The 72,089-nt window shown below is 38.8% G+C and overlaps 5 protein-coding genes across 6 annotated transcripts in view; 3 read left to right on the forward strand and 2 right to left on the reverse strand.

The window, feature by feature from the left end:
- Positions 1-1,640: 1,640 nt before the first annotated feature.
- ushbp1 (Usher syndrome 1C binding protein 1) lies at positions 1,641-15,389 on the reverse strand (the record flags this gene model as incomplete). The annotated part of the gene is made up of 14 exons (XM_080032173.1): positions 1,641-1,823; positions 2,625-2,747; positions 4,653-4,750; positions 5,730-5,888; positions 6,416-6,632; positions 7,022-7,067; positions 7,858-7,946; positions 8,335-8,475; positions 9,029-9,276; positions 9,728-9,913; positions 11,917-12,080; positions 12,794-12,924; positions 13,912-14,165; positions 15,384-15,389. The coding sequence occupies 14 exons, from the start codon at positions 15,387-15,389 to the stop codon at positions 1,658-1,660; spliced, it is 2,028 nt and encodes a 675-aa protein (XP_079888299.1). The 3' UTR covers positions 1,641-1,657.
- A 1,527-nt stretch (positions 15,390-16,916) lies between these two features.
- babam1 (BRISC and BRCA1 A complex member 1) lies at positions 16,917-23,463 on the forward strand. 2 transcript variants are annotated; one of them, XM_080031981.1, is made up of 9 exons: positions 16,917-17,038; positions 18,101-18,596; positions 19,086-19,144; positions 19,530-19,650; positions 20,018-20,096; positions 20,508-20,532; positions 21,072-21,201; positions 21,787-21,873; positions 22,473-23,463. In XM_080031981.1, exons 2-9 carry the CDS (start codon positions 18,111-18,113, stop codon positions 22,671-22,673), a joined length of 1,188 nt encoding a protein of 395 aa, XP_079888107.1. In that variant the 5' UTR covers positions 16,917-17,038; positions 18,101-18,110; the 3' UTR covers positions 22,674-23,463. The 2 variants fall into 2 exon arrangements, with proteins under 2 accessions (XP_079888107.1, XP_079888108.1); XM_080031982.1 differs by having other exon boundaries at positions 21,790-21,873.
- Positions 23,464-28,328: 4,865 nt separating this feature from the next.
- On the forward strand, positions 28,329-36,877 carry plvapb (plasmalemma vesicle associated protein b; the record flags this gene model as incomplete). The annotated part of the gene is made up of 9 exons (XM_080032174.1): positions 28,329-28,532; positions 29,860-30,036; positions 30,837-30,930; positions 31,580-31,781; positions 32,368-32,587; positions 34,295-34,444; positions 34,662-34,760; positions 36,281-36,358; positions 36,869-36,877. 9 exons carry the CDS (start codon positions 28,329-28,331, stop codon positions 36,875-36,877), a joined length of 1,233 nt encoding a protein of 410 aa, XP_079888300.1.
- A 5,889-nt stretch (positions 36,878-42,766) lies between these two features.
- On the reverse strand, positions 42,767-59,137 carry gtpbp3 (GTP binding protein 3, mitochondrial). The gene is made up of 12 exons (XM_080033342.1): positions 58,846-59,137; positions 58,222-58,323; positions 57,433-57,605; positions 56,777-56,863; positions 55,371-55,453; positions 54,695-54,814; positions 51,262-51,334; positions 49,490-49,633; positions 48,154-48,319; positions 45,457-45,587; positions 44,866-45,052; positions 42,767-44,245 (listed from the first exon to the last, which is right to left on the reverse strand). Exons 1-12 carry the CDS (start codon positions 58,902-58,904, stop codon positions 44,014-44,016), a joined length of 1,557 nt encoding a protein of 518 aa, XP_079889468.1. The 5' UTR covers positions 58,905-59,137; the 3' UTR covers positions 42,767-44,013.
- Positions 59,138-71,083: 11,946 nt separating this feature from the next.
- The window catches only part of LOC307253952 (alpha-tectorin-like), a gene marked incomplete at its 5' end in the record, with an annotated part of 13,062 nt that continues 12,056 nt past the window's right edge, over positions 71,084-72,089 (forward strand). The window contains 2 exons of the mRNA XM_080032175.1: positions 71,084-71,114; positions 71,232-71,258. Of these exons, the coding sequence (XP_079888301.1) occupies positions 71,084-71,114; positions 71,232-71,258 (58 nt within the window). The remainder of the gene's footprint in view (positions 71,115-71,231; positions 71,259-72,089) is intronic.

Below are 72,089 nucleotides of genomic sequence, written 5' to 3' on the forward strand. Positions count from 1 at the left end.
TAAGATTATTCCCGTTAAGATAACATTGTGACAAACATGGTGTGTGACAACCGACCCCTTGATGGGGTTGGTTGTCACAATGTGTAAGGGTGTCTTTGATGATTAATTTCTTCTTTATTACAATAAGATATAAAAAGTGAGGGGTACACATTTCAAGCCAACACCTTAAGCTTCAATTTAATGTAGGAATGACTTTTGAAAGATGTTTAGGTGATGAGCAATTCTCACTAGAGTAAAAAGTGTGCCTACTTACCCAGTTCTCCCCTATACATAAAAGCCATGACAGTCAAAATCACAAGAAATCACATCTTTATTTTTTTATTATATTAATAGATTAGGCTACTCTTACAAGTCCCATAGTATACACTTGACACAATTTTATTCAGAAAACCTTGAAGGTAAGAAAGGGACGTGTATTGGGCTTAACAAGCTAGCTTCCCTACTCACATTACGTTGGTAAATATATAGTTATAAGTCAGAAGGATTGAACTGATATGTTCCTTTTGTTTCATAATCACTGTATTAACACATTTACATCATAGGAAGCCAAGATGGAGACTTTGTTTATATACTTCACAAAATATAAAAATGCACAAGAGAGGTGTATTTCAGCAGGGCGTAACGTTGTAGTTGATTTGGATACATTTGACTGTTAAAGGTGCACTATGCAGTTTCAGAGGAGGGGGATTTGTTTACATTCACAGAGCCTGCAGTTAGTTTACAAAACATATTTACTCTACATGTAATTCTTAGTCTTGAATAATCCTATCATCGTAAAAACAATACAAAACTATTTTCACGCACCTGGAACCAAACATAACTAGAATATGTTCGTAAAACAAACTGTGAGCCCTGCTGCTGTAAACAACATCAGTGTACAACTAACTTTTCCGGAAGCTTTCTAACTTCAAACAGTCTTCCAGGGATCACATTTTCCTGTGAGGAAAGTTTATTTATTCAGTTATGAGAATATACTGTGTGTGTGTGTGTGTGTGTGTGTGTGTGTGTGTGTGTGTGTGTGTGTGTGTGTGTGTGTGTGTGTGTGTGTGTGTGTGTGTGTGTGTGTGTGTGTGTGTGTGTGTGTGTGTGTGCGTGTATGTGTGTGTGTGTGTGTGTGTGTGTGTGTGTGTGTGTCGGGGGGGTGGGGGGGGGGTATCACTTCTCTGACACACCCAAAGTTACATAGTGCACCTTTTAAAGACCACTGAATCTCTTGATAGGGTTAAAGGGCGTTTCAGACGGAACGCGTTTGTCGCCCCTGGCAATGCATTCTCATTGGAGAGGCAAGCGGGCAGAAGGTGCAGCGTTCTGTCAAGCGGCACGACAAGCGGGCGCACTCCCGTGGAACTGTCGCTTCAGTGCTCGTCGAACGCTTGCGCACGCTCGTAGGAGCTGTTGGAAAAGTTGAGAACTGTTTATCTTTTTGTCGTGGCGGTTAAAAAATCACAATCGCGCTTAATCCGCCCGTCACTTCACGCGGGGAGCGCAAAGTGAAGCCGCGGGGCCAGGCAACAACGCGAGCGGAATTTCGCCTACCGTCTGAGACGGCCTTAAGAGCTAAGGGTCAAAGGGCAGAGGGTGTCATGTAGGAAATGTAAAGCCCATTGAGGCAAACATCTATTTGTGATATTGGGCGATGCAAATAAACTTGATTTGATCACAGAACGGTCTCCTCTCTCCTCCACTCTAAGCTTTCTCCTGCGGTGTTCGGTGATGCGCTCCGTTGCTGACCCTCTGTCATGGCGGCCGCTACTCTCTGCTCCAGCCTCCACACCTGCTCTCGGTATTTCCTACGAATCTGACGGTATGAACTCAAGGCTTTACTGCAATGGAAAGAACACAGAGAGATACAATTGACTTTAAAAGGAGAAGTAAGTGATACTTTTTGTTAAGTGTTAAATCTCTCTATATTCATACAGTAGTTCTTAAACAGTATATGCATAGTTCATAACACAGGTCTCCCAGTCATTCAGCTTTGAAGTTATTGCCAGACAAAATTGAGAGTTTCCCGCTCATTTTATCGAATCAGGAGACAGAGCGCTATAAAGAGCCTCAGTGCCTGTGAACAATGACTCGCTGCTCTACATCACGGCACTATCTGATGAAGACGGCTGTGTGTTCATGTGTTGGTGACGTAGGGACGAGGGAGGGGACTGCTAACTACTAGTCACTGACAGGAAGTTAGCTAAAAGGACAATATCTTACTGCTCCTTTAAAACCTTCCTCCACACATTTGGAAGGAGCTACAGTGTGTTGTGAGGAAGATAAGCTGAAGGTTTACTCACTGCAAAGATTTCACTATTTACAAAGTTACGTTTGTACCCCGATAATTGGCCGAATTGTTGAACATTCTTGTCGAAGGGTACAATACATACAAAAGTAAGTCGTCTGCATATAAAGACAATTTGTGTGTAACTCCCAGTCATGTAATATCCTCAGATTTCTCCTCAGTGTGCAGCGAAATGTAGGCAAAGTAACCTATCGATCCATGCACAAAATCTTCCGGGTAGTAAGTACTCATCCGAGCATTTCTCGTCTACACAAACTCGAATACAACATACTCAATTTGACGTCAAAATTAGTATGAGTAGAACGTTAGTAGGACTTTTTCGAACACAGCCTACCTGTGAGCTTGTGTGAGCCTAGCGAGCTGTTCCCCGTTGTCCCTCCGGTTGGCGCCGCTGTCTTTCAAAGCCGTGTTCAGAGAGTCATGGACCAACGCCAGTCTCTTCTTCAGCGCCTGTTCCCTGGTGAACAACAGGGAGAGTAGGGGAGAACGGGGTAATATGTCACACGGGTTGGTTGTCACAATCGTTATATCTCGGAACCAGAAGGCGCTGTCTGTGAAATTTTGGTATGAAAATATCCAGAATTGGGATCAGAGGTCACCTACATAGTCTTTCTTGGAGTTAGACTGCTGAATTTGAGGTGAGAGAACTGTTTGTGTTTTTCATGTCAAATTGAAAATATTTAGCTCCTCAGTATTTTTCTTCTAGGCTTTTACACAATGGGTTTATAACAAAACAAGAAATTCAAGTTGGGGTTGGTCGTCACATTTTTTGGGGGGTTGGTTGTCACATGTTATCCAAAGGCTGCAGCCAGAAAAGGAACCCAATAACGAAATAAATGTCAAGCTGTATCCTCACTGACACCCCAGAGAAGGAAAGAATAGAGCAGGAAAAGGCAGCTAGCATGCAAAAGAAAAAAGGGCAACAAAATCAAAACAACCCAGTGCATCCCAAACTAAACCAGCTTCCAAGGCTACAGTAAGTTATGTAGGCCTATTTGTCAACTTGACAATGCAATTAAACTTTCAAATGTTGTTATGCTTTCTTGCGTTCTTTTTAAGATTATTCCCGTTAAGATAACATTGTGACAAACATGGTGTGTGACAACCGACCCCTTGATGGGGTTGGTTGTCACAATGTGTAAGGGTGTCTTTGATGATTAATTTCTTCTTTATTACAATAAGATAGAAAAAGTGAGGGGTACACATTTCAAGCCAACACCTTAAGCTTCAATTTAATGTAGGAATGACTATTGAAAGATGTTTAGGTGATGAACATTTCTCACTAGAGTAAAAAGTGTGCCTACTTACCCCGTTCTCCCCTATAGTGTCAGTGAGAGTTAAGTCTAAACTTCTTATCACTCCTTTTCGAACATGTTATTCCAATTAGCAAGTGTTTGTGATTCGTGTATCTAATTATGCTTTCTATTTTGTGTAACATCATTATTTTCTGTATGTCAATTTCTATTTTCTTTTACAAAAAAAAAAAAAATGCAATGAATCAAACAGTGTAATTGTGTTTATAATGCTTTAACCAGGGCTGTAGCCATGGAGTCAACATTAGGGGGGTAGAAGTATTCACTATGCAAGGTCAGAGGAGAAAGAAGATGCTCTCTGAATCATCTGACAGAAAGCGTGTGTGTGTGTGTGTGTGTGTGTGTGTGTGTGTGTGTGTGTGTGTGTGTGTGTGTGTGTGTGTGTGTGTGTTGAAACTAGAAGCCCTTTATGGCCAAAGCCTGCATTTATGCTGATAGCGTTCCTAAGCAACAGATAAAACTAAGCAACAGATGTGTGAATGTTTCTTTTCCTACTCTGACTACATTCACAAGGGATGTCTAGGCCTATACACTACATAGATTTAAACAGCTGTAATTTCATAAATTAATGTACCAGGATATCTTGTAAAGACACACTAAGCATTGTCAGGCTAAATTCATACAAGCCATTTAGCCCATGAGCACATTTTAGGTTATAGACATCATCATGACACTTTGCCAGTTGATTACTGACATTAAAACCATTATTTTTTTTAGTTTCAAAAATGTATCTGAATCTCAACGTATCTCAGCTCACAAAAAACATCTAGATGTTGGATAAAGCCAGAGTAAAAATATGCATTTAACATGTTTTTACAACATATTAGAGTCCAGAATTTTTAGATAACAAATTTTGGAAATAATCTTCTTTTCATTTTACAAATCAAAAAATACTGTGTACAAGTCTTTAAAATGCATTTTTTCGGTATTATAAGACATAAAAAATGTTGGCAGTGTTGGTGCCATTCTTCAGACATTGGAACGATTAAAAATGTATTGAAATGTAAATGAATATACAGTATATACATAGAGACTATAGAGTGTCTTACCTCTGCAGGACGGCTTGCAGCTCTTTCAGGATGGGTCGCGTCCTAGGTCCAGCCATGTCCACCTCACTGCCCAGTTTAGCTGCATTCTGACAGAGTCTCTGAAACATAACATCCAATAAACATTACTATTTAAATAAAAATAAATAAAAACTTCCTCATTCAATTCTGTATTATACAACAGAGTATTAGGGCCATGTTTAGAGAAGGGTTAGGGAAGTTGTTATTTTTCCAAAAATTAAGTCCTAATTTCCAAGAAAACATTTTGGGAAACATATTAGCGGTGTGTGTGTGTATATATACATTGGCATCATACATCATATAAGTTCTTGTTTTAATATTCCCTTCCTGCCATACTAACAGCTAGACTACAACGTCAGACAAAATACAAATAACTTACATTTCGTTCAACTAAAAAATGATTCCCTTATACTGTATATCAAATATCCAGTAACGGAGGTAGCTTAAACAACTGGTTTGAATGAAACCAACATTCATGTACAAGAAAAGTTACGCAATATAGCTTTAACCTTAAGAGAGCTATTCGGTTCTTTCTCCTTGGACAATGGCAGACAGAGTGTGTGTGTGTGTGTGTGTGTGTGTGTGTGTGTGTGTGTGGTGCAGATATAGTGTGATATAAGTGTCTGTGCAACATGGCAGCCCAGCAGAAGACCTTGTGGAACCAAAATACCCGTCTCACCCTGGAGGGATCCTGCTTTGGTGGAGGAGTGATTTCCCGTGTGGCTAAAGCCCAAACTGGGTCTGCCACAGTAGACCCGCGCCCTGCTCCCTCATGACCCTTTCACCTTGACTTCATATTATTACAGAATTATATTTATATTAAGATGATTCTGATTCAGAATACTTTTTAACAAGTCGTCTCCAGAATCGCGGGCTCCACCTTTAAACTATAAGTCTGTTTTACCTGTTGTTTGCCTGTACGTTCCTACATCTCTTCTGAAAAATATATATATGAGTTTTCAAAATGTTTTATTTCCTATATAGAGGGGACTCCCCGGCAGACCTTCTGTACGAATTAAATGAAGTACGATGGTCTGGTAGCACCAGGCTATGTTGTACCTGTTGTTGTCCTGTCCACCCCTCGGTCTCTTCTCTGAGGCTCTCCGGGACAAACCCCCCTCCTGCCTCCTGGCTCTTCTGGGCCACCAGGCTCCACTCCAGACACCGCAGCTCCTTCTCCTTCAGACGGATGTGGCTACGCAGGTCTGACATCTCCTCCTCAACACAAGCAGGTAAACAACGTGTATAATACATTACACATACATAGTATAAAGAAACACAAAGTAAAAGTCAAAGTCAAAATTATTTCTCTAGCACATTTAAAAACATCAGTTGACCAAAGTGCTGTACAAGATACAATACAATACAACATATAAGATACATGAAGAAAAAAAAGGTACGAGTGTCAAAGTCTCAAGTTGTGTTAAAGGCCAATGCAAAAAAAGTACAAGCAGGTAAAGAATATGCATAATATATAACACATACATAGAATAAAGAACTGAATGCAGATTATCAAGCAGTGTTGGGCTCATTACTCAATTCTATGGTCACACTTTACAATAAGGTACACACAATTGTGGAAACTACTACATAGATATGCATCACATACTAAAAAGTTTTTTTTCAATAATTTTTTTTAGTAACTACTACATAGTTTCTTTTTAAAATAAACACTACATAGTAATGCATTATGTGTGTGTGTGTGTGTGTGTGTGTGTGTGTGTGTGTGTGTTTCCCTCTCTTACCCTGACAGAGATGAGTTCATAGAAGAGTGAGGCCTTCTCCTTCTTGCCATCAGAAGGTTTGACATGATTTTTCGCCACCGGTCCCCCTCTCGGTTCACAGCTCATTTTGCTCTCAGGTTTGGGGATCGGCTTTGGGAGACAAATGGCGGCTCGGTACATCTTCAGACGCTCGATTTTCCGTCTGAGAAATTCCTCCCGTTCCACCGGCTCAGGTGCACTGTTGGGTTACAGTTACAGATAGTAAGTGCAGAAGCGGAATTACAATTGGGCTAAAGGTATAGGCCTTGAGCCCGAAGCAATAAAGGGCCACATAACAAAGCCTCATATAAAATGGTAAATGTTAAAAATGGTAAATGGACTTAACTTATATAGCGCTTTTTAGCCGATTTTCTCAGCCCCAAAGCGCTTTATATTTCTTACCACATTCACCCATTCACACACACACACACACTCACACCGATGTGAATCATATCCTTGTTTTTGTTGCAATTTCTGCTTTCCAATTTGATCCACTGTCATCATTTAAACAGGTTATTCTTTGCGCTCATTGCTATTACAGCGCTTGAATGTACAAAGAGCATTTTAAAGTTTTAACCCCTCACTCACCTCTGCCCCGTGTGAGTGTGTGTGTCCGGCTCCTCTCTGACCCCTGCTGTAGAGAAGGAGGTAGACAGCTCTTCAGTTTCCAGTTCACCGTCTGCATCTGATGAAAACAAAAACTGTGAGTGTGTGTGTGTGTGTGTGTGTGTGTGTGTGTGTGTGTGTGTGTGTGTGTGTGTGTGTGTGTGTGTGTGTGTGTGTGTGTGTGTGTGTGTGTGTGTGTGAGTGAGTGAGTGAGTGAGTGAGTGAGTGAGTGAGTGTGTGTGTGTGTGTGTGTGTGTGTGTGTGTGTGTGTGTGTGTGTGTGTGTGTGTGTCACAAATAGTTGTATTATAATAACAACTATTGTGCAAATCAATTTGACTTTTAGATCTTAATAGTGAGGTCATTTTGGCCGGTTCTCACTTCAGGACAGGCCTTCAAAGGAATGAGGTTTATGTTAGGGTTATTGTGAGTGTTGGGGTTAGGCATTTAGTTTTGATGGTTAAGGTTAGGGTAAGGGGCTACGGAATGCATCGTGTCAATGAGTGTCCTCACAAGTATAGGCGTACAAACGTGTGTGTGTATGTGAGTGAGTGAGTGAGTGAGTGAGTGAGTGAGTGAGTGAGTGAGTGAGTGAGTGAGTGAGTGAGTGAGTGAGTGAGTGAGTGAGTGAGTGAGTGAGTGAGTGAGTGAGTGAGTGAGTGAGTGAGTGAGCGAGCAAGCGAGTGTGTGTGTGTGTGTGTGTGTGTGTGTGCGCGCTTGCGTTTGTGTATGTGCGTGTGTCTGTGTGAATGACAAGCATACCCACTGTGTATGTCAGTGAATGTGAAACAGAATAAAAACATGGCGGCGTTCAAACACCTGCTGAGTCCGTCTGCAGTGGAATGTCTTTCTGCTTCCTGGAGTCGCAGAGTGACAGCAGTTCAGCGTAGGCCTCTTCACACTCCTCGCTGTCAATCACCAGACAAACAGACAGACAACATTTAAAGGTGCAGTGTGCGTAATATCTGAATATTTATGAATGGCATCTAGTGGTTAAAGTTCTAGAATGCAACGCTCCCCACCGCTTTCGAATAATAACACAAGCTACGGTGGCCTATTTTGCTCAAATGTCGACTGACTCAAAGATGAAATTAATAGATTTTGGAGGTCAAAGGTCACTGCGACCTTTCATATCGTGTGTGTGTGTGTGGGCGTGGGTGTGTGTGTGTACATGTGTGTGTGTGTGTGTGTGTGTACATGTGTGTGTGTGTGTGCGTGTGTGTGTGTGTGTGTGTGTGTGTGTGTGTGTGTGTGTGTGTGTGTGTGTGTGTGTGTGTGTGTGTGTGTGTGTGGTACCAGTATGTGAGTGCGTTGTGCAGGGCGTTGCAGTCAGCCTCCAGTCTGTGTAGAGCCAGAGTGATCAGCTCTGACTCTCCCTTCCTCCTCTCCAGAGCCGCTGTCAGCCGCTCGTTCCTGGCCTTAAGACGGTCAATGACCCTGAGATATTATGACATCATTAGGGGGTACATAAGGAAAATTTGGAGTCGATTTATGTAAATTCTTTGAATAAATAATTTAGATAAAATTGCAATGAAATGAAACATAGACGATTTTATTTTGTTAAAAAATATACAGTATCTTGTCATATCGCAAAGCCCTATATGATGGTATGTCTACTAGGGATCACAACTCAAAAACTGGTCAAACAGTCAAATTGGAAAAAAATTGTGTTTCCCTTTTGACCTGTAATTTTGATTTTATTTAAATGTTTCCATTCATATTTTTAATTCACTTTTTTAATGTCTATTCTATACTTGATGTATTTTAAACTTGATGTATTTCATGCCCCTGTCTAGCACTTTGAATAGCCTTGTGTCTGAATTGTGCTATATAAATAAACTTGCCTTGCCTTATTTAAATTGTGTAATGCCCTATATTGTTGGAGCAAAACATGGTGAATCTAATCTCAGTTAATGTAATATATAAGCCTATTCAGTGAGCTGTACAATAGCTAATATATATGCTGTTTTTTAAACCAGCTCAAACTCACCTGTTGAGTCGTTCAGTCTCACTCTCCAGGCCTATGGGGCTCGGACAGGGACTGACAGAGTTGACCGACCCCAGCGTAGAGCCCTCCCCTCCCAGAGAGAGAGGTGTGACTGCCCTGGAGCTTCTCCTGTGGAGCAGAGGAGACCCGGGGAACGACGGAGACGCCCAGTCCGACCCGAAAGGCCCCGAGCTGGGCCGCGAGGAGGGAGACAGAGACCCCGACCTCCATGCCTTTTGGAGACACACAAGCTGAAAAGATAACAGAAGTTGTTGTATGAAAACGCTATATATTGTTGTATGTATGTTGTATGTTACATGTAGTGTGTTTATCCAGTGCCAGATGTACTGTATTGTATAGTGTATTGTGTTATTGTATAGTGTTTCCGTACACTCTTTGTGTAGTTACAGCTGCGGAAAAAATTAAGAGACCAGTCTGGATGCTCTTAATGACAAAAAGTGTATTGGAATTTGGAAGAAATGTTGGCAGTAGTTTATATTATAAAACCAAAATGTTCATCCTACTCAAACATATGCCTATAAATAGTAACACGAGAGACACTGAACATTTGAAGTGGTCTCTTATTTTTTTCCAGAGCTGTATATCGGTGTCTTGTAATGCTGCGTGTAGGATGGGTAATTTATGTGGAATGACACAAAATGTAACATTCAATTCATTCATACAACAGAGCCCCCCTCTCACCTTGTTCTTGTCCTCTTCCATCTGTATGATGTTGCTGTGCGCTCTCTCCAGATCCCCGTGTGTGTGTCTGTGTGCGGGGGTCCTGAGGTCAGAGTCGCCCCTCTCCCTCTCCAGCACCAGGACGTCCTGTTGGTAGTGGCCTGTTGGACACGTTATCCCAAACTCTCTCTCCATGTCATCCAGTATCTACAAACAGGGACACAGAATGATCAAATGGGCTGATTTGAAGCCTAATTAAAGTCCGAATAGGGGCGCTCCGGTGGCGTAGTGGATACAGCGCGTACCATATCGGCTCCGGCCTTCGTTGCAGTGGATTGCGGGTTCAAATCCGTCCTGTGGACCTTTACTGCATGTCAACCCCCCCTGTCTCTCTCTGTCTCCCCATTTCAACTCTGTAGGCCTACTATCCAATACAGCTTGAAAATGCCAAAAAATAATCTTAAAAAAAAATGTCCGAATGATTATATATTTTTTCTCCTAAATTGATCCATTCAGATGAGACAATGCGAGACATACAGTAACTCTGGCTTTATCCAACGTCTCTAGATTTTTGGTTTTTAAACATGCAAATTTAGACATAGTCAGTTAGATATTGCCAAATGTGCATTTCTATTCAAATATTTCTGAAAAAAAGTGTAATGCGACAAAAATATTGTTTTTAATGTAAGTAAAAAACTGTCAAAGCCTCATGATAATATCTATAAGTACAACATGTTCCCTTATTCATCTATCATCAGTGTCTCACTCTAGTACTCTTTAATAACCTATTTATTTGTGCAGGCTTTTGCCTAATTTGTTATTGGGGCTGCTATGTTTATCACTGTATTGTCTTGGCCTTTTAAATGTATGTACAATTTTAATCTGTTGTTGCTTCCCATTGTGAAGCGCTTTGTGACCCTGGTCTGCGAAGGGCGCTCTATAAATAAAGTTTACTTACTTACTTACTTACTTACTTTATGACATTTTTTGGATTCATTGTACTTCCATCAGCTAGAACTAATGATATGTAGATCAAATTGTCAGCAAATTCTACCTAAAATTAACTCTTTGCTGGAGTTTGCAGCAGTAAAAAAAAAGAAAAATAAATATATACAGCTCTGGAAAAAATGCACTTACACTCCAAATGTTCAGTGTCTCTCATTTCACTATGTTTGAGTAGAATGAACATTATGGTTTTATAATATAAACAACTGTCAACATTTCTACCAAATTCCCCCCAAAAATATTGTCATTAAGAGCATTTCCATTAAGTCAGGGGTGTCCAAACTTTTTTCACTGAGGGCCACATACAGAAAAATCTACGAAGGGCCGGGCCACTTTGCAAAAATAACACATTTATCAGGACATGTAGCTGCTCTGATGTTTAGTTTCATAGTGTCTTCGTAAATTGTAATCCTTCTTCACGGCAACACTTTCCTTGTACATTAAACAGACACATTCCCACTCTTGTTTATATGCCAATGATACACCCAGTGTTTTCTGCCTTTGCGTCCAATGTCCAGCAGGGTGAAAATAGTATCCAGCCGAGGTCCCGACCCTCCTAGGGAGGTCCGGGGGTATGCCCCCCCGGGAGATTTTTTAAAGTTTTTAAAGTGAAATGCATGAATCTGGTGCACTTTGAGAGGGAAATTAAGAGGCTAAATTTGAAGAATTTTGTATGAAAAAAATGGAGACACTGTGTCAGATGAATTAGAAGCTATTGGAGAAGGACACATAGATTTTCCATAATAATATTCATTTAAAATAAAATATTATGCAGGGTCCTCTGGGATGGGCTCTTTTTCTTTTATGGGACATATTCCTCTGTAATATAATGAGTGCATTTAAATTATTTAAAAATTAAAAGCGCCATATTACATTATATTTTTAAAATGTGCCACGGGCCAATCAATCAGTGTTTGACACCCCTGCACTAGTGGGTTAACTGAGAAATGCCAAAAAAAAAAAAAAAAAAAAAAAAAAATTTTTTTTTTTTCAAAGGGCCATATTACATTGTATTTTTAAAATCGGCCGCGGGCCAATAAAAAGCGGGCCGCGGGCCGCAGTTGGCCCGCGGGCCGTAGTTTGGACACCCCTGCATTAAGTCATGTAGAGATGAAGATTGAAGAAAAATCCAGACTGGCCTCTTAATTTTTTCCAGAGCTGTATACATTATTAATATTATATATTTTGTTTTACAGTTTTATCACCTTAGTAGCTTTGCCCCAGCTCTCCTGTGCTTTGTAAAGATGTTCTTGTTGCTTGTCCCGGTCCGTAGCCATGATGGGAGCGGCCCACGAGCGCTTACAGCTGATGGAGTCTTCCACTGATGAAAGCACCTCCTGCAGTTTAGACCAGACTACACCACCGCCCCCTAGTGGAGGAAAATAGCAGTGTTTCAATTGAAATATTGCATGCATTCCAATCCCCATACTTCCCTGCTATATAATATGGTAGGAAAATACTTAGTATTGTCTCAATACATGATGTCAGATGCAGCAATGCAGTCGTGATTTTTAGTGTGGAAATCAGCAGCTGTTTTTGGTGATGACTCTGACCCACAATCCACTGCAGCAGAAGTTAAGTCACATCGACGGAGACTCCGAGTGAAAACAACCATATAAAAGCAAGAGGCAAGTTCAAGGCACAATGATAAGATGAAATAATAAATAAGTAAAAGTATGTCCCAATTGTAGCATACTGCATGCTTAGGCCTACACACTTTTTATGGTCAGCTGTAGAATGTAGAATACAAAAAAGAAAGAGTATGCAACAGGGTAACACAGAGTATGTTTTCAAATCACATTGCTGGCGACTGTGGCTCAGGTGGTAGAGCGGGTCAGGCAATGATTGAAGGGTTGGTGGTTCGATCCCCGCCCTGCCACTTGTGTCATGGCTGTTTAGTCCTTGGGCAAGACACTTCACCCACCTTGCCTCGTGCGAATGTCGATAGTTAGCCTGCTACCGGTGTAAGAATGTGTTTGTGAATGGTAACGTATAAATGGGAACAGGTCTCCCTTGAAAAAGAGTCTCCGGTCTCAATGGGATTTGTATAAATAAAGATTAAAAAAAAAAATTGGTACAGACCTCTGCGGGTGAGTGGAGGTTTCGGGGCGGGAGAGGCAGCGATTCTGTCCGGGCTTCTGTTCAGTCTGTGGGACAGAAGGTCTGGAACCAACGGCCTGGATGGAGCCCGCGGTTTGACTTCTCCTGGGTCACTGCAGAACAGCACAGGATTGGGTAAAGCAAGTGTTAGACAGTTTATTTTCATTTGTGGTTTTTCATTGTGTGTAAATATTACATCAGTGTAACTGTCCACTTGTCTCATCAATTAATTTTAATGTTTATTATTGCTTATTTTCTTTTTCTTTTTTGAAATAAAAAAATGTTTCAATTCAATTCAGGATTAACATTTGGCTTGTAAATGCAAATGTTTTTTGTTTGTTTTTGTTTTATGACTTTAAGAGAAGCCATATGCAGACCAGTGTATAGGGCTGCAACTTGCACTATATCACTTCTAATACTCAATTCAACAATCACACATACTTAAAAATACAGTGTTAAAGGTGGAGTCAGCGATGCTGGAGAATGCTTGTTGTCAAAATCAGCGAATATTTCCTCACAATGGTCGCAGGTACAAATCCAACCCGTGGACCTGTACTGCAGGTCATCCCCCCTCTCTCTCTGTCTCCCCATTTCAACTCTGTACTGTCTAATAAAGCTTGAAAATGCGGGAAAAAAAATCTTTAAAAAATATATACACTACCATTGTGAAGGAAGTTCTGTTAAGGTTGGAGGTCAACTCAGGTGGAAGAATATTACAGGAGACTTGGATGAATTATGAAGCAATATTTATTACAGACTTAGCCAAGGAGAACCGGACTGCAACTCTCGTGACTTGCACTTCAATTCTGACAAACTCATGCTTAGAGCTGTGTCTTAACCTTGGGCTATCTCTAACGCCTCCCCGGCTCGGGCACCAAGCGTACCAATGTTTTGGTTCAGAGCTGAACACGGTGAACCATAACATTATGGAGTAGAAGGAGATGAGACTTTATCTATACAACTGACCAAAGTGTCTCCTAACAGGCTCCAAGGCTGACCTAGAGTCTGTGAGACAGACACACAAGATAGGCGAATTTGAACTATTAATCTTTACCATTAATATTACAACTAAAGACCCAAAATTCCCTCACAACCGTCACCTTTGTGGTGCCTGTAAGGATCCCATCTTCTTGTTGAGTTCAGCGATGATGCTGAGCAGCGTTCCCACCTCGGCTTCACACTGGGCCAGTTCAGCCGGGCTCGGCTCGAGAGAGGGGGGGTCCGGGGTCGCTGACGGGTCCAGGTTTAGGGAGGCGTCCCGGGCCAAAGGGTCGAAGGACAGACGCTCCATCAGGGTCAGAACCTCCCCGTCAGAACCAGTATCCAGGCTGTCACAACGCACAAGCCCCAGATCCTAAAGGAACGGGAAGTTTTTAGGATATGTTTGAGATAATGCATTCCCTAGCCCCTTAACTTAAACCTAACCATCAAAATTAAATGCCTACCCCCGACCCTTACACTAGCCATAACATAAACCTAATTCATACCTGAACCTTAAAACCTAGTCTGAACCCTCAAAGAGACCTTTGAAGGCCTGTCCCAAAGTGAGAAGCTGACAACATTTCCTCACTATTAAGATTTTATAAGAAATAACTTGGGCTTATTTGAGTCATTATTGTACATTTTACTGTCCATTATTCATTCATTCATTTATTCTTTCAACCTTTATTTATACACGAGAGATCATTGATTACACCAGTTGAGTGACACCAGTTTGTAAATGCTGCCATACTGAGACATACAGAGAAAGTGTAGTGGAGCTGATAGGCTTAACCAACTTTGTGTCAACGTGTTTGTCGATGGCTTGACCCTTCAATGCTCCTTCTCATATACTGTATGTGTATTAATACGAAAAAAAAAATATTTTATGTTCTTATCGCCTGTGTTTTTGGCTTTCGGTTCTGAGCCTGTAGAGTGGCTTATAATTAAACTTAGAAAGCAAATCCTCTGCACTCATCACCATTAACAAAAAAAACTCCCTTCTGCTCTTGACCCAGACATTGCTGCTGCACTATTAAGTGTCTATTGTTCTAAGCAGCGGAAAAGGAGGAAACTAAAACATCCTGCCGGGCAAAATATTTTTGGCGCAAACCATCTTTTGTTGTTCGCAAAAGAATGTCGGCCGAATGCCTTTAACATGAAATCAGGACAAAGTTTGTATTTTATTCTACTATAATGTACATGATGTCATGCCTATACATTTGCCAAAATTATGAAATGATACAATTTGCAATGCCTGTTTTCTGATTATGTGAACTGGTACACAATTTTTGCACGAGATAGTTGGCAAGACATTTTAAATTCCTTGCGATTCTTGTCAAATACACTAAATTCAAATGCTATCGGTGCATGTACTTAACAACAATAAAGAAAAAACTTTAATGGTTTGGTGACACACACACTTACACACACTTACACACACACACACACACACACACACACACACGCACACACACACACACACACACACACACACACACACACACACACACACACACACACACACACACACACACACACACACACACACACACACTGTACTTTAAATGACGAACACTGAAACATAACTTACCTCCATACTTCTAGATCCTGATGTCCCCAACAGTGCAGTTTAAATCACTGCCTACACTTAGACACAAAATGTTAAGATATATCCTCAAGTCCTGATATATTGTATGTTATTATATATTTTATAGTAGTAGTACACTAAGTAAGTCACTACTGCAGTCTGCTCTGTGCGTTTCTGTCTGACTGTGTTTGTTGTGATGAATGAAGTAAGTGGAAAACCCTAAACACCTCCCCACCCATTCCCCGTCACAGTGTGTCCTTTCCTGTTTTGTCCACCGCGAGCTTCCATGTCTCTTTAATAGCAGACTGTGGGGATATTCTCCCTGCCTTCCAAATCACATACTTTTTCTTTTTACTTCACAACATACTAAAGTGCAGAAGAGTTTTAGGGCCACAGGAGAGAAAAAAAATTAGATAAGGAAGATTTGTTTTTTCATAATGTCGAGACATGTCAAGAATAAGGACGAATACTCCAAAATGCTATTGGAGTTAGTGGGGCATCTGGGTATTTTTAGCATACTACAATTGACGTGCATGTTTTGGGACGTCCTAAATCTTTTTCTGGCATACTAACTGGTATGGAAGTATGGATATTGGAATGCAGGGATAGCCTTCTTTAGCTATACTCTGCAAACAAATGATATGTAGCAAATATCACAACGTAATTATGTTATAAATTCATATGTCGTTTAATTAGAAAAGTGCATGTATTTACAATACATTTGGACCATGCCACCGACTTTAAAGACTTGTTAGAAGGCAGTGTGTAGTGGTGTCTGGAAAAGTGTGTTTACTCTTCATGCCCCCCCAAACATATTTTTTTGTAGCTCACCCAGTATAGGACAAACGCCCTTTATAAATATAAATAGTGACGTTAAGACTACTCTTGCCAAAAGAGCAAAATATGTGCCAAAAATGAGCCACTGGTATAAAGTTGTACTTCCTACAAAGATATTTTTAGTGTTTATGTCATCAGGTGAGAGCTGTTTGGTCAAGAGAAAGCCGACTGAAGATGTGTAAATGTAGTAAGCCTGTCTCTATTTAATATTGTTCATCACATTGCACATTTAAATTGAACTTATCTTCTTTTAACTTTCTATTCTATTTTATATACATTGTTTTATATTATACAAAAAAATCTTAATATGTAGCCTATCTAATGTAAATATTGTTTATGTTGATCTTATTCTACTCTCTATACATAATTTTTTTAATTTATCGTTCCTATTGTACCGTGGCCGTGGGGCAGAGATAAACGCCATTTCGATTCTGATGTCTTGCATAGGCTACATCAGAACTGACAATAAAAAACTTTGACTTTTGACTATATTTGACTGAAAACGGATTAGCAATCACAGACTAGATTTGTATATTTTCCGCCTTGTTCTTACAACGTAGCTGCTTTCATGACTTCAATTGCCTCTAGTATCTCCACAAGAAGAAGAATAAGACGAAAAAATAAATCGACTGAAAATCTTCTCTGCCAATTAAACTCCATTACCCAGAGTTCCATGGGCCTTCGCGGTTCCGGATTCGGATCAGTTCCGGTGCGGAAGTTGTCCGTTCAAAACAAATGTTAGCTAGTCGTTGAAGTATTCTAGCAACTTTCAATGAGTTTCGCTTCATTATAATCGTTGGAATTTCGCCATTAATTATCACGTGAGTCAATTTTCACATTTTTTAACATAGTCATTTCACACGTCACGAGTTGCCTGTTTGTTTCAATGTAGTTCATATTAAAGCTAATGCTAACAGCTCACATAGCCACTGCGCTGTCATCTAACATTACTATGCAGAAAACTGTCAGATTTTAGGCACTCTGTCTAATTAATCGATACATGCATTTCTAACTAAACTATCTATTCTGTGACGCTTGAACACAGCAGTATTTGTTCCTACACTGGGCTACACGCTGCACTTTTTTGTCCAATCGCAGCTTTTGTTTATCTTTGTTTATTAAAGGTGCTCCGAGGAACTTTCAGTTTTTGTTAATCCTTGTACCCTCTTTGGACAAAAGCCGAAGTGTTTTTAGTACGCCAGCTATAGTTCCAGGGTGAGGGATTCATGACAAAGGCATTAAGAAAAACTATATAAAAATAGCATTCTTTGCACTGATGTTCTTGTTTGTTGTTACATGTAATTTATGATAATTAGAGGGAAAACTAGACTGTTTAAGAAATATTTAAAAGTTCCTCGTAGCACCTTTTTAAGTAGAAATGCCTACGCTTATGAATGTGTTGTAGACAGCGGGGATATATCTGAGGCATGCAGCTTTCTTGTGCCCATTGTAGGATCTGTGTTGACACTTTTAAGTGGTGGTAAATGGACTTGACTTATATAGCACTTTTTAGCCGATTTTCTCAGCCCCAAAGCGCTTTAAATTTCTTACCATATTCACCCATTCACACACACACACACACACACACACACTCATACACCGATGGATGGCAGTATACCAAGGGCATCGTATACAGCACATCTAATAAAAATACATCCATTAGCCCCAAAAATGATTTCTCTATGGTTCCAGCCAGGCCTAGCAATGGAGACTCCTGACCTGGGCCGGTTAACTAACAACAACCCAAACAAATTCATCACACAACTCAATACATCCAAATCAACCAAAAAAAACAGATGCACAAACATAGGCCCTTATACGCAAGAAAAAATGCAGTAATTCAAACAATCAAAAAAGGACTTATTCTTTTTTTCGTTACACAGGCCTAGTGTAATGGAGACTCCTGAGCCGGGCCCAGCTGACGGAGAGGAGCGGTTGGTGGACCTCAGACCGCGGACTCGCTCCAACCCCGAAGGAGCCGAGGACCGTCGCAGCAGCACGGGCAGTTTGGGCGGCAACAGTAACCCCGCCAACCCCAGCATCCTCCCTAACATCTCCAGCAGCAGCATAGCAACGCAGCCGGCCGTGGGCAGTCGAGTCGAGGGAGAGGGAGAAGCTTCCACCAGCGAAAGCCCTCCGAGTTCAACTACAGCCGCCGTGTCCATAGCTACGGCTCAGAGTGTAGCTCCCGTGGCGATAGTCTCCGCGGCGATAGCTAGTGTCACTGTGCCGATAATATCCACCAATGTTGCGAGTGCGGCTAACGTGGTTAAAGAAAGGCCCAAATCTACACAACAGCAACAGCCCGCCATCACACCCATTCCCCCACTAGCGGAATACCAACTTAAAGTTCCACGGGTCAACTGTCCAGAGAAAGTGGTAGGTCAAGATAAATAGTGTGAATAAATGTTTCACATGAGAATGATGACTTTCACTTTTTCACTTTTCAAATGTTTAAAGTAAAGTAAAAAGTTACGCACTAGGTCGTTTTTAAATGTTCTATACAGTATTGAACATTTAAAACCGACCATACTAGTAATGCGTAACTTTTTCCATATCAATGAATGTCTGTTAAATTCAGGCCATCGCCAAATGAGTTGAGACAAAGTTGATTAAGCTCATCAGCTCCACAAAACTCTCTGTATTTCTATTATGGCAGCGTTTACAAACTGGTGTCACCCCGCCCTCCTGACACTGGTGCAGGAGCTCAGAAAAATCCCCAGAAGAGCCCACGAAATGTTTGATTTTGGGCTATACAAATAAAACTGATTTGATTTTTGATTTTGATTTCAGTTGTTGATTCTACTGCTAAGAAAAAAAACCTGGACGTATAAGATTTAAACTCGGGTGTTGTCTTCCTCATTGCAGATAATCTGTTTGGACCTTTCAGAAGAAATGTCTCTTTCGAAGTTGGAGTCTTTTAATGGGTAAGCTACAGTTAGTGGAGCGTCTAAGTGCTACAATCTTTCAATATGTGATACAAGCTTGAAAAATCGGCGGGTCACAAGAAAATAGCCCGAGACAAAAAATGAAAAAAAAAATAATAATTAATGAAAAAAAACCCCAATACATTTCTGTAAGAAATCTTCAAATTTCACAGTTTCAAATGTCTCGGACAATTTTTTTTTGTCAAGTGACCCATGGAGACTGCTCATGCCAATTTTCACGTTTGTATCATCAACCGAAAGATTCTTCCCAAAATAAGCACTTATAAGCCGCTCAGTACAGTAAACTAAACCTTGTGTTCCCCTAGGCTGTGCTAGTATTTCATTTATCGTTGTCATGTCCTAATGTAGCTGTCTGTCTGTTCAGGTCTAAAACCAACGCCTTGAATATCTGCCAGAAGATGATTGAGATGTTTGTCAGAACCAAACACAAGATCGATAAACGTCACGAGTTTGCCCTGGTGGTAGTCAATGACGACGCTCTGTGGGTGAGTACAGAAAGGAAGGTTTTAAAGCTACAGTGCGTAGCTTTTTCGTATGAATGAAAATCGGTTACATTCAAGCCATCACAAAATAGATGGACGTACAGCAGAAGGAATAAAATCCATCTCTAAAGGCTTACCTGATGTAGACAGTGTTGTCGTAATTACTCAGAAATTCCTCATGGGGGCGACAAAAGTTACACACTATATTATTAATATGCTTCAAATGTGTGTGTGTGTGTGTGTGTGTGTGTGTGTGTGTGTGTGTGTGTGTGTGTGTGTGTGTGTGTGTGTGTGTGTGTGTGTGTGTGTGTGTGTGTGTGTGTGTGTGTGTGTGTGTGTGTGTGTGTGTGTGTGTGTGTGTGTTCCTCAGTTGTCTGGCTTCACCTCTGACCCTAGGGAGCTGTGCAGTTGTCTCTACGACCTCGACACCAATGTGTGCGAGTCCTTCAGTATCCTTTCATTCAAAACCTATTTCTCAAACGATAAAGTATCCCTGCGTTCCAAATCACATACTCTCTCTTTTTACTACACTACATACTAAAGTACAGAAGATTATTACGGCCACGGGCGAGAAAAATAAATCAGATAAGGCAGATTTATTTTCATTATGTCGAGGAATGTCGAGAATGAAAACGAATACTGCAAAATGCAATTGGAGTTAGTGGGGCATCTAGGTATTTTTGGCATACTGCATTTGATAAGCATGTATTTGGACATCCTAAATCTTTTTTCTGGCATACTAAATAGTATGAAAGTATGGGTATTGGAATGCAGGGATAGATTTCCTACTGTGACGAGATATATAGGATATTGAAAACATGTATTAGTTGAGAATTTTAGCCTTAACTTTCCCCTTGTAGACCTGGAAGATCTTCTTAATGTAATGTAAGTACTGTCTGACTATACAATGAATGAATGAATGGGTGAAATCTCTATTTTAATTGATGTAAAAAAAAATAGAACTGTTGTAAAAGTGATATAAAGAAGCCTGGGATCACCGCTGCACTGCACCTTTCAAAAATATATATTTTGTACGAAAAAACATGCCACAACTCAAAATACACAATCTTTTAAAATCCGATCACTGATGCTGTTTCATATTAAGTTATCCCTTATTATTATTATTATTATTATTATTATTATTATTATTATTATTATTATTATTATTATTATTATTATTATTATTATTATTATTATTATTATTATTATTATTATTATTATTATTATTATTAATAAGGGAAAAGTCATTGTGTGTTACCAGGCAGCAGTTTTAATTGTTTTGCTTTATAAATTATATGTGCAGTCTTAAAAATTCTACCAGATCCTTAGCATTCTAAGGTGTGTAAAGTAGACTAAATACTTGTGGAATTTTTACCTAAAAGTATAAGTAACTAAACGATATATTTCATTCTTTATCTTCCTAGTCGTCAGAAGATTGAGCTGCCGTCGATGGATAACGTTCAGACCATCCCTCCTCCCTACGTGGTGCGGGCGGTTCTCATCTACAGCCGCCACGCAGGACCGCTACAGTTCAACCCCTCTGAGGCTTACACTGTGAGTCACTGCTGAAGTAACACTAAGATAAGATAAGAGCCTTTATGGTCATTGTATAGTCACATATACAACAAAATTGGGAGTGCCAACTAAAGGTGCATTACACATAATACAAATATTAATTATTTAAAAAATTGTAAAAAAAAAACAAGACACAGACATAACACTGCTTAAGTCTAAGTCTGTGGTTTAGTTGGTACATTTGTGTCTTTTCAAACCCTTTAATAGGAACTGTTATATGTTTATGAAACAGTCAAATTTTTTCCTCTGATGATTAAGCAATATCACATGAGAGGGAGCAATGTTGTCGCTCAATATCAGTGCTGCTGTGATTCGGTCGCAGGTACGAGGCCGCAGGCAACAAATGCACGCACCGCCAGCATGGGCTAGCAAAGATGTTTAGGACAGTATGCGCTGGTGTTTTAAAAACACTACTGCTTTGGTCCAAAGGGGGCACTAGAATCAACAAAAACTGAAAGTTCCTTGGGGATACTTTAATTTCGATCAATGTTTTTTTAAGAGAAATGCACCAACTTTAAATTGAAGTAAAGGTTTTTCTTTCTTCTCTCTTGTGTCCTGCCACAGAAGATGCTGCAGTCTCCATACTTCTTCTTTGATGTCGTTTACCTTCATAACGGAGCGGAGGACCAGGGGGACGAGAGCAGCTGGAGGGTGAGTGGATCGACATGACGAGACAATCAGCAGCTTTCATTGTGTAGTAGGACCATATATATTCAAGTTTGTTTTTTTGTTGGGCAATCGGTGCTACTTTCAGATCATCCAATCGTGTTTGATTGAGATCACCAATAGAGGAAGAGTTCCGTCACTTTTAAATAGCCGAACATTCAAGCTTTCTGCAAGCAAGAAATACATTTCAATCAAATCAAATCAATAGCCTACAGTTAGTTAGTACATTATTGAAAGACGATAAGCATGTGATGCTCAAGTTACTTTTCCGCATGTGCACTTTAAACTGGGAAACGTATGCTCTTCAATATAAATGCTAAAAGCTGATCATCAGGAGAATTTTTCATCCACTTTTTTTCACACTCACTCACATACACACATACAACCTTCCACCAGTTGAGAATTTCATTTGATTTCAAAACATTTTATTTGGGAATAACCCCTTTGATATGTAGCATATCGTTCTGGAGGGGGTCCTCAGAAAATAATCGACAGATTAATCGATTATCAAAATAATCGTTAGTTGCAGCCCTAATCAGAATATCTGCTTGGTAACTATATGGTGTTTTTCTCTCTGTTTCCAGGACAACTACGCGTCCTTCTGTAACCTGGACTCTAAGGGGATGTGTTATCGCTTTGAGGTTTCTCTGAGCGGAGCGGCCATCGAGCTTCATAACTGCATGGCCAAACTGCTGGCCCATCCTCTGCAAAGGCCTTTCCAGAGCCACGTCTCCTACAGTCTACTGGAGGGGGAAGACCCTGTGGATGTTGAAGCAACGGTCTAAAAACAGACTTAATTTTCCAAGTACATGAGGAAAAAATAAATTAATTAAAGTCTCTCTATACAGGTGCATCTAAAGAAAATTGAATATCATTGAAAAGTCCATTAAAAATATGTATTTATTTTAAATTCATTACACAAAGTGAAATTGGTCAGGCCCATCTTTTGTTTTAATGTAGATGAATATGGCCTACAGCTCCATGGAATAAAAAAAAAACAGTATCTCAAAATATAAGAATATTACAGAAAACCAAAATCCCCCAAAAAATGTATAATACAGAAATGTCGACCATCTGAAAGGTATGTTTATTCTAGAGATTCCATTCACTTTATGTGTAATGAATCTAAATGATATGAAAATGTCACCTTTTTGAATTAAATTACAGATTATTATTATTTTTTTCATTGATATTCAAATGTTTTAGGATGCACCTGTCCTGTACACTTTAGATCTGTCGTTAAGTCTTAAAGTGTGAAATCAATGCAAACAGTTTTTCCCTAGCTGGAAAAAGAGACTGTAGTATTGAACTGTAATATAACGTACTGTATCACAGATGTCACAGCTTCTGTAATATTGCCTTTTTTTTATTTTAAGTTGATCCTTTCCACCTTTTGTTGCCTGTTTAAATGTATTTTATTAGGATTAAGGATATGAGGTTTGTTTTCAATCTTTCATTAATTTGTCACCTTTGTATGTTTGTTACCTGGACAATGAAAGAATGTACATTGATGTAGATGTGTTGTTCCATATTTAGACACATGATTTCTGTGGCACTGATTGTGTAAAAAAATAAAGAAAAACGCCCCTTATTCTGCCAATTCAGCTGCACTTGAAACACTGTTTTTTCTGCATATTAAAAAGGCATATTTAATCCATAGATAGTATATAAAAGGTTTAGTCCTATTTGGTTCAAATCTTCAAGTGTGCTTTCTTACTTCTGTCATGAGATGGCAGCAAATTCCCTCCGAAAATATACAGCTCTGGAAAAAATTAAGAGACCACTCCAAATGTTCAGTGTCTCTCGTTTGACTATTTATAGGCATGTGTTTGAGTAGAATGAACATTTTGGTTTTATAATATTAACTACTAACAACATTTCTAAGAACATTTACAATAAGTTATGTAGAGATGAAGATTTAAGAAAAATCCAGACTGGTCTGTTAATATTTTCTGGAGCTGTATAATTGAATTCAAAGGCTCGGTCAGAATTTACAGTGGTCCATGTTGGTAGAGAATAGTCTTCTTAGGCATGATAGTCCACAATGTCATAATAAATTTGAACAAAAAGTATAGTGTTTTGCCCATAATGTATGTCATAAGAGATGGCATGTCAAAATGAATCCATAGATGTATCTTACTGCAACTTTTTTTTTAACCAAGAGTTGTAAACTTCAGGACATTTTACTTTATTACTAACATATATTTATTAATTTATTAATTACATAATAGAGTGAGTCTATAATGTATGGATTAAAGGGGTAATGCTTAAATGTAGAGTGTAATATGAAATAAAATAGTTTTTACTATAATTTAAGGCTACATTAGTATAGTATAGTATAGTATAGTATATAAACTGATTCGATTTTGGAGTTCAAAAGTCACTGCAACCTTACATATTGTGAGGTCTCGTTGACCTTGCATTACAGTAGCCTACCAACACTGGACTTTCACTGTTCGAAAATGGTATGCCTCACACAAGGGACATAAGGACGCTTATTAGTCATTATATTTCTACAACGAAATTTGTGTCGGCAATCTCATAAAAATCCAATACACAAAGTTATAATAAATCAACATAGGCATATAACCGCCGGGCTGTAGTTCTAGTTACATTCCAGGCTCTTACAAGGCTGTCAGCTCAATTCAAAGGATTTTATGACAACATGATTAAAGCATGTTTTGCAGCTTCCATTGATAAGAGTATCTGTTTTCCACCTATGGTATGAATATTGCTTGGGTTGTAAAGATATAGAACTTCCTTTCCCCCTAAAAGTGTCTGGTCAGTTATCTTCAAGTGTTCGTTTTTATCTCAGTCTGGTTTCCTGTTTTTGTTTAAAAGTTGATCCAATGTCTGTCTTGTCCCCTCATTTTCACCCACCCTTAAAGGTGCACTGTGTAACTTTGGGTGTGAAGAGAAATGAAAAAATTCTACGGTATATTCTCATAACTGAAAAAAACTACTTTTCTCACAGGAAAATGTGATGCCTGGAACACTGTTTGAAGTGAGAAAAGCTACCTTAAAAGTTACTGTTTCACTGTTGTTGTTTACAGCAGCAGGGCCCCACAGTTTGGTTTAGAAAGTTATTCCTATCTTATACGTTCGGTTCCAGGTGCCTCAAAATAATTTAGTTTGATTGAATTATTCAATACTAAGAATGACACGTATATACAAATATGTTTTGTCAACTAACTTGCAAGCTCTTCAAATGTAAACAAACCCCCCTCTTTTACAAAACTAGCATAGTGCACCTTTTAACATACGTTCATAAATTATTATTATTTTTTTCGGTGAAGACGGGTTGTCAGGGAAGACAATGGTAGGAGCAGGATAAGGCCCCAAAGCTCCGAGGACCTTTCCCCTTTGGCAAACTTCCCCAAGAAGAGCCCACTGTTCCTTACGTCATCGGTGGAAGATAACTGGAGGATTTGTTATTCACTGAAGAATGACAGCGACCTATTGTTTTCATGCCTTCACTCATGCACTGCCATGACTCCTTTCCGTGTTCGCTCGAAACAGGAACAGGAAATGGTGGAATTTTTTTTTCTTTCAGTTTTTTTGTTTTGTTTTTGGGGTATTTTTTTTTACGTTTTTTTTACTCCTTATCCTCGGTCTACATTGTTCATGCATCACCAAGGGGAATAGGTATGATGAGTTGGTAGAGCTATATTTAAATAAGGTCCAGATGGATAGTTTTAAATGCTGTACAATGAAACATTTGAGCCAACTAATTATCTTTTGTTGAGTTTACTTACGTTTACACCGTGTTCCAAATGATTATGCAAATTGGATTGAAGTGTCATAAACTTTACATTTTTAGTTTTTCAATAAAACGTATGTATGATATTGTGTCTCAGGATGCCTTGGATCATTGAGATTAATCTCATACACCTGTGATAATTAGTTTTCCATGTGAGCCCAATCAAAGGAATTACTGCTTAAGAAGGATGTTCCACATTATTAAGAAGGCCACATGTTTCAAGCAATATGGGAAAGAAAAAGGATCTCTCTGCTGCCGAAAAGCGTCAAATAGTGCAATACCTTGGACAAGGTTATGACAACATTAGATATTTCACGGAAACTTAAGCGTGATAATTTTACTGTGAAGAGATCTGTGGCTGATTCAGAGCACAGACGGGTTTGTGCAGATAAAGGCACAATGAGGAAGGTTTCTGCCAGACAAATTCATCGGATTAGGAGAGCAGCTGCTAAAATGCTGTTACAGAGCAGCAGACAGGTATTTGAAGCCGCTGGTGCCTCTGGAGTCTCGCGAACCTCAAGGTGTAGGATCCTCCAGAGGTTTGCAGCTGTGCATAAGCCTATTATTATGCCACCCCTAAACAATGCTCACACGCAGAAACGGTTGCACTGGGCTCAGAAATACATGAAGACTCATTTTCAAACAGTCTTGTTTACTGATGAGTGCCGTGCAACCCTGGATGGTCCAGATGGATGGAGTAGTGGATGGTTGGTGAATGGCCACCATGTCCCAACAAGGCTGCGACGTCAGCAAGGAGGTGGCGGAGTCATGTTTTGGGCTGGAATCATGGGGAGAGAGCTGGTAGGCCCCTTTAGTGTCCCCGACGGTGTGAAAATGACCTCGGCAAAGTATGTAGAGTTTCTGACTGACCACTTTCTTCCGTGGTACAAAAAGAAGAACAGTGCCTTCCGTAGTAAAATCATCTTCATGCATGACAATGCACCATCTCATGCTGCAAAGAATACCTCTGTGTCATTGGCGGCTATGGGCATAAAAGGAGAGAACCTCATGGTGTGGCCCCCATCTTCCCCTGACCTCAACCCTATTGAGAACCTTTGGAGCATCCTCAAGCAAAACATCTATGAGGTTGGGAGGCAGTTCACATCAAAACAGCAGCTATGGGAGGCTATTCTGGCATCCTGCAAAGATATTCAAGCAGAAACTCTCCAAAAACTCACAAGTTCAATGGATGCAAGAATTGTGAAGGTGATATCAAAGAAGGGGTCCTATGTTAACATGTAACTTGGCCCGTTAAGATGTTTTTGATTGAAATAGCTTTTGATTTCACTAAATATGACCTTCACATCCTGCAAATTCAACAAATGACCATTTTTAGTTCTTTACAACAATGTTTTGAAACTCTGTTGTGCATAATAATTTGGAACGGTGCATTTTGAGTTTTTAATTTTTGAAAAAAATACCGTTATCATTTGGAGGTTTGTTCAATAACATTTGAATCATACTTTAACGGTTGATGACTTGAAAATTATACTGACTGTCATTTGCATCGACTATTTAGGAAAATCGAGAAAAATATCATTTGCATAACAATTTGGAACGCACTGTATATATGAATGAATGAATGAATGAAAACCTTTATTTAAACAAACTCGAAAGGCATTGAAGTTCCCCTCATTTACAACGCCGACGAGCGCACAACAAACACAACAACAACAATAACAACAGAGTGACAGAATAAAACAGAGAAACACAAAATCCTAGCAAGATAAAAAAGATCAAAATAAATAAAGAATTACAATAAAAGAGCTTAAAAAATTAATTCAGTTAAAACAAATGCAGTGGTGATGGTGAAAATCAGAAATCATAGATTTAAAAGAAGAAAAAGTGGGGAGAATGGTCATATTGAAGTTGTGAATATAGTGGGTCTCCACTAGAAATGCACCCGTTTGAAGATGAAGAAGTGCTATATAATACATAACTAAATACATCTTCACCTCATCACTTGATATTGTGGAAAGACTTGAGGCAGTGGTGGACGATGCCATCTTTAGTAGCTAGCTTTCTTAGCAGTAGAATCAACAGCTGAAACATTTCTTCGGCACTTCTTGGGATTTTCCGATCTCCTGCACCAGTGTCGGAGTAGTGGGTGGGGGGGGGGGGTTTGGTGACACCAGTTTGTAAACACTGCCATACTAAGAAATACAGAGAGAGTTGAATGTAACTGACATTGATTCATATAAAAAAAATATATACGCACTATAGCTTTAAGTGCAATATAATCTTTATGTCACTAAAATCTGCATCTTTTCTGCCTTTAACGAATAGAAAACTTTCCATTTGTCCAGTTGTTGCATCTGTTACTGTGACAGAGGTCGATGAGGGGATGGAAGGGGAGGGGTTAGGAGGGAAGTGTGCCCCTAGCAGCATTTATAAACATTGCCCCTTTTACACACCTACAGGTCATTGTTTACATCCCAACCATACATGCCATTTTCTGCCTGTATGTCCTCATTGTCTGTAAGACCGTGTGTGAAATATACATCTCACCACTGGCTATTTTTTCTTCAAATTCTACTTGACAATATTTATCTTGTAGCTTTAGAGCACCTGTTCCATTCTAAGAAGATCCAATCTGGAGAAAAAAAAGTGTAATTTAATTTTTTTTTAAAGATCTTTCGAAAAAAAACACCAAGTTGCCACCATTTCTCCACCAGCAGTGATGTACAATGCCAGCTACTCGCGGGCCAAGTTTGGTCTGGACGCGAGGGAGCCACTGCACAAGCCCAAAGGGAAGAGCTGCGGTTACTACATGAGGCTGGTGTTCTTTTTCTCCTCTCTGATCCAGTCTCTCATTATTGTGAGTCTGGTGCTTTTCCTCATCTACGGACAGCCGGAGAAGTCTGCTGAAGAACGCAGAGTCGAGGTATGTGAAATGATATTATTACTTTTTATTATTATCTTATTGTGTTGTATAATGTATACTTCAAATCATAATTTTCAACAAAATATTCTTAAAATGATATCTACTTCTAATTGTTTCTCTAATTTGTTTATGCTTTTTAGTTATTGCACATGAGAAAATATATAATAGATAAGAAAAAAAATAGTTTTCGGCAGCTTTCCTAATGTATAAATACAGACAAAGTAGGACAAAAATACATGACAGTTTTTTTTCTTTCCCATGTCACTTATTGTATTGCTTTACTGGACCACAAAAAAGGATGGTTTGCTTATTGAGGGAATTCAGGATATAGTCAATTTCTAATATGTTGCAACAATAAGGACGTTATCGAAATTGAATGTCAAATAGAAAACATTTTTGGTCGGGAAGAAAGTAGGACTTTACTAGAACAATTACTCTGTTATACAACTAGTTACAAGTCACCTATTAACTTACCACTTGAGTAAAAGTATGCTTACAATAGTGCCATTAGTATCTAAGTGTTTACGTATCAACAGTATTTAGCTCATATGTTTAGTTTGCAGAAAAATCGTAACTTGTAAAGTAACTAGTAACTTAGTAGAATAAAAAGTTGAATATAAAGCTCTGGAAAAAATTAAGAGACCAGTCTGGATTTTTCTTAAGTCTTCATCTCTACATAAATTCTCTTAATGACAAAACATGTATTGGAATATGGTAGACAAAACATGTATTGGAATATGGTAGAAATGTTGTTAGTAGTTTATATTATAAAACCAAAATGTTCATTCTACTCAAACATATGCCTATAATAGTAAAACAAGAGACACTGAACATTTGGAGTGGTCTCTTAATTTCTTTCCAGAGCTGTATATATGGACTTTCAGTTTGTGTTCATTCTTGCACCCCCTTTGGACAAAAGTTGTAGTGTTTTTACAACGGCAGCTGTAGTTCCTGGGTGAGCGTACACATGACAAAGACATTAAGAAACACTAGATACAAATAGCATTCTTTGCACTGATCGTCTTGTTTCCTGTTACATGTCATTTATGATCATAAGAGGAAAAATTTGACTTTTCGGAAATATTAAAAAGTTCCTCGTAGCACCTTTAACATGCAAATGTGTGAAGAAAAACAGGCCTTTGTGTCGATAGTGTGTTGAGAAATGTGGTGGAATACAAAGTATTATAGTTAGGAGTAGAAGTATAACGTAGCATCCAAAGAAAATATTCAAGTAAAGTAAAAGTGCCTCAAACTTAAAGTTAAATACAGAACTTGAGAAAATGTATGTACTAGTAGTAACAACAATACACCTTTGCTTATTCTAAAGGAGCTGGAGTTGAATTTCAACCGATTGAGTGATAACAACATCCAGTTGCGAAAGGAGAAAGCCGATCTTGGAGCTGCGCTGGACGCTTGTAAAGGAGAGAAAGGTGCTTTGGAGAAAGCTCTGGCTACGCTGAAGACTGATTCTAACAAAACAGAATCCATGCTCAAGCTGAAAATAGTAAGTACCCAATTCTTAACCAAGCTACTCCTTTTTTTTAGTTTTGTATGATTGTGTGTACATATGTGGTATCTGATTGTACTCTTTTTTAAATATGTTTCTTGTTCTTTCATGTCATATCCATTTGTCCAAGGATTGTTAGGGGTGTGGGGTGGGAGGGGGTTTCAAATGTTTGTTTGTATGTTCACGCAAAAAAGAAAATTTTCAATAAAAAGCGTTTATAGAAAAAAAAAGGTAATAGTAAGTACATGAGTTGATTAATGTTTAGCTAAAAATAAAAAAATAAATTTTCAAGTACTGGTACATTTTTTGATGAAGATTTTTGTCTATTTAGCTTCCACAACACTTCTTCTTTCACAGTAGTTTAAATAAATGGTCCAAAATGTACATTTAGGTGTGTATTTGACAAACCTTGTCTGTTTGCATCTGTATATTTCTCCTATACAATCATCAAGGCCATTATCTCAACAATAGTTGTTTTCAATACTCTGAACCAAAAATCTCAACTTCTAAAGTACTAACATCAACTAAACTTACTGTTATCATTCTTAACAGTATTCTGATGGTTATTACAGAAAGATTTGGTCATATATTGTTAAATGTCTGATACATGTTTGATACGTGATACATACACCTGCAGTGTTTAAAGTAGCAAAGAAAATACTCAAGTCATCAAGTCATTTAGACTTCAAGTAGCTCCAATTTTATATTTGAGTACAGTATAGTAAATTGCATTTAACAACTATCAGTGGAAATCACTGTGTTAATATTCTGTATGTTATTTTTTTATTCATACCTAGGCTACCTGTGAGAGAATGAGCGCGACAACACTTAGCATGTTTACGCGGCGTCCCACACCTCCCATCGCGCCGCCTGTTGTGGTCACTACTAGCGGTATGTACTTTAATATCATACTGTGTTGTAATTTAGATTTTACTTAAATGCTTTATTTCTATTCATATATTTTATTTGCTTTTCTAATGTCTATTCTATACTTAATGTATTTTCATCTTGATGTATTTCATGTCCCTGCAAAGCACTTTGAATCGCCTTGTGTCTGAATTGTGCTATATAAATAAAATAGCCTTGCCTTGTGTATCTAATGCTGTTACTACTGACAACAGGAAAACGGATCTTGAGGAGATAGTCACTGATTTTGACTAGAAAAGTGATTTGGACAACAAGCATTATCCAGAATCGCTGACTCCACCTTTCATACCAGACACCTGAATATTCATGAACACAGAAAAAGTATTTCAACAAGTACTTTATATAGGGGAGAGTGGGGGGAGTTGTGCCAGTGGGGAAGTTGTGCCTCCCGTTGTTTCTAGAAAACCATAGAAGAAATTGGAAATGTGACCACTTATTAAGAAGAGCCATCCATCCATTTGAATCATCATGTAAAGAAGGGAGACACATGGAATTTAAGATATAAGCACATTTAAGCTAAAAAAAAACAGTTGTTTGCCTTTCAAAGTAAAATGTCCATGATCAAGTTTTTTTGATTATTGTGTCTGAATGCTGTTTTTCACTCATTTTAAAGGTGAAATGAAGACCCTAAAGAGTCTAACTGCGCAGCAGACTGCTATGATCAGTCTGATTGAGGCGAACTTCACGCGGACGGTTCAGTACCTGAGCAGTGAGCGAGACATCGCACTGAAAGAGAGAGACACACACCACCAAGACGCTATCACGCTACGCAGGGAGAACAGCCTGCTAAAGGAGCAGCTAACCACTTATACCAGGTCTGAGTGTCTGTCTGTCTGTGTGTCTGTGTGTCTGTCTGTCTGTCTGTCTGTCTGTCTGTCTGTCTGTCTGTCTGTCTGTCTGTCTGTCTGTCTGTCTGTCTGTCTGGTCTGTGTGTGTGTGTGTGTGTGTGTGTGTGTGTGTGTGTGTGTGTGTGTGTGTGTGTGTGTGTGTGTGTGTGTGTGCGTGTGTGTGTGTGTGTGTGTGTGTGTGTGTGTCAGTCTGTCTGTCTGTCTGCCTGCTCTGTGTGTGCAACTAAGAGTATTTAAGGTGGAGTCAGCAATTCTTGAGAAAATCTGTGAATATCTCCTCAAGATCCGTTACCTGTCCATACTGTGTGCATGTGCACTGAAGAAAATTCTGGTCTTAATACACAGCCTAGGTTCTGTAAACGGGTATGTAGACAAAGGTTATGTTAACAAAAAAGGCCCAATGTAGCTAGCAATATTCGTTTTTTTCTTTCAGCGCACACACAATACGGACAGGTAGCGGTCTCTAGAATCGCTGACTCCACCTTTTAAGATACTAAACAATAAAGCTTTTGTTTGATATCTTGAAAGATGAAGACATTTATTTTTTTAACAGGAAGTGCAAAGAGGACTTTGCTAATTCGTTAGACGGGATCAAGACAGTGACGAAGGATTTCCTGAACCGGATCAACAACTTGTTCCCTCACCAGCTGACGTTCCACCTGACCTGTGAGAGTCAACACGAGCAGGTGGAGAAGATACGCAACAGCTGCACCAACCTCTCCAGAGACGTCGAGAACAAGTTCCAGCTCTACCTGGACAGAGTGGGAGACAAGGTGTGTGTTAATGTGTTGAGTGATATTTTTTGGCATTTTAATGCTTTATTGATAGTGTAGAGACAGAGTTGAAATGGGGCAGAGAGGGGAGTGACATGCAGAGAACGACCGCGGGCTGGAATCGAACCCGGGTCCGCTTCTGGCCGAGGCCCATGGGGGGAACGCCCTACCAACTGAGCTAAGGGCGCCCCCCCTGTGTTTAGTGATTTGATTTGACCTGGCCAAGAAGGTAGCATAAAAACACAAAAGTTTCACATTAAAAATGTAGGTTAATCCCATTGAGACCGGAGACTCTTTTTCAAGGGAGACCTGTTCCCATTCCTACACACTTTCATACACTGATAGCAGGCTAACTTTCGGGACCAATTTAGGGTTCAGTGTCTTGCTCAGAGACACTTCTGCTTGTGGCGGGGTAACGGGGGACCGAACCACCGACCCTGTAGTTGTGTGGTCGACCACCCTACCCACTTCACCACAATCTACCAATGACTTCACACTGTAAGAAGTTGAACTAGAGCAAAGCAATACCAGGGAGTAATCTAGTCTGGTTTACTAAAGCTACTTAGAAAAACTAGTTCAAACTACTTAATTCCTTTCCTTGTATAGCAAAAAAGTAATTTAACTTCTTTAATCTCTATGCGAAAAATTTACGTATTTGAACCACCATTGAGCTACTGCAAAATTAAGTTAAACCATTAGTTTCATTACATGGAGCTCACTTATCCTCAACGCTAGTATAAAGTATCATACAATGTTCCTCAAAAATTGTCTTAAGCACGGTTCTTGAGTGATATAATGTACTTTTCCACCAGTTTTGAATTTGGTTTTTTCTCTTGATGGAATATTCCAAGAACAAATTGTAAAGGAAGTGGTTTGCTCCTGGGAGGAAGTCCACGATCCATTTAAAGAGACAGAGGATATGCACTGTGAGGCTAAGGCAGGGTCAGGGGTCAGGCCTGGCACTCTGCTGACACAACAGTAGCCCCGTGCAGAGCTACCAAAACAAGCTGTCATCGAGGCAGAGTTAGGAACCTCAATACTTCATCCAGATATGACTCAAATAGAGGTGTCATCAATCCTTTTTTTTTTTTTAATAATCTTTATTGTCTTTCAATGGTACTAAAAAGTTAATACTACTCTGAACATTTAAATTATTTATCCAGTTAAACTAAACCTTTGTCATTACAGTGTTTCATATATAGAAGAGATTAAAATTAGATTTCCGTGCGTACAAAAAACAGACGTCCAAAAACAACATTAAAACTTCATTCATACCAACTCTCATCAGGCATCGCTAGGAATCTCAATATTTCATCCAGAGGGGGCAAAAATACTGTTAAAAAAAAAATTGTGTCGACAGATTGTATGTTATTCATAATTTTTTTTTATCAATTATTCACCAGCTGGAACTAAACTAAACACATTTTATTTAATTAATTACGGCTGGACCTTTATACAAATTCACAAAAAAACAAACCCAGTCCAGAACCCAGGGATATTCAGTTAGCAGTGCTATAAACAGCAATTCCTCATACTAACCCTAACCAAATAATAATTGAGATTTTTTAATAATCCCTAGAACACTATACATGTTTTGTTTTGTGTCTTGTACAGCACTTTGGTCAACCGATGTTGTTTTTAAATGTCTCATAGAAATACATTTGACTTTAACAATTGTGTATTTTTCTCTGTTCTCTTCTTTAACAGGTGGCAGAGATCCAAGCCCTGTCCAGCCGCCTGGAGGTTCTGAATTCACGTTTTAACTCCGACCTTCAGCAGTGTGAAAAAAACCGCAGTGAGACGATCGCAGAGTCTACCATGCAACTACAGCTCAGGCAAAGGACTCATGACGACCAGGTAGATTATATAAATGCATAGACGAGTGTGTGTGTGTGTGTGTGTGTGTGTGTGTGTGTGTGTGTGTGTGTGTGTGTGTGTGTGTGTGTGTGTGTGTGTGTGTGTGTGTGTGTGTGTGTGTGTGTGTGTGTGTGTGTGTGTGTGTGTGTGTGTGTGTGCGTGTGTGTGTGTGTGTGTGGTTTTTCTCAGTTAAATAACACATTAATATTTCGTTCAGGTGGAGAAATTACTGATGGAGCAGAACCGTCTAAGAGAGCAGAAGAAGGCCGCGGATGACATGCTTCAGACGATGCAGCGAATGATCCCAAATCCACTGGTAAAATAAATAACTGTTTGCTTTATATATATTATACTGGGGCTGTACATACATATGCAAAGACATTAAAGACCTACTTCACCGGTAAAAATATGAAGCTGTATTGAACTCTGAGATCCTATGTAGTATAAATATGCAAGAATTTTAGAAATCGGTACATCCTAGCCTGAGAAAAGGCAGAAGGAGTGTTTTATGGTCTCACTGTCTAACTCTACATTTTCCCATGCGTGACATCACATTAGGTAAAATGTAGGGTTAGGATTAACCGGACAGCTGGGCCAAGGGAAGACTGAGGGAAGAAAAACCTCATTCATTATATTATAATAGCGATTTTATAATGATAGAACAGCGGTTCCGTATGGGTGAAGTATTCCAATAAGGAAGGCAGTGCCCATAAAATGGTTCCAAACCAATATTCACAAGGGACAAATCTTCACTCCTTGGTGTATTGAGTTGTATTAAGGCTTAGTCTAAACCGTGCTGTTGTCAAAATCACTTTGTCAAAATCCGTGAATGTCTCCTCTAATCCTCTACCATAATGTGTGTGAAAAAAAATCTGGTGTTTTTACACAGCCTAGGCCCTTCAAACTGGTCTGTATAAACTAAGGGTATAAAGAGGGCACACGCTAGCAACATGCCATTTACAGCGCCTAGGCTGTGTATTAACACTGGATTTTTTTCGTCAGCACACAGAAAGTACTGACGGATCGTGAGAAGATATTCACTGCTTCTGACAAATAGTGATTTTGACATCAAGTATTCGCTGACTCCACCTTTACTTTTACATTGATTACACTATTCACCTGCAGTGTCATTAGTTAAGTAAGATAAGCTCCACTTATTGTACGGACAGCAGTGCAGATGTAGGGTGGTGTGTGTGTGTGTGTGTGTGTGTGTGTGTGTGTGTGTGCGTGTGTGTGTGTGTGTGTGTGCGTGTGTGTGCACTCAGGATTATCCTAGGGCAGCAGCAGGAAGGATGGACGGTCAAGATAACGAAGGAAAACCATTTTTATTGAGTCATGAGTTCAACCTCATTTCCAGTTATTAGTGTTCGGTGGTGTAGGTGTCCACGACAGTAAAAAAATAAGGAAATAGTTTTTTATAATACTTTTTAATATTTAATGCTGCACCCTGCTATGAAATTTTAATGTCTATTTCAATTTGTCTCTGTCTATTTATGTTTATTTTGATTGATTGATTGATTGATTGATTCTTTTAATGACCACACAAAGCCAGGCTGGTGGAATTTGTTATCAGTACAGCTTGGTACAGGTTCCAACATTACATTAAACATTAAACCTAAATATACATACAGACAGACACACTACATAACTTATACATAAGGGCCATGCTTAATCCTCAGCGTTCAGAGTTCACATTCGGCATATGTGCAACATACCATGATCTATGGAGAACGATATTGCGCTTGCCGAATGAATTGTATTGTATTGTATTGTATTGTATTGTATTGTATTGTATTGTACTGACTGACTGATAATAACTGTATTTGTGTTTTCCAGCCCGCTGTTCCTAAAGCTGCCGGTCTACAGGCCAAGACACCGTCAATCGGAGCGCCGGGAATCAGCAAAACGCCAACGGTAAACTTCAGAATTCTACTGTTACTATCGAACTATACAATATGGAAAGTCATATTTTGTGTTTTTAGTTGATAATACAGCAGGTGATGGTGTCGTAAAAAACACTCCTGCTTTTGTCCAAAGAAGCAACCAAACCTGAATGTTCCTCGTAGCCACTTTAAGCACAGGGATATGTTAACTATTGTCACTATTTTAGTTTTAGGATTTAACAGGATCTGTACAAAATGTCATAGAAATTCATCCAATAGTTTATTGAGATATTTCAGTCTGGACCAAAGTGGTGGCGGCTGCTATCTGGGCTAAAAATAACACAAACAAACATTTTTTAATTTTTATTTTTATACTTAAAACTTATACCTTTATACTATCTGTTTTATTTGTCATTTAAGCAAATATTTCATTCTGCAAACTGTATCAAAATTAATTCATGTATTTAGACTTTTAGCCCAGTATCACCTAATTGCTCTAATTGATATTTAATCATATATTTTTTTATGTTTTGTCTTTCAGGTGAGATGAACCAAAGAAGAGGAGAATTAACCGAAGACACCATTCGTGCGCCACATTTTGCCGTCAAATAATTTTCAAAGGGACATGTATATATGAGACAACACACTTCAACGCAACCTGTAAATACTTTTGAGTCCACATTCATTACATATTTACTTGTTGTTGGTCTGTGAGTGCTTTGTTTAGCTTTATTTTTAATATTGGATTCCTTTCTATTTTACTTGTGTTTGTACAACGGAATAATAGGGCCATCAAAAAAAAATCTAATCACGAGAAAACTGTAACCGTAATATGTTTTCTTGAAATATATATATTTTTTTTTCTTGTTAAGTTCAGACTTTTTTGTACTACAATTCCCAATTTTTGCTTGTAAAATCCTGACTTTATTCTTGCAAAATAAAAAAAAAAATCCCCCGTAATTTTTTTTTTTTTTTTAATTTTGCGACTTTTTCCTCGTAATAATAATCTTTTTTTTTTTATATAAAAATTTCAAATTGATTCTCATTATTTTATCATTTTATTTTTCCGCCCTTTATGTTGCCTTAATACTGTTTGAATTCACATGTTGTAAAGAAAAGCCTAAAGGTATCCATCTAGGCAAATGTAAAAATTTCCATGACACTGGTGTAAATATATCCTATTGTGTGTCACTCACTGTGGTTCGTTATGGAAAATCTTGAAATAAAATAAAAGCTGACTCACTCCTTAACTGCATTGTCCTCAGTGTGTCTACTCTTCACTGGAGCATTCAAGTAGCCTGGTCCTACCAGACCATCGTACTTAATTCAATTTGTACAGAAGGTCTGGAATCGCTATTGACAAACGTTGAAGACGGGTGTCTGTTGAAGTTTAAAACTATTGGATCTGCCCAGTGCCACTCTGGATCTGCTAACCAAAAATCTGGCTGGATAGAACCCACTAATATACTGCGGACCCAGACTGACTACTGAAGGGAAATTGAAAAAATTTAGGAAAAATCCTTCTAACTATGTCATTTTGGGAGTAAGTTAGATGATGGTAAGCATCCGAAAAGAGTTATAGGCATATTTATCTATTCAAATGAAAGATATAGTCATTTAAGTTTGATAAACTTTACAGAAATTCAGTTAAGATGAGGCGGCCAATACTTTTGTTCTTATGACACAATAAGTATTTTGAACCAATCACGGCAGTTCTCTGCTCGAACGTTCTATAAAAATAACGACTGTTGCCATGGAGACGGTTTGATACGGCCACGCCCAATATCATATAATATTATTTTTTGTTTACTATTTGATATACAACACACACTCAGACAGGACTTGAGGCAGCAGCTACTTGTCTTGTGTTATAAACAAGATCCTAAAAATAGCTACCGGTACATTTATATCTCCTAGTGATTCACAAATCTGAATGTCTACTCCACCCCAGATGACAATAGCCACATTCACAGACCAAGTCATAAACATGTGATCACGTCCGTGGTCATTAGTGGTCTTAAAACGCTTGTTTGTTAGAAATATTAAAGAAAATATTTGGCATGAATTGAAAGGAAGGTTGTAGTTTTTATGACTATGGTCTATTAGGTCTTTTAATTGCCTTTTTTATGGCGCTTATTACAAGTGGAGTGGCTGTTAGATAAACTATTCACAAGCGTTACTACTTCCCTTTCCTTCATAAGCACAATGAGATGAGCCCACACACAAACTGTCGCCGGGGACAACCGGTGTCTACTTCGAACTTTTACAGGTCTTTCTCAATTGCTTTGACAGGCTTAATGAAACTATACGACCCATTTGAAATATAAGTTTAAACCTGCAGTGTGTAGAATTTTGGGTTTTATTTCCTAGCAGATTTTGTAGAAAATAATTATAATATCCATAAGTACATGTAACTTAGTGCATAATAGCTGAATTTTGTTTTTAGAATTATTATTTTTTACCTCAGAAAGGGTCTCATATATGTCCATATTTCTCCATACTTTGGACCAAGCCCTTGTCACCGCCATTTTGGAAGTGTCATAGTTGGAATGTCATCAGGTGCATTGTTTGAAATTTAGAATTGTTCTTGTCCTTGAAGGCCACTGTAGCTTCTGTTATTATTCGAAAGGGTTGGGGTTACCCAGGGAGCGTTGGATTCTAGAACTTTCTAGAACTTACTTGATGATGTCATATTACACACTGCACCTTTAAGTCAAGTCAAAGTTTTTTGTTGTCAGTTCTGATATATGCAAGACATACATTAGAATCTAAATGGCGTTTATCACTGGCCCACGGTGCAATAGGAACGATAATTATTATTTTTTAAATAGAAGAACAAGAACAAGATAAACATAACCTAAACCATATTTACATTAGATACATTCTAAATACTAAGTAGTGCAAAGGTATTTTTGTACAATATAAAACAGTATATATAAAATAGAATAGAAAGTAAAAAGTAGATAAAAGATGGGCAATAAGTAGTCTTAAAATTCTTTATGCATCTAAGCATCGACTTGAAGACTCCCTCGTTTCCACTACTTATGTAACTACTCTATACTTTAAACCTGCAGTGTGTAGAATTTTGGGTTTTATTTCCTAGCAGATTTTGTAGAAAGTAATTATAATATCCATACGTACATTTAATTTAGTGCATAATAGCTGAAATATATTTTTTAATTATTATTTTTTCCCTTAGAAAGGGTCTCATATATGTCCATATTTCTGCATATTTTGGACCAAGGCCTAATCTTGAAAGTGTCATAGTTGGAATGTCATCAGGTGCATTGTTTAAAATTTAGAATTGTTCTTGTCCTTGAAGGCCACTGTAGCTTCTGCTATTATTCGAAAGGGGTGGGGTTACCCAGGGAGTGTTGCATTCTAGAACTTTGTAGAACTTTCTTGATGATGTCATATTACACACTGCACCTTTAAAATATATACACAGTCTAAGTCTAGTTTGTTTTTAAGTTCCATATAATTTTAATTAAAAGGCATCTCAAAAATATGAATACCTCTGAACCGAAATGACATTCAAATGAAAGCATATGCGTTTTTTTTTCTTCCTCAGAACATTGACAAAGCTTGTATGGGACACGGAAAAGTCACGTGAACAGACACTTGAGATACCATATGTGTTATATAAGAGAATACATCCCAGTGCACGTTTGTGTGTGTGTGTATGTGTGTGTGTGTGTGTGTATATGTGTGTTTTTGTGTCTGTGTGTGTGTGTGTGTGTCTGTCTGTGTGTTTGTGTGTGTCTGTCTGTGTGTTTGTGTGTGTGTGTGTGTGTGTGTGAGTGTGTGCTACAGGTGAGTAAGTCTGCCTCCTATCCTCAGGAAATCCTTTGTTTAACGTGAAGTGTTTTCGATCCCACGTATAGACCTGAACACACACACACACACACACACACACACACACACACACACACACACACACACACACTTTAAGTCAAATGGGTACAGGGCGGCGCTGACTATGTGCTTGGCCTCGGTACGTTAAAGTCATTAATCAAAATCCACAGGAAACTGGAAGACAGAAAGATGAACTGCCCAACGTTAGCCAGCTGTGAACCTGAATCGTGACATACAAAGGTTCAAATATTAAAGCTATAGTGCGTAACTTTTTCATATAAATGAATGTCGGTTACATTCAAGCCATTGACATACGAGTTGACACAAAGGTGATTAAGCCTTTAATTAATCTGCTCCACAAAACTCTCTCTGTATCTCTCAGTGTGGAAGCATTTACAAACTAGTGTCATTGTCGCCCCCCTGACACTGGCACAGGAGCTCAGAAAAATCCCAAGAAGAGCCCAAGAAATGTTTCAGGTTTTGATTCTACTGCTGAGATCTTCCCTGGATATCATACCAGAGCGCTATACAGTAATAGTGAGTTCCATATCATGTTGTAAAGATATTTCAAACTAGCATCAACACACATTTATTGTTAACAAAAAAGATATTCTTTGTATTATTTTTCTGTATTTCTCCCTCTCTTTTCCCATTTTTTTCTAGCTTAAATAGAAAGCTATGGAGTTTAGTATATTGGATATGTGTAATGTGGATGTATCTTATGAAATTCCAATTACCTTTTTCCAAAGTCTATTCTCCATTGGTGTACCTATTCCTTGTTTCAGCACTGTCTGTACTCTGTCTGCACAACATTTAAAAAAAAAGTTTAAAAAAATAATTATATATATTGTTTTGATGTTATTTTAAGAAAGCCATGTATTGTCTCGGCATTTCCCCAATCTTGACATGAAACATGAAAAACAACACAAGAATCGGCCACAACTTCAAAGCACAACGCAGTCTCCAAAATTTACTGCCTCTCATTTTGTCTGACAGAAAGTCCTGCTTTTAGCTCAAACCACCGCCGCCGTCTCCTGTCGCAATTAATCAGATAGAACTTGAAAGAATTTGAAAGTGGCTGACGGCGCAGTGTGTGTGTGTGTGTGAGTGTGTGTGTGTGAGTCTGTGTGTGTGTGAGTGTGTGTGTGTGAGTATGTTCATGTGTCTCTCTTTCTGTGTTTCTCTGCGTGTGTCTGTTTGTGTGTTTATGTGTCTCTCTCTCTCTTACTGTCTCTCTGCGTGTATGTGTGTGGGTGTGTGTTTATGTGTCTTTCTCTCTCTGTCTCTCTGCGTGTGTGTGTGTGTGTGCGGAAAGAGGAAAGGTCATTTTCTTAGCACACAGACACACAGGCTTGACCATGGTGTTAACGCGGGGAAACTGTCGTCAGAGTCTAGGGGGGAGAGAGGGTGAGCAGTTCAACAAGGAAACATAAATATTTAATTTGCGTTCAGATTGACAGGCGAACAAAAGGCACACAGCATCGGGACGTTCCCACAGAGCACCGGGGCGGCCTGGGTCACTGACTTCTTCTTCATGTACTGTACAGAACGTCTGCTGTGTGTGTGTATGTGTGTGTGTGTGTGTGTGTCTGTGTGTGTGTGTTAAGGTGTATGTGTGTGCGTGTGTGTGTGTGTCTTCTTCTCCATGTTTTTCTGCTGAAATCTAAAAATGTGATTGACAAAAGAACACACTGTATGTTTCTACTACGGAAGAGCTTTAGGGCCACAAAGGGAAAACCATTCAATCCCTTCACTCTGATACAGTGCAGTGAAGTTATTAGTGGAGCTTAGAGGACGTCTAGTTTCAGGAGAAAATGTGGTTGTAGCCCATTGTCTGCCTTATGACGATAGTAAATAGTCGAAAATCTATTGTAGCAAGAAATTGAATAATAGCGATGAAACAAATAGTTACTGAAGAGTAATAAGGGAGTTTTTTTTTTCATCATGTACAGATTAAACTTGACTATTCCAGACCGCAGTAAAGTTGGAAAGATGTCGACAGATTCAAACTTCCAGGATCAATAACTTGTTAGTAAAATGTTATTAAAACACAAACGATGCATCTTAACTATCGTCTTAAGGCAGATAATGGGCTACAACCTGATTTTGACTGAAAGCAGACGTCCTCTAAGCTCCACTAGTAACATTGCTCTCTATGTGCAGCGGGCTGTGAGACGAGAGCACAGGGGCCGTCTAAAAATATTCACACTGATACAGTTTTGTATATTATCCCATTTATTCCAAATAAAAGATCCCACGTGACATGTATTAATTATGTATGAAAATAGCTGTCTACATTTTAAATACTCCTTTGGACAATTCACAAATAAATACATGTTACAGAATAGTTACATAACAAAACCAATAGCACAGTGTCTGTTGATATATCTCAACAGACACACACACGCGCGCGCGCGCACACACACACACACACACACACACACACACACACACACACACACACACACACACACACACACACACACACACACACACACACACACACACACACACACACACACACACACACAAGTAAACTTCCAAACTTGTCCATGGCCTTGCAGAAGTCTGCAGCTGGATTTATTTAAAAGTTTTCTTGGCTGCTGTTGTTATTCACCTATCATCAAAGGCTTTCAACTGAACTATTTTTAAGTCCCGATTAAAGAATTGCCAAAAAACACTTGTCCAGTCCACAAGGCCCTTCGAGGCACCTGCTGTCATCATGCCGCTATTTCAGTCTGTTAAGCAGCGGCCTCAGAAAACAAACATTTCTGTGTCTAGGGAGCAAAGTTATTATTCTTAAGCCAAGACCATGGATTTGATTCTATAAGCCTGGCGAGATGCCGAGGCCTTTTTGTCCCTAAACTTTGCTGTCTCTCTTTGGAACCGAACAAGAATGTACTGCAGCCTTCCTCTGTTGGCTGGCTCATAGTCAGCGGATGTGTCCATCTCTACTTGAATCTGATTTTTTTCTAATTGAATTTGAATTTTTTTCTACTTGAATTTGAAAACTTTAATTTTAGAACTTTTATTTGAATGTGTCATTTTGAATATTAACTGATTCAGATTCAAGTATCAATAATTCAAATGCAAGTTGATCAATTCATATTCAAGTTGATCAATTCAAATTCAACTTCTAGTGACATATATATCTGCCCATAGATGACAGTAAACAAAATAAATTTACTTGAGAACTATTTTTTTTTTGTATTTGTACTTTACTTGTGTATCTGTTTTTTTTTGGGAAAACTTTAGAAGACTTTCACGCCACTACATTTCTAAGACAAAAGTTATACCTTTGACTCAACAAAGCTTTTCGTTACTCGTTACTTTCAATACAATAGGCCACATGCAAGTTTAAAATGTTGTCATGATTGTAAGTTTATGAGATGAACGTTGAATGTCGTTTTACACATAATCAATCACAACACTAGATTTTGAGAGAAATATGTGTCACTTCACTTTACAATTTGTCCGACGTTAATCCTTTGCCCATATCTAACAAAAATGTGATGAATACTTATGTGATTTTTAAAGCAAATACACTGGTATTAACTTGAGTTAAAATTGGACTGGGCAACTTTCACTTTTAGTCAAGTAAGATTCGACCATATCTACGTATACTATGACGTGAGGTTCTGGGGTTAAGTATTCTGTCTACCACTGCTAATATTGCATGTATTTGTGACAGTATTTAAATTTTTCTTAGTGAGTGTTGTACATTTAGAGCAAATGGTTACCAAAGTCAAATTCCTTGTTTGTTTACACACACATGGCCAATAAAGCTGATTCTGATTCTGAGTTCATGTTTTTTAGCTGCTATTTCTCTCCCTATTTCCCAATGCAGAATTCTCTGAAGATGATATCCAGGATCTCCTCGGCCCCCACGCGCCCGGTGATGCGGCCCAGATAGGTGAGGGCTAAGCGGACGCCCTCGGCAGCGAGCGCGAGGTCCACGTCACGGTAGCGCTGGTACTGAGCCAGAGAAGCCACACACTGCTGCAGGAGCGCTCTGTGCCGGGCCTGGGTCAGGGAGGGAGCGCCGGACAAGGGGTCCCCACACCTAGAATAGAATAGAATAGAATAGAATGGAATAGAATGGAATAGAATAGAATAGAATACTCTTTATTGTATTGCACAAGACAACACATTTTTGTTGGAGCAGTTCTCCAGTTGCACAGTTATATAAAATGTAAATATGAGAAAATATAAAAAAACAACAATATCAAAAACAATATCAACAATGCAACCTACAGGGGGAAGGTACAGAAACAAAATAAACAAGAGCAAATTAAACACCGAGTTTGTGTGTGCTAACCCTTTTTTTTCAAGATACATTTTTGGCATTTTTTCCATGCTTGATTGACAGTTTGGACTGAGAGAGAGTTTTGAAATGGGGCAGAGAGCAGAACGACATGCAGAGAACGATCCGGGACGGATTCTAACCTGCGTCTGCAGGTAGCAGGACTGAGCCTAATGGTGGGGTTGGGTGTGTGCTATTTTTTTTTTTTGCCTCTTTGCTGGCGTTAGCCATTATGTTTTCGGGTTGTCTGCATGTCCATTTTTGAGAATGTCATATATCTCATGAACGCTTTGAAGGATGTTGTCCAAATCTTAACTTTTCAGAGACATTTAGTCTTAGAAGTGGGAAAACAAAAACACTTATAAATTCGATCCACTCACAGAGTCTTGACGCGGAGGAGCAGCAGAGAGAGAAAGTCCTGTAGTCCGTGGTTACTGTGACAGGAGATGAGACAGACGGGGGGCAGAGCAGAGAAACGACCCAGCTCTGTGTGAAGCGTCTGCCTCTGGAGCTCCGGCAATAAGTCTGACTTATTCAGAACCAGAAGAAACCGGTCTGCAGAGAACACTGTGGGGAGGAAAATACATTGATTAATAAAAGCACTCTGAGCTGCATTTTCTGTATAAAGGGTGCTATACAAATAAAGATTATTATTATTAATACCAAATTCGATTGAGGTGCGTTTCCCATCAAGTGGTTGGAGCAGATAAACTGCACTAGATGGATGGATGGATGGATAGATGGATGGATAGATGGATAGATAGATGAATAGATGGATAGATGGATAGATGGATAGATGGATGGATAGATAGATAGACTTCATTGTCTACCTCGTGGATATAGTCTTTGGCGTCTCCAATGAATAGATACAGCTCCAGCACCAGTGTCAGGGGCCGACACAAGTTTGTAAACGCTTTACAGGGTTCCAGGTTTCATTCATTCACACACAGTCATACCGGTAATAATCCTACCCGTCTGCGGTGGCTCCTCTGTGGGCAGGACAGTCCTGAGATGGTCCTGGAGGAACGCTGCAGCTTGTTGTGTGTCAGAGGGGAGAGCAGAAGAATCCACCACCACTAGAGTCAAGTCTGCCTGGTCCACTCTGGAAGGAAAATAATCACCATGTTCATATCTGGGGTGGATGCACATTTTTAAAGATTTCCAGCACATGAATATTAGGAAAGGCACATTTTATTTTTATAGAGGTGGCTGTGTCGAAGTGGGTAGGGCGGTCGACCCTCAACTACAGGGTCAAAGGTTCGAACCTCCGTCTCCCCAAGGTTTGGGATTTTTTTCATAGTAGACTTGGTAGAAAATAATTATAATATCGATAAGTACATTTAATTTAGTGTACTATTAGTCCAGAAATATGGAGATATATGAGACCCTTTCTAAGGGTAAAAAAATTCAAAAAAGAAATTCAGCTATTATACACTAAATTAAACGTACTTATGGATATTATAATTATTTTCAACCAAGTCTGCTATGAAAAAATTCTCAAAATTCTTCACACCGCAGGTTTGAACCCCCTCTTGCCCTGCTGTACGTTGGTCCCAGTGTGAGCTAGTAGTAGCAGCAGCAGCAGCAGCAGCGGATGCTTGTTCTTACCCTTTCCTTCCTGTAGTGACCCCGGTCACGAGCCTCTGACCTGAGCACAACATTCCCCACGGAGCACAAACCCGCCCAGCCTTCCTATGGACGCACCAGCAAGCTCTAGAGACTTAAACAAAACACTAAAGCAATTACAGCACCAGCACGTCCGCTAAACTGAAAATGGTAGTTTCGTTAAGCACAAATTTATCATAAATCTTTAACCGATTCATTGTTTTTTTTTCTTCTTTTATGCATGAAAATCAGATTTTCTTTTACTGAATATATCTGGATTTTTAAATTGTTTTTTTTCTATACTGCACTCTAATTTCTACACAGTCAGGATATGGTACAAATACATTTATACATCAAAGTGTATACAAACGTAGATTTTTCAAGCACTGGTCAATTTTGAGATCTTTGTCTATTTTGCTTCAATAACATGTCTTTTTTAATACTAGTATAAATAAAAAAGTCCAAAATGTACATTTAGGTGTTTATCTGACTAAACCTTGTCTGTTTGCATCTGTATATTTCTCCTATACAACCATCTTTAACGGCCATTGTCTCAACTTTTTTTTTTCAATACTCTCACCTTGAAAAAAAAAGAATTCTCAATATACATGCAGTCATTTCCACACCTAATTGCTTGTATTTCTTTATACAATTTGATTTTACAATGAATATTTCCTAGACCCCTGGGATTAAAAATGATTTAAAATGTTACTGTTCAATATCTGTATACAAAGTGACTGATTATTATGTGTATGAGCCATTGTGTGCTTTCTACCAGTCTGTTTGCCTGTATGTATATATGACAAAGCTGTGATGACGCGTGCTACAAGTACTGCTATTCTTCCCTCATGTAAACAGTGGAAGTAGCCATCTGTGAACTGCCATATATGTCCATTCTTGACACCACACGTGAATAAAGTGTTATTAAAGGTACATTATGTAACTTTTGGGTGTGTCAGAGAATTGAACATTTTCTAAGGTATATTCTCATAACTGAATGATCAAACTTTCCTCACGGGAAAATGTGATCCCTGGAACACTGTTTGAAGTTTAGAAAGCTTCCTGAAAAGTTACTGTTTCACTGTGTTTGTTGTTTACAGCAGCAGGGCCCACAGTTTGGTTTATAAACATATTCTAGTCTTACGTTTGGTTCCAGGTTCCTCAAAATATTTTGTTTATGGTAAAATAATTATTCAAGACTAAGAATTACATGTAGAGAAAGCATGGTTTGTAAACTAGCTGCAGACGCTGTAAATGTAAACAAATCCCCCTCCTCTGAAACCGCATGGTGCACCTTTAATGTTAAATATTGGACGGAGAGGAAAGGAGCCTCTCCACTATGTAACATCCCAGGACTGTTTGTCCCACGTGTATTTATAACCATAGCAATAATATAAACTGTGGACGTTGCACAGGCATTACAAAAATAATATAGCATCACACACGGCCGGGGGGCAACAGCAATGACTTATTTCTTCCTTTCTTTGTGTTCAAGGACCTTTTCCATTGGTCCTCAGGATAATTTGTTCTGTGTTAAAATGCACACACATGGACGCTCACCGAAGCAGCAATCTACACGTGGACTACTAGGGCTGTCAAATGATTAAAACAATTTTACCTCACATTTAAAATTCTATTATTGTGCATTTCACAACAGTTTTTTGAAGAACGCTTGTTGACAAAATTACTTTTTGTTAAAATAAGTGAATATCTCCTAATGATCAGCTGTGTGAGGCAAAATAAATCCAGTTTCCAGCTCTGTAAACGGGCATGATGCTATGGTGTTTACAGAGCCAAGGCTGTGCATTAATAACAGATTTTTTCATTTTACAGAACAGACAGGTAGCGGATTATGAGGAGATATTCATTGATTTTTTTATATACATGATTTTTTACTCCGGTGCCTATACAGACAGAAAGACAGACAGACAGATAGTTAGACAGGCATACAGACAGACTGACAGACAGGCAGACAGATACCTTACCCGAGCCCTGCGTATCCCCTCAACAGACAGACAGAGAGAGAGAGAAACAGACAGACAGACAGACAGACACACACACACCTTTCCCTGGCCCTGCGTATTCCCTCTCTCTCCACCAGGTCCAGACTGTCTCTCAGTCCGGCCGTGTCGCTCAGGACGACGGGGAACCCGCCCACGTCCAGCGCCGTCTCCACCACATCCCGCGTGGTGCCCGCTACCGGGGAAACAATGGCTGCCGGTCTCTGGCCTATAGGTACATAACAGGTTAAAGTATCTGGCCTGGGTACATAACAGGTTAAAGTATCTGGCCTGGGTACATAACAGGTTAAAGTATCTGGCCTGGGTACATAACAGGTTAAAGTATCTGGCCTGGGTACATAACAGGTTTAAAGGAAAAGGTTTATCACATCAACATGTTATTTTTTTTCAATACTCTGAAACAAAAATCTCAACTTCTATAGCACTTACATGAACTAAACTTTCCATAATCATTCTTAGCACTGTTCTAAAGGTTATCACAGAAAGAATTGTGCATATGTTGTGACACCAATATGTTATAAAAATGACATTATCCAACATCTAGATTTTTAGGTTTTAAAGAGATACAAATGTATACATAATTAGTTAGATTTTGCTACATTTGCATATTTGTTTCTAAAATGTCTGAAAATGTTGGAATACAAAAAAATATTGTTAAACTTTCCATTATCATTCATTCTTCGCACTATTCTGTAGGTTCTTGCTCCTCAAATAACCCAGTTTATTTTTTTTTAAATTTTTTTACATCTTCAAGCTTTATCCGACAGTACAGAGTTGAAACGGGGAGACAGTGAGAGAGAGAGGGGATGACATGCAATAAGGGTCCATGGGTCGGATTTGAACCCTTGACCACTGCAACGAGGCCTGAGCCAATATGGTACGCGCTCTATCCACTACGCCACCGGAGCGCCCCGACTCAGTTAATTTTAACAGGTCTTCTGCTGACTGTGTGTGAGTTTGGACCGCAGGGAAGATTAATTGCAAGAGGAAACAATAACAGGATCTAATGTGAAGTTTGACGAATTTGACCATTATTCTGAGAGGAAGAGTTGAGGGGAGCCTGCCAAGACCCTCTCTGGATAGTTTACATAGAGCGATGCTAAATGAATTCAGGATACAATACATCTAACAAACATACACACACTCAGTAAACACCTGGGCTTTCATTAGGTTCACACCAGACGCAGACACATAACTCAACAACTGATTTAGAATGAGATACACAAAAAAAAACGTGTGTGTGTGTGTGTGTGTGTGTGTGTGTGTGTGTGTGTGTGTGTGTGTGTGTGTTTGAGTGAGTGAAGAGTGAATGTCTGTCTGTCTGTCTGTCTGTCTGTCTGTCTGTCTGTGTGTGTGTAGTTGACTCTGGTTGTCTTACAGAGTGTGTTGAGGAGGCTGCTCTTCCCTGCGTTGGTGGCTCCTGCGATCACCACCTGGACTCCGCTGCGAAGCCGCTCTCCTCTCCGCTCGTCCTTTAGGTGGCTCTCCATCGCTAACCGCAGCTCACACACCCACTGGTCCGCTGGTGGGCGGGACAACATTATTATGGCTGTGTTGTAAACACTGTAATGTTCGGAAATACTGTTTTATACAATATTCATGCCAATAAAGCTTATGGAATCGAGAAGGAGACAGAAGAGGGACCAGGATGAGACGAAGGTTTAGTGTAAAACTAGTAGGTTTAGTCAAGTAAACAACTAAATGTACATTTTACACTAGTATGACATAAGTTAATATGTTGCAAAGTGGCAATGGAACACATTTAAGCATTTTTAAGATTTTCTTTTTTTGGAAACAAGTCTACTATTATTTGCCACCCGGAGGTGTGAGCCCACATTCCGTGACACCAAAACAAACAGCCGTTCCCAGGCGTTATTGTGTCTGCGCTTCACAACATCTAAAGGCATCTAAAGAGCTGTGCTAGTGCCAGACAGCCGGCGACAGACTCACGCACGCGCACGCACACGCACACACACACACACACACACACAAACACACACTCCACCCTCACAGAGTAGAAAGTGTTTGCGTACCTTGGTTTCGAACACACACACACACACACACACACACACACACACACATTGGCGTAGATTTAGGAGGGGACACAGGGGACGTGTCCACACCAATAATTAGAAGAGATACATTTGTCCCCCTCAAAAAGTAAGGAAGACAACCCTATTCTCCCCAAAATAGGGAAAAATTACAGCTCAGGATGTTGAAACACTGACATATCCCTCCTAATTGTTAATACACATTTTCCAATAATTTCAAACACCCCTACAGCGGACCGTACCATCTTAAACTTGCCGACGTTCGGCTCTCCTCTACCTCTAGTTGTAGACGGCTGGTCAGCTTTGCGCAGTGCAGAGAGTGTAGCTGGCCGAATGTAAGTTGTTAGATACTGAGTTAAGCCCAATACGATGCACTTTCTCACCTTCAGGGTGAATTAGATTGTGTCAAGTGTATAATGATGGATGCTAACATTAACTGGTTTCTAACTTTTGCCTGAAGTTACAGTTTAGCTAACAAGCTAACGTTAGCTGGCTGCTGATAGCCATGGACCTATTATTAAGGTCTGCTGATAGCCCACCCTGTTAATTTCAAATGTAAAGTGTCATACTAGTTAACACTGCTGCTGCGTCATGAGTAGTGATTCCTAAAAAAAAAAAACAGTTTTGAACAATACAGTAGAGTAAATATTTGAAAGCAATACAGAATGCCTGAGAAGCGAAAACGTACGCCCTTGAAATATAGTCACCAAAGGATTTGTTTCTCGGATGAAGAGACCAGTCCATTTTGGGGCGATTTACATTTAATTCCATTCATTTTCTGTAGGGTTAGGGTTGGGTTAGGGTTGCTATCTCCCACAACGAAAGTCTGGCGCTCATGAAACTTACTCCATGTATTAACATTAGTCATGCAAATATACACACCAAAGGATTTGATTCTCGGATGAAGAGAAATCGATTTTGAGAGGGGGTGCTTTTCAAAGCAAGCCAGTCTTGGTTGTAGGGTTAGGGTTGGGCTAGGGTTGCTATCTCCCACATGGAAAGTCCCCCACTTATAATGTGTCCCCCCAATGTTGAAGCAAACCCTACGCCCTTGCACACACACACTAACACCCCCCCAGAGTAGAAAGTGTTTGCGTACCTTGGTTTAGGACGCCATCCTCAATGAGTTCATCTTCACTGAAGTCTATAAAGGCCTCAACATGAGCCAGACACTGTTTGACACACAAGACAGAGGAGGAGAGAATTCAGTGTGAGAAATACACACGGCTTTAACGTAATAAAGACCTTGGACCCTCTGGATACTTCTTATCTAATTTATAGTTGGGATCTCAAAGATTGAGCAAATTACTTTTTGTTTAAATTGTCAAGCGCATTTCCCGATTTGAAATAGTTGGACAGGCACGTCAATACATCACGGTGCTACCTGCGATCTAGGGCTGTGATAAAAATGTACAGCAATATATACTGACATTTACCGTAGTTCCATGATATCGGTTTCATCAGCTACGATATTTTGAAGAAAAGAAACTCAAGTTTAAACGCGTTGTGAACTACAATCTCTGCTCCAGTAGATTTATGCAGAGTATATGGCTAGTTGGGTTTTAGAATTTGAATTAAAACAATGTGTTGTAAAAATTAACCAAAGACTTTAACTTTGGCTAAATCCATCATCAAGATTTGATTCTTTTAAAGAGATGCACATTTACACATCATTACAGATATTGATACATTTGCTTATTTATTCAAAACATTTCTGGAAAAAAAAATTGTAATACGAAAAATAATTGTCTATATGTCAGTAATCAACTGGCAAAGTTGTATGATGATATCTATGAGTTAAACATGTTTACCCTATTCACCTGCCAGTGTCTTGCCTTAGAAGGCATATCCTGCTTTTTTAAGGAATATGTTTTTACATTTTTACCCCTACGTCATTGCCACATATGGGGAAAAGCTTCAGTATTTCCACTAAGGCACCGATCACTATCTTGACTGACAGCGCGCGACGTAAACACAATTGTATTACAGTGAACAAAAACCGGAGGAGTCAGATTCCCATACTTTTTTTTACTCACGTGTGTGTGTGTGTGTGTGTGTGTGTGTGTGTGTGTGTGTGTGTGTGTGTGAGTGTGTGCGTCTGTGTTTGTATGTTTGTGTGTGCGTTTGTGCACGTGTTAGTGCCGTGTGTGTGTGTGCACGTGTGTGATTTGTTTTCTTTTCTTTCTTTTCAAATATAAGTGGCAAGCAAGAGGTTAAAAATACTGCATTGTTTGGCGGCAAATGAGTGTCTGACCCTTAGCATGATACAGATGGTACAGTATACTTCCCAATAACTGCATTTCCAGAGATCAGCGTCCAAAATAAAAGCAAGTTTTTGATTAGCTTCTAGGAAACTTTCTGCACACTGAAAAATAGAAGTACCAGTGTGTACCTAAAAGGGTACAATGCTTGGCTTTTGATAATAAAACAAATAATGATGATTTATTGTAAGTTTAATTGTTTTTGTTATTGCAATAAATACCTTACCATAACTAATAACACTACAATTTATAATAGTTATTATAAATGTGTGAAAATTTTTCCATGTTGCACGTACCCTTGGCGGCATTGAAATGGTACAAATGGGTTCTCTCTTTCAAGTTGTACCCTTAAGTTAGTCAAAACACACGCTACTGTTTATATTGTACTATTTAAGGTGCTCCGATTAACTTTCAGTTTGTATTAATTCTTCCATTCCCTTTGGACAAAGGGGTAGTGGTTTTACTACGCCAGCTATTGTTCCTGGGTGAGAGTATACCCATGACAAAGGCATTAAGAAACACTATATAAAAATAGCATTCTTCGCACTGATGGTCTCCTTTGCTGTTACATGTAATTTTATGATCATCAGAGGAAAAATCAGCCAAATATATATTTTTTTGAATTATTATTACTATTTAGTTTTCCCTCTCATTTATTTAATGTATACACTATATGCATGAATGTATGTAACCTATTTTTTATCTTATCTTTATCTTCTTTAATTATTTTCTTTCTATTTTCTTTAAAAAATGATCTAGGATGCTGTAAATGTGAACAATAACATTACGTTAATAACCTATTTTTGCTCCTACAATAAAGTATTAAAAAAAACCTAAAAGGCACGCTACTGTACTTAAAACATTTTTTTTGTACTTCTAAGGAATTATACTTAAAAAGTGTACCTGTTAAGTACATAAATGTCCTTGTTTTGTGCCTCCATTTTTGAGTGTGTAGGAAGGAGCTGCCAACAAGTTGCTAAACAGGGTTCCTCTGGGGAGAACACCTGCACCGGTCAGTCAGATCTGCTGCCAAAGAGTGTTGGAATATCACGTGTTTACGTTCAAAACTGTTTCACACACTAGACCAAGGTTTGGCCAGCGTCCAGTAAGTACAAGTGTTTAACTGCGGTCAATGAACCTGCTGCTTTGAGAGAGAGAGAGAGAGAGAGAGAGAGAGAGAGAGAGAGAGAGAGAGAGAGAGAGAGAGAGAGAGAGATAGATAGATAGATAGATAGATAGATAGATAGATAGATAGATAGATAGATAGATAGATAGATAGATAGATAGATAGATAGATAGACAGACAGACAGACAGAAAAAGAGCATACCCATGACAAAGGCATTAAGAAACACTATATAAAAATATCATTCTTTGCACTGATGGTCTTGTTTGCTGCTATAGAAATATGTTAAAGTTCCTCGTAGCACCATGGGAGTTTTACTGTTGTAATAATCTTTTCTATACTCTACTTTATCTCAACTTTCTGACCTTTGCCAATACATACAGTGTACAGTACAGGATACTGTGTGGATAAGCAAAACAATACCGCTGCTCAAAATATATCAGTATCTTGATTGTGGGCCTTTCTTAAGTCCTAAGTGACAGACACACACAGCAGCTTTTCTTGATATAATTAATCATTATGCAGAAAAAAAATTGTTAAATGTTGAGAATAACCTGGACAGTTCCAGACTGTGGTAAAGTTGGAAATATTCAAGCTTCCAGGATCAATAACTCATAAGTAAAACAATGCGAAACAATTCTGTTTTGTGTGTGTCTGTGGCATCCGGCGCGTAATATAAATAGGGCTTAAGTCATAGCCTTTCAGTTCTGTCACACACACTAAATCTACACCTTTAAGCCCTGATGAATATGTATTAAAGGTGGGGTAAGCGTCTCTGGAAAATGTTTGTTGACAAGTCAAATTTTTTGGTTTACACATCAGTGGCCTAGGCTGTGTACTAAAACCAGATATTTGTCAGCGCCCGCCGCCCGCACAGTACATACACAGGTAGCAGATCATGAGGAGATATTCACTAATTTTGACAAAAAGTGAAACATTGTCCAGAATCGCTGACTCCCCCTTTTTAACCCTTCTGTCTGTACTAAAGGTGAACCGACCTGATGCGCTTCGAGCGATTGTTCTGTTTGTGCACACTGTCTGTTCTGTTTTTGTTGTTGTGCTAATGTGCTTGTCTATGCTGTAAAGAAAAGAAAAATCCAATAAATATATGTTTAAAATAAAAATTAAAAATAAAAGGTGGACCGACCCGTTTGAGTGTGTGGCTCCAGTCGTGGTAAAGACGTCCCAGTTCCCCTGACATCTGCCTCAGGGCCTGTTTCCTCTGTGCCTCCGTCTCAGCATGGATCAAGTCCCCCAGACCCTCCACCTGGAATACATTACGTATTATGTTATTTCAGAGTATTCATACATTCATGGCATTTTCAAGTTTTTATTTTGCTGTTGATTACATAAAAAAATGACATAAAAACAACAATATAATTGATACGAGTGTTGCAGTGAGTAACGAGCATGACGACCAGGTTTATTTCTGAAACATTTTATGAGCGCTTCTTGGGATTTTTCTGAGCACCTGCACCATTTTTTTCCCGGGGTGACTGGTTTCCATACCGAGAAATACAGAGAGAGTTTTGTGAGGCTGACAGGCTGAATCAACTTTTTGTCGACTCATTTGGCAATGGCTTGAATCCAACCGACAATTATTTATATGTAGAACTTACGCACTATGGCTTTAATGTTTTTTGACAACCCAATAGAAAAGTTTTCAAAGGACAAAATATGTAAAAAGAAATAGTTTTTATCTTGACTCTTCATTAACTGACCCTGTTTATTCAATCATTATCCCTGTAAAATGACCCTATAAATCTATTCATTTGGAACTATGCAGCTTCCGTGTGCGTGTTCATACACTCTTCTTTACCTACCTCTGTTAAACCCAGTTTTCCTGCTTGAAAGGCTCTACGCGTGAACTCTCCAGCTTCTGCGGGCCTCATGCCAGGCACGCTTCCTGAGTAACACACACACACACACACACACACACACACACACACACACACACACACACACACACACACACACACACACACACACACACAAGTGAGTAAATGTACGAGGCACGAGGCATCATGCACACAACACACAGGGCCAATATGTCACTGTTAAAGAGCTGACGTTATCATTGTTTTCACACCTTTTGGAACAGACAATAGTGATACAACTATTTGGCAAAGCAACAGCTGCATGATTGAATATCAGGGGATCACAACCTTTTTTGTATTAACAACCGGCATGTTATATATTTTTTTAAATCCACGGAATAGCCAGAGCAAAAATAAATAAAAATCTGTTTCATTCTAGTGGCTGGTTGTAATCTTACCAACATTGTCACGACGACCCATTCATCCTTTTCTCAAAATAAGAGCTATTCAGAAATGTCACAAGCAACCCTGTAATGTTTTCTTGTGTAGATAATAATATTTATGATTTGGAAAATACTGCCCCCTGGAAGGCCAGTGGGAGAACTGCAGCAACCATATTACCTATCTGTCACCATGGATTTTTTTGGGCGCAAAAGCCATTGAAAGTATTATAAAATGGATTCTGAATCGAAAAATTGTGTTCAATTAAATCATCTATTAAATTCTGACCTGATCCATGCACTGGGCTCATGAGGGGGGTTTAACCTAAACTTCCAAACAATCTGTTTCACTATGGATATTTTAGCTGCAAACCCTGTCCTTCTCGTGCAAATAAAAACGCTATTGGATGCGTTTGAAAATAATCTGTCCCAACAATTTTAAGCGCATGGTTTTAAGATAATTATGAGCCTTTGATTGATATCCAGAAACTTAATTCGGAGACAGAATTCTCTTCCCTGTTAACATTGGAGAGAATGGCATGATCAACTTCTGTATCAATATCTAAAAATATTTGAACGATACCCAGCCTTACATGACACTGTCTGTGTGTGTGAATTATATAAAGTTGTAGAACATTGCATTTTACTCATACCTTTGTTACTAATAACTCAACATAATTGTAAAAGAGGGTCACCCCTCAAATGATCTTTCGAGGTTAAATAGAGGAAAAATGAAAAAATACTCATATTACACATTTCAATGTATTTACTTTTTTATACTGATTGGTTATGCTTTCCCTTTTGCACTATTTAGACTATTTATTGTATGTATAATTTTATTCATCTTATCTTAATTTTATACTCTTGTACTTATTGCACCATGGGTCAGAGAGAAACGTGATTTCGATTCCTCTGTACGTCTGGCAGATATTGTAGAAATTGACAATAAAGTTGAGTTTGACTTTGTGTTACCTAGCGCTTGTAGGACGGCAGTAATGACAGCCGGACCGCCGTGGATGTGGAACTCCACACAGTCCTCTCCTGTGAAACTGTGAGGAGCTGAACACATGAACAAATCACTTAAATATGCATATATTAAAAACGGGCAAATTATTTGGGTATAATCATTGGATAGTTGGATCTTATATTATTCTATTCAAATAGTTTTATTAGTTGATAAAAAATATTTGGCCAAAGAAAGATAGCATTGTGTAAAAAATAAAGAAAAAAAGAGACTACATCCAAAAGAAAATCATTAAAAATATCAAGAAATTAAAGGTGGAGACAATGATTCTGGATAATGCTTGTTGTCAAAATCACTTGTCCGTACTGTGTGTGCGGCTGAAAGAAATCCAGTGTAAGGACATATCCTAGACTCTTTAAACTGGTATGTAAACAAAGGTTATGTAAACAAAAAGGGGCCAACCATATCCAACCATGCCAGTTCACAGAGCCTAGGCTGTGTATTTACACCAGATTTTTTTTTCAGCACATACACACTACGGACAGGTATCGGATCATGAGGAGATATTCACTGATTTTGACAAAAAAAGTGATTTTGACAACAAGCATTTTCCAGAAAATCACTGACTCTCCACCTTTAAATGTCAGAGGGAACATCAACAGACCTGGGAACCACAGCACGAGTCCCCGATCCAGGACCTCTTTAGATTGTGGGTGTGTGATGCTGCGTAAGACGGCGGTGCGGGGTGGAGGTAAACCCCCGTGTGTGCGCCCGACCATACACCTCAGAGCTGAGGCCGAGGCAGGTCCGCTGGCTCGTACCACAGCCACTCCACACCTGCCGTGGAAAAAAGCAGGTGTTATGGTGCGTTCAATACAAGTCGCAAAGTGTGGGATTTCCCAGTTGTAATTTCCGATTTTCGACCTCAAAGGGTTCAAGACAACTGGGAAAGTCATATTTTTTCCGACCTCCTTCTAGGAAAAATACAAATTGAGAGCCGTTTAAGGTTGGAGTTCCTACTCGTACACTTGGAGAATATCCATCCACCCCGACCATGAGGTTGGAAATCGGAATTACAAATGTACGATTTTTCTCACATCCGACTTATCTGGAATGCAGCATTGATACACATGCCTAGGCTCTGTAAACTGGTATGTTAACAAAAGGGCCACTGTAGCTATACTACGTCTTGTACTTTGGCTTTGAAAAATGTATTTCTTTTTAGTGCACACACAGTACGGACAGGTAGCGGATTGTATGGAGATTGTACAAAAATGGTTTTGTGGGGGGGTGCTCGTGGTATAGTGGTTAGAGCCCAGCCCATGGTCATTCTCTGCATGGCATGCCCCTCTCTGCCCCATTTCATCTCTGTCTCTCCAAAGCTGTCTAATAAAGAATATAAAATGCCAAAAAATCATCTTAAAAAATAAAACAAAATAAGCTTTCTCCACACCTGCCATGGCCTGATGACAATGCAAAGATGGACTCAGAGTCGACCAACGAAACGGGGCGGCCATCGCAGGATGACAGGGAAAGGCACAATGGAGTTCTTCTGCTGGAGATAAAAGAATGGTAACTGTGCACACTGCGAGTTATTCTAATATGTGCACACACAGGCATGCTGTACATTGTATCTGATACAGAAAGGCCTCCATATCCTGGTGCCTCAAAACTGACTAAAAAGGTTGTTGGACAAGACAGAAAAAAATAAAAATAAAAATTTAAATTGAGTTTATGAGAAATATAATTAACACTTTTACTTGCAGGAAAACAGGACAGAGATTGATCATTACATTTGTGTCAAGGACAAGAATACACATAGGCTATCAAATTTAAAATGAGTTAGTAAAATATAAATAGAACAGCAAAATAATTGAGGGTTAAATGGTGAATGGATTTAAAAAGATAATGTTATTCAAATTGTATTTTATTTATGTATTCTTATATGTTTTTGATTCATTTGATAATGTTATAATGCCCCTTGTCAGTTGTTACTGTTATACAAATACAATTATTTTAAAATTGGTAGGTCTATAAGCGAAATACAAGACATTAAAAATTAAGTTGTGTAACAAACCTTGTCCTCGGTGTGTGGCGAGTAGCTCTCCATATCCCACGATAAATTGACGGCAGCATTATTTGACTTTAAATGACTGACTAATAACACACGTTATGTAGTCCTACTGGCTGATTTTAAAGACGTATACAAGCTCTGTCCATGACAAAATCATCATGTTTACCTCATTGCAATGTGAAATAAAGTTGGAATAACCGGTGACTGTAACATTAGCTGTTTAATAGACACGCTAAGACATGTATAGCTATCTTAATATTCTGTTATAGTTCATTTAGGAAAATCTCGTGCAGGTTATTTCTCCTTCACTGTTTACATTTACCACCATGTGTCTGTCGCTCCCACTCTTGACTGTCATTGGTCGGCGTTTTACACAAGCGAAAAGTCCTCGATTCCAATTGGTCCACAGCATGTCAATCTAGAGTAAATTCCGCCCACGGCGCGTCATTCAATTCAGTCCGTGTAGAAACCTTTGCTCTTCATTCACGACCTCACAACCCGTCCTTCTATCTATCTATCTATCTATCTATCTATCTATCTATCTATCTATCTATCTATCTATCTATCTATCTATCTATCTATCTATCTATCTATCTATCTATCTATCTATCTATCTATCTATCTATCTATCTATCTATCTATCTATCTATCTATCTATCTATCTATCTATCTATCTATCTATCTATCTATCTATCTATTCAATAGTATAACAAAAAAACATTGGCCAAGTAGTCCCTTGCCCGGTTCTGAAAATGTTTGATAGAAAAAAATAACTAGAATACAGTGACATGCTATTAGTGTCTCATTTATTAAACAACAGCAGTTAGAATTAATGAACAATAAACTCTAATAACACTGTAAAAACACAATAAACTTTTTGAAAACACTTCCAATTCAGTGCCAGAAAATGGTCTTGTGTTTTTAAACTAAAATGGGTAACACTTTACAATATGGGTACATTAATGAACTGTTAGTGAATGCTACTTTAATGCTATTTATGGTTAGTTAAAGCACAGTTAAAGATCTCCTATTATACTACTTTTCTGGTCTTAATTTCTTGTTAAAAACTTCTATAGAGCAACCTGACACTAATCACATCACAAAAAACCTTGTAGATTTTCGGGACACTCTTCCTCTCACCCTAGCTAGCACAGCAGTCTGCTCCACACACTGCTTTGAGCTTCTCGCCTCTAAGACCCTGTTTCCACCTGGCATTAATATGTGGTTTTTAGGATCCGATCGCGCTAACTACAGGTGGAAACACGCTCAATGCGCATTGAATGCGCATTGAAATTATCCACATTCGGAGGTGGTTTGAGACCACATATCCACATACCCATTAACAGTGGAAACACGTATGTGTATCTCATACACATTAGGCCCCGCCCACTCAACTGCGGCGAGTGACTGGGCGGAAACTCGTACTCATTCACGCGACAATTCACGTCATAAAAGCGCACCGTTGCAGGTAAACACATAGACATTATAAAGGATCCTTTATAATGTCTATGTGTGGAACAACTGTGGTCAAGCCAGCGGTCTCTTGTTTTTGCATGGTCAAACCAGCCGCTTCTTTATTTATTCCCCCCGTGTTGTTGAGAGCACAGAGACGGCTCGGTGCAACTGATAGAGACAGTGAGCGAACAGCGCTGGCTGCGGCAGCTTCGTGACATCGTCAAGAGTACCTATTTGCAGACCCATGGAGAAACGGACCTCCACCGGAAGCACGATGGGGCCACGCCCCGAACTCATTTCATTGGTCAGAATTGTAACCTACTCTGAGTTTGTTTTCACTTTACGCTGCAGCTCCGACTGAAGAAAGAGTGTCACTGCCACAACGCGACCCTGTACAGTTTAAAGCAAAATCACTCCATAGAAATCTCCATCGGGATGTTTTTATCATTTCCTGATGATTTTACGTTTGATCGATCATTTATCTGATCAGCAGCTTAGTTCTCAGCCCTCGTGCCGTTTATATGCGGCCACCTAACACATCGTGAACATGCTCTACATTCAGATTAATAAACCTATTGTATTGTATGTATCTCATTATTTATTTATTTATTAACAGGAGTTTTTTAACGTCTGTGCCACTGAACATAGGCTATTTATGTCTGGTTGAAATGTAATTCTGCGGCTGCACGCGATCGTTACTGTTCACTTGCGTGATGACAAAGTCACAGACGAGCATCGATCGTTCAATAGCCTAATATGAATATAGAAATTATAGAATAATTAAAACTGTGATCACTAGAGGACAAGGGATCTGGTAATAAATCAATCAGGATCTAGAATGGAAACTGTCACCTTATGTGTCAGACGTTAATGTCTTTCACCCCACTTTTTAAAATGAGCTGTTTATTTTAATGTGGTGGCACTTTTTGTGTTTTATTTATAAGAGTTTATATTTGTATGTGATTGACCTAGGCCTACTTGTGATAATTGTGAATTAAAGAGACGGATTTCGGAAGATGTACACACAAAGCTTTGTTGCTTCATTCGTCTTATACCTCAACATCTACTTTTTACCACCGTCCTGGCCACTTGGGACCCTTAACAAACTGACTTATTTGACTGTCTACTAGCACCAGGCCCCCAGGATGCTGCCTTCTCCGAGCAACCAGCATGGACTAGTGGCCAATCCATTAGTACTGCATGCTGTGAATGGGGAGCTTATTTTCCATGGAGCCCAGAGGCAGATTTTCCCGTCCACCCCAATACAACGGCGAACAAGATTGTGTCTCCGCAAATTTTTTCTGGATATCAATCATAGGCTCAAACTTATCTTTAGACCATGTACTAATAAAACTGAAGTTTTCTCATCTAAAAACGCCACCTCAAGCGTTTTATTAGCCCAACGGCTTTCAACGTCTTTCAGTTTGTTTTCGCGGGAGGAGGAGGGGTGGGCAGCCGTGGCCAGCTGAATAGAGTCGTAGTGAAACAAATGTTTCGGTTTTCTGCTCCGGCCTCCGAGAGGGCTCAGTGTTTCTTTATAGGTCCATGACTCTTTCAGTGCGAGGCTCCATTAACTTCTCGTGTCTGAGGTTTTTCCTTTTACTTAACATGAAGGACGTTGATGATTTTAGGCATGTGACTTTTTAACATTACTCGCCGAGGGATTTGTAGACTGGTTCAGCTGTTAGTCGCGTGAGCTCAACTCTCACGTTCCTCTGCTTGCGATCATTGCGATTCACCATATATTGATCCATTTATTCAAAAGATCCATAGGCAAAGGATGGGTGCATTACGGGATCATGTACAAAAACTAGTTGCTCATCCAGCGGCAGCCTCACTATCACCTCCAGCTGTGCTGATGAGCTCTAATAATCTCTAAGGGTACTATGCCATTTGCGCTACCCATGGTGTGGAAAACACCAAAACACATCAAATGCCTGTAACAGGCACGGATGTATTGATTAATTGAATGATTATGGGAGTCCTACGTAATTTTTATAACATTGTTAGTGTAATATAACCATTTCAGTTACGTTGGTTTTTAATTTGCAGTTGCTTGTTACGTATGACAGTTAACAATGTTGTGTATTGTAATTAATTATGTTGGTATAGGCTACTCCAACTTCGTTGCTGTTCCCATTCTGATTAGGCAATTGCTTTGACAACCACACATTCGGTCTTATAATTAAACTTTAAAAAGCTCACTTTGGCATTTGAACATTTGTTTGCTTTATTATTTCAATAGAGCACTAAGAACTTTGCTCACTACCTAACAGCACACGCTACGAAAACAGCGCTAACCCACTAGCTGGTTTAGCTTACATTAGCTAATAGTGCTGCCCTGATGGCAGGAGGAGTCTTCGTTTAGAACTTGTGAATCACTATATTACTTAACAACAACGGGATGTTATTTTACGATTACATACAGAGAATCATCGGGGATATGTAATGTATACTTCCATGGTAGATAAACAATACAACTGTGCTCGTCTCCGCTTAGCTTCAGCTTAGTTTACGGCATGGACATATTAGACTGTTACACTGCTTTCTTCATCCAAGAACGTCAGTGAAACGTGCACTGCGCGTCACGCTTTAGGGGCGTGTTGGCACCGTGTACCGCGGAAGGAATACTTCCTGTATGGTTGCCCTGCGCCAATGAGCAGCTTTCAGAGGAATGAATGGCTTCAACGTTCCAACGGTTTTCAGTCCGCTGTCCATTTCTTTATAGGTCCATGACTAGCACCATAACCGGTGGAAACTGTGTCTTGTTATTATTCACCGCTAGGTGAACGCCGGCAGTAAAACAAAAAGAAGAAGAAACGCTGGGTGATCGCCGCCAGTAAAACAAAACGAAGAAGAAATGTTGTGCTTCCGGTGGAGCTCCGCTTCCCCATGGGTCTGCAAATAGGTGCCTCTCGACATCGTAGCAGTGGGACACAGTGTAGCCAACTGATTCATTTAATGACGAGGAAAAACACCACAATAAACAGTGCCGCGCTCACATTTTCGCCAAAACACACTGACTCTCTTCACTCTAGCCGACGTGACTACAAGGCGGAAATGATTCTTTCGACCAACTGTGGTCAAGCCAGCGGTCTCTCGTTTTTGCTCGGTCAAACCAGCCGCTTTTTTATTTATTCCCCCCGTGTTGTTGTGAGCGTGTATTTACTACTATGGCGTAAACACACAGAGACGGCTCGGTGCAGCTCATAATAGAGACAGTGAGCGAACAGTGCTGGCTGCGGCAGCTACGCAGTGGGACACAGTGTAACCAAGTGATTAATTTATTGACGAGGAAAACACCACACAATAAACAGTGCTGTGCTCACATTTTCGCCAAAACACAAGACTCTTGCCGAGGTGACCATAGACATTATAAAGGAATTTATAATGTCTATGGTCGTGGATGGTCAACACTTCTTCTTCTTCTTTTATTTCCGGCAGACTAGGCAAGGGCGGGGCACTGCTGCCCCCGCCGCTTAAAAACAACAGTATTTGCGGAAATGATGTACGAGCTGATTTCCATATAGCGCGGGGAATTCGAATCCGGATCGCAAACGCGCATAGAAGACGCATTGTTAAGGCCAGGTGTGAACAAGCATATCACATTTACATATAACGATCGGATTCCTCAGAACCACATATTAATGCCAGGTGGAAACAGGGTCTAAGTGTTAATGCCAGTTAAGGCCAACAAAGCCAATTCTCTGCTGGCCTAGACACTTTCAGAACAACAACGTTATATATTTTTGATTAAATATATATAATTTATACACTTGGATATATAAAATGTTTTAATTCATTCTATATTTAAAAAAGTGTGTTCACGTAAGTGTATATAGCCTACGTAATTTTTTCCTTCAGTGCGCTAGTATAGCCTACTAGAGCTCTTATCCAATCAGATTATTTCCCTGCGATGTCTCCGGGTAAAAAGATGTCGAGTTTTCCGAGTTGGGCGTATCCTTTTACACGGCCAGGCCTTCTAGCTTGCCTCGTTGCGCCATCGGGAGGGAAAGCCTACTTGAACTACTAGCTAGCCCACATCACTGTCTTTTTCTTCTATTTTAGATTCTTTTTTTTAGGTGAGACTTTGTCGAAACACACAGTGGATTACAGAGGAGAATGAGTGGATTTAATGGCCGACTTTCTGGGAAAGTATTTTGTTGACAAAAGGACCCTTCACCATAAGCTGGACATTGTGCATCAGGGTTGAACAACATCGCAGCTAGCTGCTCTGACTCAGGAGGCGCTATTCCAATCCAGCAGCAACTAATGAAAGGTAGGCCTATAGTTGGCTCATTGCAAAGTGTATAGCTGGATATGTCTGCTAGCCTACTTGCAACCGATCGCTGCCGTGTTTGGTGCTACGCTGGGTTTTCAAACTGTTTTTTTCTTTACAAGTGACAGTGTCACTGTCCTCAGGACGCGCTACGCACTACCGTTCAGCTATTCATTCTCCATGGTAGGGCCCGCTAGTAGGCTACTCAGGGCGCTGCTTCCCAGCATAATTTTCAAACTTAAAACGTATGCAACAAAAAAAAAGCTGCTGCTGCTCTGTCCAGCGCCCTGAAACTGAAACTAAATTGATAGACAGACGGTCTTACCGACCTTTGTGTTTTCATCCTGGCGCAGGGTCTTTGATTAAGCTGGGATCTGTGTTCGTTTTTGACATTTACCTTGACCGGTAGTTGCTAGTGACTTGTGGCTGTTTTGAATTCGTTTTTGATTATTTGGTCATGTCATGATTTTAGACTACGTCATATCTTTACGTGATGCACCATCTTGTCATGCTGTGTAATATTGTTATGCTCTTGATGGTTAAGTCACCATGTTTATTGTCATTAGTGTAATGTAATTGAATTCCACTCATTAAAAGTAACTGTAACTGCTCCAGTCCGGCGGTTAAGTCAATGACAATAGCCGTGACGTCATCCTGAAGTATTTTTTTTAATTTAATGAGCGGTTTTATTTTCGGGATGATGGATCTGAAGGCCTAGATGTAAAAGGCACAGCCCGCCACTGGGGTAAGTTGATGCTTCATTTAACTTGTGCTTAGTTTATGTTTATAAGGATATACTAAGCTTTTAATAACAGTTAGGTGATGCTTAGTAAATGCTTATTAAGCCTCAATTATGCATTACCTAACAGTTGATTAATGTACCATTATTGTAAAGTGTTACCCTAAAATGTAATGATATGGAGCATTAGGTAATAAACAACCAAAATGGTTACAAATGAGTAATTACACATTAAAGTGAATTGAATCTAGAATCTAGAATAAAATATATTTTCAGAGGTTTGGTATTTCTGTATTATACATCCTTTTCTTGAGTGGTTTCATGTAATATTCTAATATTTTGAGATAATGGATTTTTTATTCCATGAGCTGTAAGCCATATTCATCTCAATTAAACAAAAGAAAGACCTTGTGTAATTAATCTAGAATGTATGAAAGTTTCACTTTTTAATTTACTTTTCCATAATATTCATGATATTCAAATGTTTTGAGATGCACATGTACATTGAATAACTAGCCTACTGTGAGCAAATCAATACCAGAAAGCACACACACACACACACATTATGTAGTTAATATTATTTATTAAAGATATTATTTGGGTATTTTAACCTTTATATGACAGATCATAGAGTACAGAGCTGCTTTGATGTGTGCAGAGGAAGTATTACTTTTTTCTTTCTTTTACCCACATTGAAACACTGTCATCATGATTTTCATCATCATAATCCCCATCATCATTTTCATCATTTGCATATTGGCAATGAACCCATTGAACATAATTTTTGCTTCAAACCAAGTTGTGTGTGTTAATTTGTCTCCTGTGGCAATAAACCCAATAAACGTCATACATGCTTATTTGTTCAGCACTTGCTACTCTCACACCAAAAAGACCCCCCAAAAATAGTGTAGAAAAGACAGGAAGGTAAAATAAGTGTTACAGACTTCCCAATAGCCATCAGCACTGATTGCCTAACCATTACCCTGACCCTAACCCTAACCTAAAGCTAAGTCTACCCCTCCCTTAAAGCAAGTGTTCACCCTTAAATGTAATTATTTACGTTATGGGGACCATTTTGTCCCCAGAAGGAAGGTACTTCCCCGCAGTGTCACTGTTTAAACAGAAAAAAAGTCTTCACAACATAATACACGCACAAACATACACAAACACACACAGTTGTGTCATCAATTCCGAGGACATAGAGTTACCCTAACCCAATTTCTCGTAGACTTGCCATAACTGCTTCTTGCCTTTCCCTAACCCTAACCTAAACCTAAATCTAATCTTACCTTAAAGCAAGTCTTTATCTTTAAATGTCATTATTATGTTATGGGGACTTCCATTTTGTCCCCAAAAGGAGGGCTAGTCTCTGCAATGTAACTTTGTAAACACGAAAATGTCCCCACAACATAATACAAACACACATAGAATTTAGAGAATTTATAAATTTTTCATTCATGGTGTTCAGGAGGCAAACTAATCCAAGGAAGCGTGATACTGCCATCTTGTGGCCTGTTAGCAATTTACAGGCTTATCTGAAACTGCTGCCAAATTAGATGAACCACTGTCTGATCACAGGCCTTAAAATGATTAAAACCTCTGATAACTTGGTTTCTCATCCTATAACACTAAATATTCATTAATGAAGCGGCTATTTAAGTGATGGTTTAACCCCAAAATATATCAAATCTGATTTGAAAGTTGCCTGGGGAACGTTATCAAACAACCCAATATCATAATGTTGATTAAAATGTTGTTGAATCCTGCTAGTTGCTCAGAAGAACACGTTAACAAATGTTGTCACCAATTCAAACCAGTGAGCCTTTTTTAACTGCTACACCATTTAGTCTAATAAAAAGAGGAGAGTCCTAATCCATAACTCCCTAATTTTGAGTCACCAGCCAGCACTTTTAAACATCTCGAATTTCATATTGGTCTCCATTGTACGTGTGACTGGGGCAAAATTACAAAACAATTACCAAAATATATTTATGAATAGCACTAGTAACCATACTCAGAAAATGTACTCATAACAACAAATGCAATAGGTCATGGAAATACAAATCCAACTGCCCTCATAGGGAGGTCAGTCAACCCCTAGACTACTTCAGCCAATACCATAATAACTACTGGTGGACCTTCAACGTAACCTGAATGCAAGATAGTTGTATGATATTCTTGGAATAGTTTATGCTAATACGTATAATTTGTATATATTTATAAAGTCATTTCTAACATTATTTTCCTTCTTGTATTTTTGCTACTGGTTCAGCTGGTAAAGTGTCATGTCACAACTCGGAAGAAGTGACGCCGTAGGATATCGTCAGGTAAACAGTTCTTGTTGATCTGGTTTTTCTTCAACAAATTCCTGTGCATGCGCTGAGGACAGATGATATAATTAGCCTACGGTATTAGGAGTGTCCTAATACTGTGCCAGGAGCGTCAATGGAAATTAAACAACTCTGAGGCATGTTTTTGAGGGTGTGTGTAAGTGACACGAAGCCTGTCAGTTAAGGTGCAATTTTTGATTTTCTTTCCTTTATGCTTTTTTAATTGTCCCTGCGACACAATACATCCATGCGTGCTACTTTCTTTAAAAAAATTCTCGAACGATTCTCGTTTGTCTGATCTGGAAGTGGAATGTTTGCTGCGATTATTTTTACGGATAAAAATATTAAAAACAATCGTATAGAAGTAGTCTATGCTCCAAATCCCAAACACGCATATAGACGTGGTGACGTAGGGCAAGAAGCAATCGTGCCCAGGCCCAGATCGTTAGTATCAGTGTGAGTGCAGACCACCGGTGGAGACAATCTTGCTTGAGTATGGTAAAGGGCAACTTTGCCTATTGTGAGTACGCCCTAAGTGCTAACTCTGAGATGACAGGATATAATTAGCCTATATAGAGGTATTAGGAGTGTCCTGCACCTGTGCCAGGAGCGTAGATGGAAATTAAAATAAGATTGAGGAATGTTTATGAGATGAGGGTGTGTGTCTTTACTTTAAAAAAAAAAAAATATTCTATCTAATCTATCTTATCTATCTATCTATATGAAACCTACTTAAACATACTTAATCAGTGGAGTAGCCCTTCCCACCTTTCTAAAATTAAAAAAAATATATTTTATTTCATTGAAATGTAGTTTTCTTTCTTGTAATCTTTGTTGCTGCTTCAGTCGTTGAAGTGTCATGCACTACTCTACACACACTAAACGTGAAAAGTAAAGCATTACTAGCAGTTTAAAAAGTAAATGGACTCCACTTATTTAGCGCTCTCCCTGTTTTTTTCACAGACAAAAAGCACTTTAAATAGTTTTGCACACATTCACCCCACCACACACACCGATAGCAGCAGCTACCACGCAGGGTGCATCCTAATTACCGGGAGCAATTTGGGGTTCAGTATCTTGGCCAGGGACACTTCAACATATAGCTGGGATACAGGGATCAAACCACCAACCCCGCAACCCAGTGGACAACCACCCTGCAGTGGCGAAGTGGGCAGGGAGGTCGCCTCTGGAGTGCAGGGTCAGAGGTTCGATCCCCCGCCTACCTGCCACATCATGTCGAAGTGTCCTTGGGCAAGACATTGAACCCCGAATTGCTCCTGATAGTTAGCTTGCACCCTGCGTGGTAGCTGCTGCTGCTATCGGTGTATGAATGTCAGTGAGATTGGGTGAATGTGTACAAAACAATGTAAAGCGCTTTGAGTCTGTGAAAAACCAGGGAAAAGCGCTATATAAGTGGAGTCCATTTACCCTACCTGCTTTGCCACAGCCGCTCTTTTTTTATCACCCAGGAAATTAGTACACAAAGCTACCCATTGACATTGTTTTTATTAAGGCAACACTCCTGTGCAGCTGGATACAGATTAGTATATATAAATATATACAGGTTTAAGCAGTGTCCCACACCTGCACCACTCCCTCATCAATGAAAATAACAAAGATTCTGCGGCATGAGGTTGTGTGGGTGGTAACAGGGTGTATATTGAAAAACAAAATTCCTAAAGTCATTAGAGTAAATCAAACAAAGTACTTTGAAAGTACTTTGAACGCAACTTGAGTTTTTTTTAAATTATGGGTTTCACATCACCTCAAACTATATCTATTAAAATTATTTTACAGTTTAATCGAAACTTCTTGAAAAACATGCACAAAAGTTGAAAAGTAAAACCTTTATGTAGGTGGATTCTAATGCAGGATTGTTGTAGACTACTAATTCTAACTATCTTGTTTATTCTTTCTCCAATTGGATGCAATGTATTTGCATCTATATTCCCATTTTGCTAGACTTGCTGTAATTATAAATACAAAATAATGTATAATTGTATGTTAGGGGGCCTACTGAGAACTAGCCGGGGATAACAGCTGGAAATAAGCCATATAGGCTAAAGCTGCTCATTTAACTGTACAATTAATTGAAGGAGACTTTCCACAAAATTAAAAAATTAAATAAGATACCTTTTTAATTTACAATTTTATAATAAATTATAATGAAATTAAATTCATCTGACTAGTTTGACAATGTGACAGCTTTTGGGCGTGGGACTAAAACAGCACCTTCTCGTAAGAGGTGATGAATACCATAAAACAAAGAACCACACAGGAGATAATTGCCATTGTTCTCACTGGAATGTTTGGTTCAGTTGTTATGAAAAAGCATCCAGATATTTATACACCTGAAAGCCATTAAAGAAAAACCACATGAATTTCTTATGGTTTTCCCACGATCAAACATGACCGTTTCACTGTTGGTAGCCTTCTTTGAAGCCATAACCTTGCAAACTACCAATAACTTTGCACTGGGAGAAGTTGAACTACAATACATTGTAACTAGTCTAGGGAGAAACCTAGTTTGGGATAACTGAAGCTACTTAGAAAAAGTAGCTCAAACTACTTTGTAAAAACATTTCAAATTAATATGAAATTATAACAAAATATAATAACATAAAGTCACATGCCAGCAAGAAATGCGACTGAGTTTTGTATTGGGAACGTCATTTTTGTTTTTGAATTTTGAATTTTCTATTATCGGGGGCTCATCCATTACAGAAAAAATTGTAGAATAAAAAGGAATTCTTGTGAAGAAGTAATCAAATACTTGAATCACTATCCAAATGTAGTACTGAACTATCAACAAGCTACTGTTTTGGCACATTAAATCATGTTTTTATATTGCCTGTAACTGGTTAAACAACAAATTTATGGCACTGTGCCAGCTTTCACTGTATAAAGCTTTGGAAGAGACCGGCAGTTCAACAGAGGCAGGAGGCATAAGAACAAAGTGCATGTGAACAGGTAATTCATTCATTTTAATTCATATTGTATTTCCTCTATTAAGTCAGATATTATTTTCAAAGTGATGTGCTACATAATGATAATGTTTACGAAAAAAGAATACTGCACATTTCTACTTGAATTATATGTACTACTTAATTGACTAATTTACATCTTATTAGAGACAAGAGTCAGAAAAACAGCTAAAATAAACTATATATAAAAAGCAATGTGTCAGACTTACCCGACATTGTCAATATTTCAGTTTTATTATTATTATACTCAAGACACAGGTGATAATTACTTAGGTGACACTTGCAGTCTTCTTTTCAATAATTGTACAGGTGCATCCTTAATGGGGTATAATATCTCATAGTGTTTTCAAGTTTTTGTTGGATTGTTTATTTATTTTTATTTAAATCGAATTTAAGTTATTATATGTGGTCAACAGGTTCTTATTTGGGCTTTGGAAGAATGGCACATCTAATCATGTTGCCTGTTCTGTTTTTGGTGATGATAAGTAAGTATTGATGAACTTTTATTTTGGTTGATGCATGTATGTAAATTCATGAAAATACATATTGATGTTTGCAGTCTCAGATTATCATCCAATTATATTTGTGTGTTTGTTTTTCAGGCACTGTGGCTCCTCAGACGACTACAGGTAGGACTAAGTTTGGATAACCTCTTAGCTTTCATTTGTTAATTTGGCTGGACAATCAACAATGTCATCAGTTGTTGGTAACAGTTACTACTTCAGGATTTTACCTATGACCTCTGGGTTACTAGTAATATCACTGTTGTAACTTGTTAGATAGTAGGAATGAGTAGTTTTGGACACAATATGTTATCTGCAGCTCATAAATTCCAAAGTTATAATTTCAATCTATTTGTTTATTTGACAGGTTTTGAAATATATGTATAGTACAAAGGAATTTCACATCTAGATGTAGACAATAACTAAGTATAGAGAAACCGTCAGCTATGACATAAAGTCTTGTACATTGTGTTTGTTTTTTCAAAAGTTTTCACTACTTGTTAAATAGCAGTTTTGAACACTAGGTTTGTACCTAATACCAAGTCCTATCTAATTTCATTTGTCCCTTTTTAAGAGGTTTGAAAAACATGTACGGTACATGGAAACTCCCATTCTCTAATTACATGATCAAATTAACTCACTACTAACTATAAACCGACAGCCACAACCTGAAGTTTTGGTTATGAGTTATGTTATTATATTACACAATATACTTACCTTAACAGTGTTTTGTGTGCACAGTGCTAGGAGTGTGGATATGTGGGAGATATTACATTCATGTATCGCAGAAACATGTAATTACAAAAACATATTTTTGTACATAGGATCAAACATGAATAGTCACAACTGGATGCTGGATGATCATTCTATTATTTTATATATATATATATATATATATATATATATATATATATATATATATACTATATATAAAATAATATAATACATTTTTTTTTT

Source organism: Ammodytes marinus (genome assembly GCF_949987685.1).
Source record: "Ammodytes marinus genome assembly, chromosome: 8".
NCBI lineage: Eukaryota > Metazoa > Chordata > Actinopteri > Uranoscopiformes > Ammodytidae > Ammodytes > Ammodytes marinus.

Bases quoted from the DNA above. Each gene is read 5' to 3' on its own strand.
- babam1 (XM_080031981.1), top strand. From the start codon at position 18,111: ATGGAGACTCCTGAGCCGGGCCCAGCTGACGGAGAGGAGCGGTTGGTG. The intron at 18,597-19,085 runs GTAGGTCAAGAT...TCCTCATTGCAG, and splicing joins TCAACTGTCCAGAGAAAGTG to ATAATCTGTTTGGACCTTTC. The intron at 19,651-20,017 runs GTGAGTACAGAA...TGTGTTCCTCAG, and splicing joins TCAATGACGACGCTCTGTGG to TTGTCTGGCTTCACCTCTGA.
- gtpbp3 (XM_080033342.1), bottom strand. From the start codon at position 58,904: ATGCTGCCGTCAATTTATCGTGGGATATGGAGAGCTACTCGCCACACA. The intron at 49,634-51,261 runs GTACGCAAACAC...CCCGCCCACCAG, and splicing joins GGATGGCGTCCTAAACCAAG to CGGACCAGTGGGTGTGTGAG. The intron at 45,588-48,153 runs GTGTGTGTGTGT...TTTTCCTTCCAG, and splicing joins ATACGCAGGGCCAGGGAAAG to AGTGGACCAGGCAGACTTGA.